The sequence below is a fragment of the Camellia sinensis genome, chromosome 1 (genome assembly GCF_055761805.1).
Source record: "Camellia sinensis isolate YWXY chromosome 1, ASM5576180v1, whole genome shotgun sequence".
NCBI classification, from domain to species: Eukaryota; Viridiplantae; Streptophyta; class Magnoliopsida; order Ericales; family Theaceae; genus Camellia; species Camellia sinensis.
In genome coordinates, this window is record NC_138961.1 from 22,772,404 (window position 1) to 22,844,492 (window position 72,089).

Sequence of the window (72,089 nt, forward strand, 5' to 3'; positions counted from 1 at the left end):
AAAAATTAAGGCTGGATGAGCATTCATTTGACTTATCAAATTTGAATGGTCCAAACAAATGAATGTCGATGTATTTTTTTTTTTAAATTTATTTAAATTTGAATGGATAGTAGATGAGAGGTTATCTGACCTAAACCGATCCGCTAATACTCTTTAAAAAATAATATTATGTTTTTATATTTTGTGTATCAAAAAACAAGATATTTTATTTAGTAATTACATTTAAAGCCTCGTTTGGGAACATATTGTTTTAATAACTTTTTGACTTTTTACAAAAAGATGTACAGAAAAATAGAGAGAGTGATGTGACAACTTATAGTGACTTTTTGATTTTTAAACTAAAATGTATAGTTGATAAACGAAATCTTATTATTTATGAAATATAAAAGTTGGGCTTTTATTTTTATTATAAAAAATAAAGAATAAAAAATTTTGGGCAAAAAATATTAAAATATTATTGTAAAATAGTTCAAAATAAGACATGGGCTATGCTTGGCATGTGAGGTGGGGTTATTTTAATAACAAAAAGACAAAATCACGAGTCTACGACAAGGTGACCCTATCTTTCCATATCTCTTTATCCTTTGTTTGGAATATCTCTCAGCTCGTATCACCAAAGCCTGCCAAAATCACAAGTGGTCTCCTATCCGTGTGTCTAGGGCGGGCCCCCTTTTATCACATCAATTTTTTTGCTGATGATCTCATCTTAGTTGGAGAAGCTTCAGAACCCAATTGTCTTATCACCTCGTCCATTTTGCAAGACTTTTGTTCCTTATATGGCCAAAACATCAGTTTTAACAAGTTCAAAGTGTTCTTTTCGGCCAATGTATATGAAAACTTGCAACAACACCTTTCTCATACCTTAGGTATTCCTACTACTTGAAACCTTGGTAAGTATTTGGGTTGTCCGATCCACCACTCCTGGCCTAATGGAGAGTCCTTCCAATTTGTGATTGACAAGGTTCAATGTAAGCTCACAGGATGGAAAAGTAAAATGCTATCCTTTGCGGGTCGAGCTACGCTCATCAAATCGGTTAATGTGGCCATTCCTGCGTACATAATACAATGCAATTTTATTCCCAAATCTATTGCTAATACCATTGATAAACTCAATCGTGATTTTTTATGAGGTTCCTCGGTGGAACATAGGGCTGTACATGGGGTAGCATGGGACACGGTCACCAAACCAAAAACTTTTAGAGGATTAGGTATTAGGCAAACCAGCTTAATAAACAAAGTGTCAATGGCCAAATTAAATTGGCGTATGATTCATGATGACAACGCGTTGTGGTCTAGAACCCTTAAGTCCAAATACGGTCATGTGGGGGGTGATAGAAATAGGAAATCACCTGTTTGGAGGAATACGAGGAAGGGTCTTAATATCCTTGAGAAAGGCTTTAAAATGCTTGTGAAAAGTGGTTTAAACACTTGCTTTTGGTTAGATGATTGGGCTAAGTGTGGACCAGTTAGGAATTGCATTGAGGGCCCATTAAATTCTAACAAATATTCATTGCTTGTCAGGGACTGTTGGGTGAATAATCACTGGGATTTTTCAGCCCTCTCTTTGGTTCTTCCTCCTTACATTGTTGGGTCCATTAAGAGCTTATCTCCCTCTTGGTTTGAGTCAGAATTAGACATTAGAGTTTGGAAACACTCAACCGATGGGAACTTCAAAAACAGCTCTGCTTATTTTTTAACCTGCGATTTTCAGGCATCGCCGCCTCTTCCTAATTGGTCCTGGCTGTGGGCAGTCCCGGCCTTTCCGAGAGTCCTTCATTTCTTTTGGTGTGCTCTTCATCAAAAGCTCAACACCAAAACTCAACTTTTCCATAGGCACATTGTACAGGATGACCTTTGCCCTTTGTGTAAACAATTCCCCGAGACCACTATTTACGTCCTTAGGGACTGTCCTTTTATAACCCAATGTCGGTCTCATATTGGTATCCCCCCAACGACACTCATTTCTTTCTTCTCTGACCTTCCCTATTGGATCAAACTAAACTATCAAGCTAAATTTGTTCACCTATCTTTTGTACCATAATCTTCCCTTTTGTGTATTGGAAAATCTGGTTGTACCGTAATGCTTTTTGTTTCCAACCCAACCCATCCCTTTTCAGTGCAACAATGGTGGTGGCTCGAGCTCTTGAATGGCAGCATGTCACTGAAAAAAATCTTCCATCCAAAGTTGTACACACTGTCTCAATCGGATGGAAGCCTTCTTGAGAAGGTCGGCTCAAGTTAAATATTGATGGAGCTTTAAAAGCATCCCCTAATCGAGCAGGAGGAGGTGACATTATTCGTGATAGTTTGGGCAGGTGGGTAACAGGATTCATAAGGAATATAGGCACAGCTTCGGCATTAGAGGCTGAGTTATGGGCTCTTCGAGACGGATTGATGTTAGCGGCATGTTTACATTTATTGGAAATTCATGTTGAATTAGATGCAAAAGAAATGATCAATTTACTACTTCATAATCCATCTAGTCGGCACTATTATAGCAATCTCCTATGTGATTGCAGGTATCTCATGAAGCCGCTGAGAATCTGGACGGTTGAGCATATCTTTCGAGAAGCCAACAAGTGTGCGGACATTTTAGCAAATCAAGGCAGCTATGCCATAGATAGTTTTGTTGTTTTTAATTCTGCTCCTCCTTGTCTTTCTAAACAGTTGCTTGATGATGGTGTAGGGGCCACATAACCCAGGACTGTTTCTGTTTACTCTTTCTTAATTTATGCTATCGCTGTTTCACCAAAAATAAAAAAATAAAAAAAAAATAAATTAAAAAGTCGATAAGATAAAATGTTACATCTAAACTATAATTATTTTTTTTTCACAAAAGTCAAATAATCTAAAAAAATCATTTCAAGCGAGGTTTTTTTTAGCCTAGACTAAAATAGTTAAAAAGTCAAAAAAATCAAAAAACTAACCCACTTCTCAAACGAAAGCATAAAATAGTATAGTTCAAACACTTCCAAATAAAAGGTTGTTGAAAAATAGGTTAAAAGTTAACTTTTTGATTTTTTGAACGTTTTTTTAAAAAATATGTAAAAAATAAATAGATGATATGGCTTAAAAGTGATTAAAAAAAAAAAATTGTTTTCAACTTCTTTACCAAAGAAGGCCAAAAATTAGATATTGAAATGCACACTAATAAAAATCAAGATCTTCAATCTAAGAAATGAAAAACTTTTATCATTTCAGTATTATACATAAGTATTATAATATACTGATGTATTTTTATTTTTATTTGATTTGCACTGCCAACTCATATCAACAAATAATTGCAATTAAAAGATTATTTTAATTGATTTTTTTAATTATTTAATTATTGTAGTAATTTATTTTAGTTTGGGAAAGATGATGGCTTTAATTTTTTATGAGTAATCTTTGAGATCATAAAAAAAATATCATTAAGATAATTATGAAAAATTCTTTACCTTTAGATTACACATATAATAAAATACTATACACTAGTCAAATGATAAAAAATTTTCAGTATACATTTTATGATATTTTTTTTATTATTCCTAATATTACTCAATTTTTTATTTCATGTATTGAAAAATGAAAAATGCCTTAGACCCCCAGCTGGGGGTGCTGGGGGTCTTTCTCCTATTGGCCCAAAAAACTGTTTTTTTTTTTTTTTTTTTGATTTTCGGCCATTACCAGCCCCCACGTGGAGGTGGGGTGCTGGGGGTCTCTCCTGCTAGGGGTCTCCAGCAGGACCGATTGAAAAATGGGTTTGATTGATGTTGTTGGGTTGCCAAAAGACAGAATGATATTTTAAGAAGTTGATAAAAAATTAATTTTTAATTTTTTTAATCAAAAAAATTAACTTTTTTAGTAGTAATTTGAATAAAAAAATTAATTTTTAGACTAAAAAAATTAAAAACTAACTTTTTACTAGCAAAAGCAAGCCAGAATCGCCTCTAAGCCTTAAATGATTGGTGTGACTTTCAAAAACTCTCAAGGGCAAAATCGTCTTTTTGCACTGAGAGCTCTGCACAAGCCACGTGAACCTGTTGTATTATTTTTTATTTAATAATATTATATGTATTAATTAATGTGTCAATTAATATACTCATTGATGTTGTATAATTTCAAAAATTTTAAATATTTATAATTTGTATAATGAGTGTGGTCAATAATAATATCATAACACTAGTTGATATATTGGGAAGTAGTTTAGTTGGCTTTTTTTAACTATTTTAGCCACAAAAGACAAAATAAGCTATTTTAGCTACAACAAACAAAACATTACATCTAACCCATAATCATTACACTATTCTCTCACAAAAAAAAAATAAAAAAGTCAAAAAACTCTTCCCAAACCAAACTTTTTAACCAGACTAAAATAATCAAAAAAGTTAAAAAGTCAAAAAGCCAACTCACTTCCCAAACCAACCCTTAATATGCTAGTTAGGGAGTGCTTGTTTCAGCTTTTCAAAGCTAACTTATAACTTTTAGGTTTGAAAAAGTTATTTTGGACTGTTTGGTTAAACTTATTTTAAACAGTTTCTGATTCTAACAGCTTATTTTAACTCAAAAAAGCTGATTCTGAGAAGCTGCTCACTCCTTACTTCTTATTATCAGTTTCTGCTGTGGACATGTTAATATATGGTTATACTCTTAGATTTTTTTATTTTTTATTTTTTTAAAAATAGAAAAAGACCTATTATTTTTTATGAGAAATAGAGACAAGTAGTAAATAACAAAAAATAAAAATTAATTAAAAAAGTTATTTCACAACTTATTTAACAAACACTACTCAGCAAGTTAAATCTATAATCTAACAATTATATCAAATAAATTAATAATTTTTGATTAAAATCATAATTTATAATCTATTAAAATATAATCTATAAACTGTTTTAATAATTACACAAAACTGGACCTTACTCAAGCAGGACCACCGTTTTTTTGTTTATATATTTTTTTTTGGAGAAATTATTCGTTTCTCCTGGGTAGCACGTCAGCTTCACATATGATGCCCCACACCAATAAAAAGATGCCATTTAAACATGTTGTCAGTGACTCTCTAACTTTAACAGAGATCCAAACCAGACGGTGGCCGACGACGTTAAACACAAACGCCTAGTACATAGGTGTTTGGGAATTCACTTTTGAGGCTAAAATAATTTCAACCACATTTTAAGGTCAAGTTTGGGAAGATTAAATAAGTGTACTTTTTGATTTTTTTTGTATTATATGTAGAAAAAGTAGAGAGGAGATGTTGATTGATGTGACCCAAAAAAGATAAAAAGATAAAATAAGTGCACTTTTTTAGGTTAGCCAAACTTGACCTAAGTCAAAAAGTTTCAAAAATTCTTATCTAACGATTTATACTAAAAAAATAAAAATAAAAATAAAAATAGAGCAAAGTCGGAGTAGTGGCAGCCCTACACTGTCGTGACAGTGTGTAGGTTGAAAATTGTGAAAATTAAGGTTATGTTCGATAGAGTTTTATAAATATAATTTGAGAGTATGAGTTGCATTTTAAGTTTGTGAGTTGTTAAATAATGATTTGAGTGTAGAAAATTTGTTTGGTTATAGTTTTTGAAGAGAGTGTTGAATTGAGTTTTGAATTGAGTATGAAATTGAGTTTTGAAAGTTTGATTTGACACGTGAAGTAAGAAAATTTATTTGGTTATGAGTTTTGGAAAGAGTTTTCAAAACTTAATTCAAATTGTTATAACTCATAGTAAAACACACTACTTTCATACTATTAAAAATTCTGATCAACACTCATAACCAAACTTTTTTTAAAATTCAATTAAAAAAATTTATTATTAACAGAAAATAACATTAATCAATTTTTAATTGAAAATATTACAAAGGAAATAATTTTTTTTTTCAAAATAAATATTGAAAAATTGAAAACATAAATATTTAAATAATTTGAATAATCTAAAAAATTTAATAAGTAAAAAATTAAAATAAATATTCAAAAGATTTAAATCGTAAAAATTTAAATAATTTAAATATTCAAAAAATTTAAATAATTTAAAATGTTAATATTTTAAATTTAAAAACAACTCTACACTCAAATTGTAACCAAACACATAAAACAAAACTCAATTAAGAAATTATTTTTAAAACTTATAATCAAACACATAACTCGAAACTTCATATTACTTTCACAACTTTACACTCAAATCGTAACCAAATACATAACAAAAAAATTAAAATATTTAAAAATATTTTTATAAAATAGAGTTTGAATTTATTTTTATAAAATATTTTAAAATTCAAAAAATTAAAATTTTAATATTTTGAAATTAAAATATTTAAAAATATTCAAAAAATTAAAAAATTAAAAAAATCGTAATATATGTGTAATAATTTGAATTATGTGTTTGGTTATGAGTTTTGAAAAGTAATGATTATGTTTTCAATTGAGTTTTGAAAAATGGGTATAGAATATGATTTGAAAGTTCAAAACAAACAATACACTAAAATCAATGGGTGAAACTATAATTTGAAACCCTAACCAAACGGAGCCTTAGTCTTTGAGGCTAAAATGATGATTTTGCCTCTTTAAATTAATTTTGAAAAATGTGAGATTGGGGACAAAGTTGTCATTTTAACTTTAAATATCATTTCAACATATTTTTCAATACAAACAACTCAAATAAAAATTCAACCCAACTTCCCAAACACAAAAACTATAATAGTCTACTAAAAATAGGCAAAAAGTCAAAAAGCCTCTAAAATAGCCACTTTCCAAACACCCACACAGACAGACGCCTTCCTCTTTTTAGCATAATCCGTGCCTAAGAGTTAAAATAGTTTGATTTTTTAAGTAGCGTTTGGTGAAGTTTACGTTTTTTTTATTTATGTTTGTAAAAATTATAATTTGGTTTTTGTTTATTTTTACAAAAACATAAACTATAAATGTGTTTGGTTTGAACAAAATATTTAAAAAATTTTAAAAACAGAAATTGAAAAATATATTTGTTTAGGCTTAAAATATTTATATTTATTTTTTATTATTTATGACAATGGAATCATACATACTATAATTGAAAAAAAAATAATTGAAAAAAACAATTGGGAAAAAAATTAATTGAAAAACAAAATAATTGAAAAAAAAATTATTTGAAAAAGAAAAATTATTTGCAAAAAATAATATTTGGAAAACAAATTAATTGAAAAAAAAATTAATTAAAAAAAAAGATTTGTTAGTCAAAATTTTAAATTTCTGTTTAAAAATCAACGTAAACTCATTTTTTGAATATACATTTTTTGTTTAAATTTATAAACTGAGACAATTATTTATAAATCAAAAAAATTATCAAATAAGTTTTTATGACAATTTTTAAAATTTTTGTAAATATAAACTGAAAATTGAAAACAAAATGGTTACCAAATAGACTCTAGTTTTTTGGTTTTTTTAGTCTCATTTAGTTTTTATTTTTAATTTTTTTCACTTTTGTAAGAGAAAAAAATATAATAATTATGATTTGGATGTGACATTTTGTCTTATTAACTTATGTAACCAATTTTATCTTTTATATTTTTTTAGCCAAAAAGCCAAAACCAAACATAGCTTAGGCCCAGTTTGGTTTTCTTTTTAGGCTAGAAATCATAAAAGGACAAAAAAAAAAAAAATCAAAAAAAAAAAAAGTCAAAAATCACAAAAAGACGAAAAAAATTTGCCATTCCAAAGTCAAAAAAGCTAAACAAAAAAATCAAACAAACAAAAAAGTTTCACGTTAAAAAAATTAAAAAAAGTAAAAAAACCAACTAAAAAAGTTATTGCAAAACGACCACTCAAATTCAAAATTCTAAATTCAACAACTATTTTGGAAAGATAGTTAAAAGTCATCTTTTTACTTTTAACCAATTTTAGACTATTTTTAGAAGATGATTAAAAGTCATCTTTTAGTTTTTAATTCAGTTTAAGTCACATTATCTCTCACATTCTTTATACGTGTTTTCATAAAAAATCAAAGAAAGTCAAAAATCTGACTTTTAACCATCTTTTCAAAGTAACCCTTTGGGTTATATCATCTATCATATTTTTTACAATTAAAAAAAAAATCAAAAAATTAATTTTTAACCGCCCTCCCAAAATAATCCAAAATAAATTTACGAAAAGAAAACCCATTTGAAGAAAGTATCCATCTCTGTTCTCATCACCACTATACAATAATGAAATTTCCATATGGAGAAGAGGCAAACCATGTTAGACAAAAACTCTCGTCTCTGCTCTACTATCACTTCTTCCATGATGCATCATCCCATGAACCAGACAGAGGCCGGCAAACATACGATAGTACCACCCTTGTATAGAAGACCCATTTTTGAGGAACTTTGTCTCCCTCTGCCGTGGGAAATTCTATTTCTCTGCCACTTGCTCTTTCATTCCAAAACAGAAATGATGGAAATCTCATTTTTTCACCTTTACAACCCCACAGACATATATCAATAGGAAGAAAATAAAAAAAAAACAAAAAGTAAAAAATAAGAAGTTGATCAATTCCAATACATTGAGAGTGGTGACGGTCAAGAAAAAAAAGGAGGCCTCTGCCAAGAAAAACCATGGTGGACCATGGACTTGGAGAACCCCAAGGGGCATTTAACTCAGCTCGCTCGCTTGCATTACGTCAATGTACTTGCACATGATTATAAGTGTGGATTGTGAATTAATTGGTTATATCCTGTTGCATACCTAAGCACTTGCAACCTAAGGCTTTAAAGAGAAGAATTGTTGCAGCAGTTGCTGAGATAATCGTTAGTTGTCAATGATGCAACGGAAGTCTCGAAAATGCTAGTTTGAGTTAGATGTACTGCTGGTGATGCCATTATATGGGATGAATATGTCAGTTAAAGGAAACTTGAAGTTAATGTTTGTGAACAAATGGAAATTTATTGAAATATGTGGGCTTGTTTTGTTTTGTTTTGTTTGTTTGTTTGTTTGTTTTTTTTGTGACAATTTTGGTCACGAAAAGGCAAAATAGGTTGAAAAGTTAATAAGATAAAATATTATTGGACAATTTTCACCGTATTTAATGAAATAAATTCTGTTTGTGTACTAAATAACAAATGTGAAAAATCTAGAAGTCCTCAAGATGTTGATTTGTGATTATGTATCAATTTTAAGCAGTAAACAACAATCCCAATCAAACAATCAAGACAAATCAACACAACGATTTTACGTGAAAAAATCACAATTGGACACCTCCAATTGTGATAAAAAAATCATGGGCAAAAGCTACAAACCAATCCACTAAAAAGACATAAAGGAATTACACAGGTATACTCTCAATTACCTAGCGAATCCACGCCTAAATTGAACCAACCCCTATGTGCCTCTTCCAACCCCGTTTTCATCTCGGAATTATCTTGACAATGAGCCACTGCAGAATCCACCAAAGTTTCAGGCTCGAATTCTTCAGAATCCACCGAAGAACAACTCTCTCTTTTGTATAGAATGAACAAACAATCTTTTGATGTATTCTTCTTAACCCATGAGTTGAATATTCAATTAAACATAAAAGAAAACTAGCAAAATATCCCCAGATATAAATCTTAATATCTGAAAAGAAGATCTGAAGCAGTAATCCTAAAATCTGACAAAAAAACGTACTTATAGAAATTTGGGACTGCGAAGCTCGCTCGAGCGAAGACTCTCTCGCTCGAGTGAGAAACAAAAAATGCGTGTTTTTCATAAGTGGCTTCGCTCAAGCCACACAACCTTTGCTCGAGCGTACATTCATCATTCTCAGGTTTTTTGCCAGATGCAGCCTTCGCTTGAGCGAGAACTCCTTCGCTCGAGCAAGCAAGGGCGGACATGCAACTTCGAATGTAATTTTGCATTTTGCTTCGAGGGCGCTGCCCCTCAACTCCGCCTAAGCGTTGCCCCGGACCCACCAAGGGGCGCTGCCCCTTGGACCCCCGCGAGCTAATCGGGCAGCTTAATTCCCATCATAATTAGCGAAGTGACAATCTTGAAAGCAGTAATATCACAAACTTCTCTACAAAGTACAATTCGGGTTGGATTCGCATCTGAAAACTCATAGCCTCACTGAAATAAAAAGTGCGAATAAAATTACAACTCAAAGGAGTTTTGTCAAACGGGATTGACAAGAATAAAAACCTAACAATCTCCCTCTTTGGCAATGCCGTGACAAAACACACCTAACAAATAAAATCCTAATTACCCCAACCTATTACAGCCAATAAAAACAAACTTCTTTCACAAGGTCATGATTTGCAAAACAACTATTAATGCCACAAGAGTATATGAAAAAACAACAGACATATGATAAGATTATCTTGAAGCATGAGATAGAAAACATGAATAGATGCAACTTGGAGATTTTAAAAACATGTAGCATGAAAAGATGAAAACTAAGACACATGCACCCGACCGACCCATGGCATGAAAACTTGAAATCCAACGGACAAATGACATTACTCCATTTTTTTGTCACGAATTGACAAAGAAAGCTCAAACAACGACAACAAGAGCATAAACAACACAAGCAATGTAAATAACAATAGCATGCAAGAAGGAAACAATAAAGAAGCAGTGCATAGCATCATGCAAACCAACTAAAGCCAATCTCCCTTACCAAACCAATTCAAGATGAACCAAACTCCCCCACATTAAAAGCAACCACAAATACTAAAAACAGTGAACAAGAAGAAAAAGACAAAAGATAATATGGTGGAATAAGAAAAGAATTTCAGATTTGTACCTTAAAACACACAAGATGATCCAAGAAGCACAATTACTAGAAAACACAATGTGGACAATCTATAGAAGATTTATCATGAAAGAAAGTGATGCATTATGTGAAAAGTATAGATCCCATGATAAAAGTGTGTGTGTGACTCTTGGAGATCGACAAACACAAGATTCAAATCCTAGTAGTGATCTGATAGCTGGACCTCTGGCAAGAGAATCTAAGTACAACAAAGGAAAGGCAAACCACTAGGAATCAATGGGTATTTGGTGAAAAAAGGCGGAGGCTCCCCCTCAATCAATGAATTCTTTATTTTTTTTTCCATATCTTTTGCTTTTCTTTTACACAATTTTTTCTTTCTTTTGCACACTCATTGGCGGCTGACACGCTCAAGAGTATGGAAACCGAACCAGAGAAGCATGAAGATAATAAGGATAGCCTGGTTGGTGACTCTGAGGTAGCCTTTTCCTCATGCCTGGACTACAAAGAATGGAGGGGAAAGCCATGAAGATGCAAAAAAATAGAAGATGATTAAGAGACTCAACATCACCCGTGATATGCTAGTATAGGTTAATTCCTCTAGAAAAGCAAAAGATACAATGCTAAAAGTCCATAGAGAAAAATGATTACTAAGGCAGAAGACTCAAAAATTTGCTAATCCAAGAGTGTGTACAGAATGAGACATACTAATCAAAAAACACACACTCTAAAATAAGTAATGACCACAAAAAGCACACACATATTAACATGTAATGGATATTCTTATCAATTCCAATATGCACCAAGGACCACTCAAAAATTTCAAGCTTGCAAAACCATACTAAGAAAATATTTTTGGATTTTTTTTTATTTTTTATTCTAAACAAAGTAATACAGAAAAAGAATAGGCACACATTAAATGACCCAAAAAAAAAAAAAAAAAACACAGAAACCTAAAAACTAAAAAGAATAAACAAATTAGCACAAGTCAAGTTTTCTTACCCAAACCGCTTTAGTATGAACAAAGTTGTGAGAATTGCGGTTCTTGAGTGGTGTCTTGACGTTGTGGTTCCTTTCCCCTGCAATAGGAACCTGTCTTGACGTGGTTTTCAACTTCCTATTCCTAAGTCTACGAAAATGAAAACTCGTTCCATGTTTGTTCTCAAGCTGATCAAAATAACGAGGTCTAATAAAATCTTTAATCTCATTACTACCAATGAAGTGTCTTCTATCCCATGAGATGTTGGAATTTCTTCCATCTCTATGAGACACTCTTCCATGCAACTTATAACAATAAGGGCGAATATGGCTATGCATACCACAATGAAGACAAATAAAAACAGGGTGTACAGGGTGTACCTTCTTTTCTTTTACCTTACCAACTTTAGGAAGTTTGAGAAGTCCATCTTTATGTTGAATTTTTTGTTCTCCCTTTCCTTGAGCTCTTGTATCATAAGATGTAGATGCACTCTGTTTTTGTTCTTTGTTATCACCACAGCCAATGCCACTCTTATCACAACACATTTGTTGAGACCCACTGATATCCTCCAAAGTCTTTGATCCTTTGTTCCAAAGACCAATGGTAGCCATAGCACACTTGAGCTCTTCCTCTTTCTTGATCATTAGTTCTTCCAAGACAACTTGAGACATCTCAAGAGATTCAATCTTTCTTCATACATTGCATAGATTTGCTGTAGCTCATTTCTCTCTGTCTCACAAGTCAAGATTTTTGCACAAAGGGCTTGTCGATCATTAGCTATCTTGATGGCATCAATCCTAGCCTCGAAAATCTCTTCATTTAGTTTGACATTCTCACTTTCACATGCTTTGAGCTTCATAGTGAGTTTGTTATTCAATTTGGATAAGTTAAAAGATTCTGTATACAACTTTTCATAAGCTTGCTCAAGCTCTTCATCATCACTTCCCGAGGATTCATCATCAATGACATTCTCAATCGGCCTCTTCGGATACTCTGTTCGTCCTTCAATTTCAGAAGCCGCCATGAAAGTAAGGAATTGTGTATGTCCCTCTTCACCTTGATCTTCATTGTCACTTTCATCTCTATCAGATTCTGATTCATCATCCCAAGTGATAACAAGGGCTTTCTTCTTCCTCAAACGAGTGGGGCATTCTTGAGCAAAGTGGCCAAATCTTTGGCATTCATAGCATTGGACTCTTTCAGAGTTCCCTTGTATCTTTCCTTTCTCCTTATTGGCTATAGAATTAATTTTGAGTTTATCTTTGCCTTTGGATTTATGAGTATGAGTAGAGTCCAAAAGATTAGGATTCTTTTTCAAAAAAGATTTTTTAAATTGTTTTACAAAAGCATCCGTAATCTTAGAATCTATCTCACAGTCCTCATCAGAATCTTCTCCAACTCTATGAGCACTACTATAAGCAATATTATCTTTTTGTTTCTTTTTGAAATTTCTATGTGCCTCATAAGTTTGGAGATTTCCAACCAAATGATCTAACTTGAGATTATCAACATCTTGAGCCTCCTCAATAGCCGTAACTTTTGATTGGAACCGATCCGGCAAGGATCTCAAAATTTTTTCCAAAACTTTGGATTCTGGTATTTTTTCACCTAAATTGAAGCTAGAATTTACAATGTCACTCAACTTCGCATAAAATTCATCAAAGGTCTCACTATCTTTCATTGAAAGGTTTTTGAAACTAGACGTGAGTCTTTGAAGTTTTGAGCGTTTAACAGAAGGAGTGCCCTCGTGAATAGTTTGTAAGATATCCCAAGCCTCTTTTGCGACTTCATAATTGCAAATACGACTAAACTCTTCAGGTGTGACAGCGCAAAAAAAAGAATTGATAGTTTTACTATTCCAATTACTATTTTGGTAATCAATTGTGTCCCACTTATCAATTGGTTTTGGGAAAGTTACTCCATCAACGATAATCGTTGGTTCAGTCCACCCATACATGATAGATTGCCAAACTTTTTCATCAATAGACTTTAAAAACGATCTCATTCGAGCTTTCCAAAAAGAATAATTGGATCTGTCAAATAGGGGTGGTCGAACCATAGAATTTCCCTCACGAATTGAATCCATTATCACAAATCAAACAAGATCTCGCTCAAAAGTTTTAAAAAACAAAAAAACGACCCGCTCTGATACCAATTGAAAAATCTAGAAATCCCCAAGATGTTGATTGTGATTATGTATCAATTTTAAGCAGTAAACAACAATCCCAATCAAACAATCAAGACAAATCGACACAATGATTTTACGTGAAAAAAATCACAATTTGACACCTTCAATTGTGATAAAAAAATCACGGGCAAAAGTCACAAAACAATCTACTAAAAAGACATAAAGGAATTACATAGGTATACTCTCAATTACCTAGCGAGTCCACGCCCAAATTGAACCAACCCCTATGTGCCTCTTCCAACCCCGTCATCACCTCGGAATTGTCTTGACTATGAGCCACTCCAGAATCCACTAAAGCTTTAGGCTCAAATTCTTCAGAATCCACCGAAGAACAACTCTCTCTTTTGTATAGAATGAACAAACAATTCTTTGATGTATTATTCTTAACCCATGAGTTGAATACTCAATTAAACGTCAAAGAAAGCTAGCAAAATATCCCCAGATATAAACCTTAATATCCAAAAAGAAGATCTGAAGCAGTAATCCTAAAATCTGACAGAAAAACGTACTTATAGAAATCTGGGACTGCGAAGCTCGCTCGGGCGAAGACTCTCTCGCTTGAGCGAGGAACCAAAAACGCGTGTTTTCCATAAGTGGCTTCGCTCGAGCCACACAACCTTTGCTCAAGTGTACATTCATCATTCTCAGGTTTTTTGCCAGACGCAGCCTTCGCTCGAGCGAGAACTCCTTCGCTTGAGCAAGCAAAGACGGACATGTAACTTCGAATGCAATTTTGTATTTTGTTTCAAGGGCGCTGCCCCTTGACCTCGCCTGGGCGTTGCCCCGAACCCGTCAAGGGGCGCTGCCCCTTGGACCCCCACAAGCTGACCGGGCAGCTCGATCCCCGTCATAATCAGCGAAGTGGCAATCTTGAAAGCATTGACATCACAAACTTCTCTACAAAGTACAATTCGGGTTGGATTCGCATCTAAAAACTCATAGCTTCACTGAAATAAAAAGTGCGAATAAAATTACAATTCAAAGGAGTTTTGTCAAACGGGATTGCCAAGAATAAAAACCTAACAAAACGGAATACAAAAGAAATAGGGCAAATTACAGTAATAGTCCCCATAGTGTGGGGCTTGTGTCACTTTGATCCATAACTTTTCAATTGTGACACATTTGACCCTGAATTTTGAATCTTGTTTCAAATAAGGACAATTGAAGATATCGTTAGATTTTTCAAGGGTAAAATAGTCAATTTGATAAAATATAAACTAATTTGACAAAAATAAATGTCAAACAAATATTTTTAATTTTTTAAAAATTATTTCTACCCACTAAAATTAAACTTATGTAAAATTGATAAATCTTTTACACATTTATTTTTTTATTTTACCAAAATAATTTTTATTATGTGTTTGGATAATGATCATGCAAAATTAATTTTTAAAAATTAATCATGTAATTTTTATTAATATTTATCAATTTTATATAATTTTATCACTGGTGGATAAAATAATTTTTAAAAAATTAAAAATATATTTTTGACATTTATTTTTGTCAAATTAGTTTATATTTTATTAAATTGACTATTTTAACCTTGAAATTAAATAATGGTATCTTCAATTGTTCTTATTTAGAACAAGATTCAAAATTCAAGGTCAAATGTGTCACAATTGAAAAGTTAGGGACCAAAGTGACACAATTCTTAAACTATAGGTACTGTTAGTGTAATTTACCCAAGGAAATATAAGAAAGGAGAGAGTTTGTTTGATTACAAAAAATCAAACTAGAAATTAAGATAAATAAATAAAAACAAATTTTATTTTATTCCAAAAACAAAATCAAAATCTGATATAAATAAATAAAACATAAAATAAATTCATAACTTACTTGATTAATTTCTTGAACAATATTCTGATCAAGTGCAGTGTTTGACACTGTGTCCTTAAGATAGATTCATCCTCTCCACGGTACTTTCAGATTTGCGGATGTTTATCTCTTAGGATAAAATGATCAATCAACGGAAAATTGTAGCACTACAAATTTTCCGTACAACGAACATACTATGTGTTTATACACTTTCACAAGAAAAATAATGTAGCAAAATGTAGAGAGTAATGCAGTATTTTTTTAGGACGAAAATTGAATGGAGAATACAAGTGAGGACTAGTCTATTTATAGGTGCAATGGTGCCTCTTAGTTTTGAATCCAACAGGTATGGTACCTATTTAGTTTAAATTAAACCGATACAAATCTGTTTGAATTTTAAATTAAACAGGTAAGGGTTTTTTAAATTGTAATGGACAGATTTGAAATCTGTCTGTTCCAGAAGGGTGCAAATTTTCAGACCAAGATTTGAATTCAAACGGTCAAAATTTATTTTCCTAAAATTAAAAAATAAATTCAAATGTTTTTTACCCAAAAAAATAAGTATTGGGCCGGACAATCCCAACCCAACCTCACTCCACGCGCCCAGCCCAGCCCGTCAGACCAGACGACAGCGGCGCGCATGTTTATTTTGGATCCAATAGATCTAGCCCACTTTGCGCATAACCTCCCTCTCTATAAAACTTTGGTGCCCCTTAGGGTCTACCCCAAGTTCCAAACTAAAACTTTATAAACCCATTCAAAATATGTCCACCAAATCAATGTGGGATAAGCCTAAACCATACCTTTAAGAAATTTCCACAAAAACTCTATTTCTATGGAGCTCTCTTTGGCTTCAATTTCTTATTCACCCGATAATGGTTTTGAGCAACCAAATATACTACGTGAATCACAACACGACATAGAACGCATTACCACTTAGAACCACCAACAATAGCTCATGGGTCCCACCTAAAAATTAAACCAAAGTTTAGAAAAAAGTTTGTTTTTTTTTTCCAGATTTTTTCAAAAACCATTTCTAACAAATGTTATATTCAAATCATAATTATTTTATTTTTTTTCTCACAAAAATCAAAAGTCCATCCAAAACGAGATTTTTTAGTCTCAAACAATAGTTAAAAAGTCAAATGTCAAAAAATCAACCCATATCCCAAACGAAATCTAAATAATACTTGTAATTTACATATAATCTGGTTGCTTCTTTTTTTTCTTGCTAGATTCGCGACCTTGATTTTTAGATTGGAGTATCACATTTTCTTTTTCTTTTTCTTTTTTTCTCCCATTTTTGTTTGGCACTCATATAGATCATACCAATCCAATCGATTTTTTGTTAGGCTCTGCAAAGGTGTGGATTCGAGAGAAAAGTTTGGATTTGGTGAATTTTATTTGGAGTTGACTTTTGTAATTCAAACCATTTAGTTTTAAGATTGATTTAGTAGAATATTTATGTAAAAAATTAAGTTGATCGTAAATCAATAGCTATATATTTAAATCACATTTACATTATAAAAGTGGAGTGATTATAATTCAAATATATAACTATCAATATGTAATTATTTTAATTTTTTACATAAATATTCTACCAAACAAGTCTTAAAAGGTGAACAGTTTGAATTTCTGAAGTCATCTCCAAAATGGACAAGTCTTAAAAAGCGAACAGTTTGAATTTCTGAAATCATCTCCAAAATGGACCACGAAACTCAACTTGTGCCCCGCACAAAAAAAAAAAAGAAAAAAGAAAAAATCTCTTGAGAATCCAAACCTCATCCTGATTGTATAAAATCTTATGCGGAGTCCAAATCCAAAAATTGATAACAATTTTTTAAAATGCAGTGCAATTTTCATAACTGAGTAGCAAATTTATTTGTTGCCATAGGCCAAAAATTCTGGTGCAATTTGGCATTCAATACAAACCTTTACGCTGTGTTTGGTAAGAGGATTTGAGGAGAAATTTAGAAAAGGAAAGGGAAAAGTTAAGCGAAATGTGAATAAAATACACCTATATTTCACCTAATTTCACACACCTTTTCCCTTTCCCTTTCTAAATCCCTCCTCAAATCCCCCAACCAAACACAACATTAAAAACACAAATAATGAATTGATGACTTATGGTTCAAATGGAATTAAATATAATGCAAGGGGCAAGTAAGCCGATACAAAAGATAAAAGATAAATAACTATTACTCATTCAAAGTCCTTGTCTTCAATGGGTATTTATCACCACAAAAATTACATCAAAATGTAGCATAGAAGCAACATTTGTAAGCATGGCATTATCACCACCACCCAAAACTAAATTACAACAAAAATTACTTCCAATCAAAATACAACCCTTGTCTTTAAATAGATGAATCGAAGTGTTTAAACCATCCAACAAAGTCGCATACAAGAATTATTAATGCAAAAAATTATTGTCACTTCAACTAAATACTATTAATGCAAATATTTATCAATGATAATCCACCCATATGGCCATTGCCACTTCAACTGAATATTGAGCTATAGCTGTCCACCTTGACAATCCTAAATACACAACATGGAGGTGAAACAACTTGTCTTCTCAGTGCCTATGAACTTTTTAATTGCTTGAAATGCTTGCTCCACACCTACAAGGAAACACAACAAACCTTTTTAATTACAAAACTAATGCAAGACCAAATTGTTAAAAATAAGCAGTTCAGGGGATTGGACACCAAACATAACAAATCTATGGTTACTAGCTTTTGTAGAAGCAGCCCTTAAGCCTCACGCATTATATAAAACAATATTGGGATTTTAAGCTCACAGAGGTGTTCAACATCAAAGCTCAATAGGTCACCACAATGAAATTTGAGGGTGTCAAAATGATTACCACATGAAATAATATATATTCAATTAGACATTTTTACAAACATTTACAGTACTTGGTGAAATTCAAAATTCAAACCAATCTGTTTATTTGTTGCCAAAACAAACGTAAAAAATAGCAAAAATGCAATTTATTGAGAGCTAACTTACCTCTAAATGGGCCTTGGTATTCTCTAATTTGTTGACACAGTAATGGTGCTTCATGGTGGCTGTAGTCCTAGACTGCTTTGGAAGTGATAAAGGTAATGCAAAAATAAATAAATAAATAAATAAATTGTTGGAAACTATGTGATAAATAATATGGTGCAACCTCATGGTGCACATAGTGTGGCCTAATCTTGAAGGCCACATGATATATATGATCTATCCACATATGGTCTAACTATGAAAGATGAATGATCTTAGATACGTGGTACATATGGTATGGCCTAACTATGAGGTACACATGGTTTTGACATATATGTTGGAAAAAATGATTTTTGGGGACTTTAATTTAATATTAAAGTGTGGTGACTTTAATTAAAGATTAAAGTGGGTCCCAACCATCTATTGTGTTGGGTCCAAGTGGGTCTAGATACTTTGCATTGAGATCTTTACACTACAGATAGAATGGCCAAAAACCATTGAGATTTGAATGAGAAATTACCTCATGAAGTTAGCTTCATGGAAAAAAAGGTAATGAAGTTTGTAACTCCTGCATTAATGGGGTTTGTAACTCCTGCCTTTATTGCAGAGGTTAATGGTGCATTATGAACAGCCATAAAGGCTGGAGGCTCTTCCTCTCTCCCCTATACATGTATAAATTGAGACCCTCCTGTCAAGTCTCAAACACAGAAATTTTTACTTCCATTTCACAAGTCAGTTTGCCTGAAAGTTCCTACAGTGAGAGAGTGCTGCCACTGTTTTGTTCGCTAAGCTAGACAGAGAGTGCTTCTGCCGTAGCTGGTTTTGACCGTCGTATCCTGGGAGACAGACGCCGGGATTCCTCAAGCACTCGACCAGTGAGGCGGTGAAATCTGTTTTAAGGAAACTGCTTCCATGCAGGCTTCGGTTTCGTCTCTTTACCCTTTTATTGTTTTGTGTATTTCTGTTGAAATTTAGTTGTAATTATTAACATGTGTTCTTAGTATATATATAATTTGATTTCTTCATAAATCTATTTATTTAATTTCAAAATTTGAACAACAAGCTTAAAACAGATTTCTCATATATGTTTTCTTATGAAATTGATCGAATAGATTTATATAGACATTTGTATAATGTTACTAGGAACTGTTGCGGAATTGCTCCCTATTTCAATGATTGTAAATTATGCAATGTGATTCTCTAATTGTTTAGTTTAATTAGAATGCTCTATCATAATTTGTATACTTAATTGTATTACTCTGATCTTATTTTATGAGTATGGTTCATCATTCCCCTTCTATGATTTGCATGAATTTTAAGGTTATAAAATATAATTTATTGATGTTGCAATTTTGACATGCTAATTCTATTATATTCTAGGTTTTAATTTGTTACATGCTTATTATTTTCTAGACTAGATTACATGATTTAATCTTTAGAATTTTTGCATGTTAATGGTTGAATGGTTATATACTTGAAGTGCTTGGTTATTAATTTATTATATATAAACAATTCAAATTATTTACATAAACTGCATGCTACTTATTTGGTTTCATCCTATTTGTCTAATGTTGCATATGTATATTTTGATTTTGCATGCTTCTAGCTTTACTATCTAATTTGCATGTGAAATTGCTTCTAGTTTTCTAGAGTTATACACATAAGTTATTTCCATGAATAGTGTGTGATTTAATTGGATGAATTAAAGTTTGAATTAAATGTAGTTCTTTGGAGTTATAAAATTTGTGTAACTTGCCTATATTTATTTACATGGTTATTGTGAATTAAATTCTTATATAATTTATGGCAATTAATTTTTTAATTTAATGTAGAAGTTATAAGGTTTTGTAACTTGTATAGTATCTTAATTCCTTAGTTATTTTGCTATTCTATGATTTGCTAGAAGGTTAAATAATATTTGATTGTATGTACAATTGCTTTATATTATGTTGTCGTTTTCTACTAACTCTCTTTGTAGGCATACCTAAGCGAAGAAAGGAATTGTATGGACTACTTATAATCCTCAATTGGATTGGTTATTTTTCTTTATGTTTGAAGAAATTTTTTACTTGAGATTTAGTTGGTTTGTTTACCAATGTGTAGTAGCAAGTTTTATTTGCTTATTAGACGCATTTTATATGCATGTATTTGGTTGTAGCAATTTTAAATTGTTTGCAAGTTTAAATTGCTTGTAAGTTTGGATTTTGGTTTGGTTTTCTGGAATAGAAACCAAAGTGTTTAGCCTTGGCTAAAAAGGAGGTTTTATTTGTTCGAAATGGCAACTATCACTGATGTTGCTGTTACTGCTAATGTTGGTGGGGATCTGAACCCCGGGGCAACTGGGTTGCCAGCCCCTACTGTTGTGACCTTTGTGGTCAACCATGGCGTTACTCCGGCTATTCTGGGAGGACCGCTTAGTCATCATGAGCGCCCAGAGAAATTTGCTGGGGTGAACTTCAAGAGATGGCAGCAAAAGATGCTATTCTACTTGACCACGCTAAACCTTGCAAAGGTTCTGAGCGAGGATCCTCCAGCCGTGGTAGAGAATGAGCCTGATAGGCAGAAAGTCATGGCGCTTGACACATGGAAGCAGACAGACTATCTTTGCCGGAACTATGTGTTTAACAGCTTGGCAGACTCACTCTATAGTGTGTTTTGTTCCAAGAGCTCAGCAAAAGAGTTATGGGAATCTCTGGACAAAATGTATAAGACTGAGCATGCCGGGGCAAAGAAATTTGTGGTTGGCCGGTTCCTTGATTTTAAAATGGTAGACTCTCAAACTGTGATAAGCCAAGTCCAGGAGTTTCTAGTGATCTTGCATGAAATTCATGCTGAAGGAATGCCTTTGAACGAGTCATTCCAAGTTGCTGTGATCATTGAGAAACTTCCCAATGGTTGGAAGGATTTCAAGAACTACTTGAAGCACAAGCGCAAGGAAATGTCAGTTGAAGAGCTAGTGGTCCGACTCCGGATTGAGGAGGATAATAGAAAGAAAGGAGGGAATACCTCCTCAGTAAAAGCCAATGTCATTGAACATGGCAAATCTTCTGGAATAAGAAAGAAGCCCTCTAAGTTGGGACCTAGAGGTGGTGTTGCAAAGAAGCCGGCTTACAAGCCACCGGAACCAAGTAATCGGTTCTTTGGGAAGTGCTATAACTGTGGTAGCAATGGGCATTGGGCTAGTGACTGTCACAAGCAGAAGAAGTCATACAAGACTAAACCTCGTGCTTATATGGCAGATTTACAAGAGCACTCCCATGAGGAGGATGATATGCACTTGTCTGCCGTTGTCTCTGAGGTGAATCTGGTAGATTTACCTCCAGGTTACAAGCCTTTAGGCTGCAAATGGATTTTTAAAAGAAAGATGAAGGCCGATGGGTCTATTGACAAGTATAAGGCGAGACTTGTTATCAAAGGGTACAGGCAACGAGAAGGCCTGGATTACTTTGATACGTACTCACCTGTTACTAGGATAACATCCATTTGGATGGTGATTGCGATTGCTGTTTTGCGCAATCTAGAAATTCACCAGATGGATGTAAAGACAGCTTTCTTAAATGGAGATTTGAATGAAGAAATCTACATGGAGCAACCTGAAGGATTTTCAGCTCCAGGGCAAAGCAGGAAAGTTTGTAAACTTGTCAAATCTTTGTATGGTTTGAAGCAAGCGCCTAAACAATGGCATGAGAAGTTTGACAACGCAATGTTGTCAAATGGGTTTAGAATCAACGAATGTGACAAGTGTGTTTATGTCAAAGACACTGACAGAGGTTATGTCATTTTGTGTCTATATGTTGATGATATGCTCATTATAGGTAGTAACGATGAAATGATCAAAACTACCAAGAAGTTGTTAAACTCTAAGTTTGGCATGAAGGATATGGGCATTGCAGATGTTATTCTGGAAATTAAGATTACCAGAATCTCTGACGGAATTGTACTATCTCGGTCTCATTATGTTGATAAGATACTTGAGAAGTTTAGTGGATCAGATACGAGTGTGTCATTGACACCTGTAGACTTAAGTCTACATTTTACCAAGAATAATAATGAAAATGCCTCGCAGTTAGAATATTCTCGGGTAATTGGAAGTTTAATGTATCTGATGAGTTGTACTAGGCCGGATATAGCTTACTCGGTTAGCAGGCTTAGTAGATACACAAGTAATCCCGATGCTTCTCATTGGAAGGGTATTGTGCGGGTGTTAAGGTATTTACGCAGCACTCGGGATTATGGGCTGCATTATACTCGATATCCAGCGGTGCTTGAAGGCTATAGTGACGCAAATTGGATATCAGATATAAAGGACTCAAAGTCCACTAGTGGATATGTGTTCACTCTTGGTGGAGCAGCGGTGTCTTGGAAATCTTCCAAACAAACGTGTATATCTAGATCAACGATGGAATCAGAGTTTATTGCTTTGGATAAAGCAATGGAAGAAGCTGAATGGCTTTGCCATTTCCTTGAAGATATTCCAAGTTGGTCCAAACCTGTGCCTGCTATTTGTATTCATTGTGATAGTCAATCTGCAATTGGTAGGGCACAGAGTAATATGTATAATGGAAAGTCTAGACATATCCGTCGTAGACATAATTCCATACGACAACTACTCTCGAATGGAGTTGTCTCTATAGACTATGTAAAGTCTAAGGACAACATTGCGGATCCGCTAACCAAAGGGTTAAATCGAGTGTTAGTCGAAACGTCGTCAAAAGGAATGGGGTTGAGGCCGTTGGAAGTTACCGGAATGGAAACCCAACCTAGTTGACTGGAGATCCCAAGATCTAGGTTCAATGGGACAACCCTAATTGCGTGTAACGGTGGTATGTCACTAAGGAGGTTAAACCTCTAGCCATTCCTTCTATCAGTGATACCTGCAAGTGTAGAGGTTAAGCTGAGCTTTTAATGACTCTAGTGTGTTAAGCTATTGAGCTGAGTATAGCAGGATACTCAAGTAGAGTCACCTATGTGAGTGTGAAGTGGGGCCACTTCTAGAAGAATTGGGAGGCCAAGATTCTTTGAAACCACTCGCTAAACCAGGCTAGTGTCCAGGGCCACACAGGGCACACCAGTGAGAACAGAATGGTGGTAGGAGTAATTCCCATGTGAGATCTATTGTCTCAGTTTACATAAACGGCAGAGTAGTTCAAGATGTCATATTCACTGATCAGCCAGTAAACTCGATAGGTTTTCACTAGGAGAGGTTCAAAGCCAAAAGCTACCTTCTCTGATGTCGGGGTTAGTCCGTTGTACTCTCTCTCCGAGTCATTATTGTTGAACGGTGTTCGTTTGTTGAGTCATTCGGTCAATTTTTATTCATGTGGGGGATTGTTGGAAAAAATGATTTTTGGGGACTTTAATTTAATATTAAAGTGTGGTGACTTTAATTAAGGATTAAAGTGGGTCCCAACCATCTATTGTGTTGGAGAGATACTTTGCATTGAGATCTTTACACCACAGATAGAATGGCCAAAAACCATTGAGATTTGAATGAGAAATTACCTCATGAAGTTAGCTTCATGGAAAAAAAGGTAATGATGTTTGTAACTCCTGCATTAATGGGGTTTGTAACTCCTGCATTAATGGGGTTTGTAACTCCTGCCTTTATTGCAGAGGTTAATGGTGCATTATGAACAGCCATAAAGGCTGGAGGCTCTTCCTCTCTCCCCTATACATGTATAAATTGAGACCCTCCTGTCAAGTCTCAAACACAGAAATTTTTACTTCCATTTCACAAGTCAGTTTGCCTGAAAGTTCCTACAGTGAGAGAGTACTGCCACTGTTTTGTTCGCTAAGCTAGACAGAGAGTGCTTCTGCCGTAGCTGGTTTTGACCGTCGTATCCTGGGAGACAGACGCCGGGATTCCTCAAGCACTCGACCAGTGAGGCGGCGAAATCTGTTTTAAGGAAACTGCTTCCGTGTAGGCTTCGGTTTCGTCTCTTTACCCTTTTATTGTTCTGTGTATTTCTGTTGAAATTTAGTTGTAATTATTAGTATGTGTTCTTAGTATATATATAATTTGATTTCTTCATAAATCTATTTATTTAATTTCAAAATTTGAACAACAATATATGCCTATATAAGACCATCTCCAACTGTGTGTCAAACTCGTCATCAAATTTGAATTTGATGAAAAAGGTGTCTTTTTTCAACTCTAACGGTTTTATCAAATCGGTATTAAATCGAAAATTTTACTTTTCTTTCAACAAACTGAGGTCCAACTTTTCTTTCATCAAATCACTGTTCATTACTGTTGCCGAATGTCTCCCGGATATCCCTCGAATGTTCTCCTGGATGACCACCTCAAGGCAAAAAAAAGTGAAAAAATTATACTGTCCAGTTGACAACCTCAAGGCAAAAAATAAAAAAAATAAAAAAAATAAAAAAATCACATTGATCGGTCGACCTGCTAGACACTACAATAAAATGCACATTTGGTGACCAAAATTGGCGACTAAAAAAATTGTAGTCGCCAAAAGTACAATATTTAGCTACTAATTTGTTTTAGTCGAGGTGTATTGATTAACAGTGACTAAAAAAAATTTAGTTGCTAAAAATATCAAAATTAGCAACTAAAAAAATATTTTGGTCGCCGTATATTGAGTTTTGGCTACTAAAACCATTTAGTCGCCGAATGTAAAATAAAAAATTATTTTTTCTTTGACGACCAAACGTTTGGTCGCCAAAAACATATTTTCAGCGACAAAAAAATATTTTAGTCGTCGTATATTGAGTTTTGGCTACTAAAATCATTTAGTCACCGAATGGAAAAAAAAAATATATTATTTTTTATCTTTAGCGACCAAAAGTTTGGTCGCCAAAAACATATTTTCAGCGACAAAAAAATATTTTAGTCGCCGTATATTAGTTTTGGCTACTAAAACCATTTAGTTGTTGAATGGAAAATAAAAAATTATTTTTTTATCTTATTTTCAGCGACAAAAAGAAATTTTAGTAGCCAAAAACTAAAATATTTGGAGGGAGACATTTCGAATTTTGGAGGGATTAATAAAATTAATTAGCGACTAAAAATATTTAGTTGCTAATGGTGTAATATATCTATATAACAAAACAACTCTAGCTTTTTTTCCCCCCCCTTCTGATGAGACTTCTGTCCCTTTGTCAAAATATGAACCATTAGATTGAATTCAATCCAAAGGCTTACAATGTCTCACTCTCTATTTGGTCCAAAATATGGACCATTTTCAACACACACCCTTTCTCTTTTTCACACACACTCTCATCTCTTTATTTATGATTTGAAATTTTGAAAGCAGACCCTCTCTCTCTCTCTCTCTTTCTCTCTCTCTCTCCATCGGACGTGGTTCACTGCCGGAACCCAACCCTTGCTGGCGACTGAACCCCAAACCCCTTATTAGTCTCTTCATCTTCTCTCTTCCTCCCTTCCTCTTTCCACCATCCCAATCGTCATCAACAGTGGCAGCCTCAAACCCTCTTCAATATTGACGAAGACTGAATTGAGCCATAATAAAAAGAGATCAAAGAGATGGGAGATTCAAAGATGGGAGTCAAAATAAAATAGAGAGATTCAGAGATTGGAGTAAAAAATGTATGTATATATGTGCATTTGTGTGTGTATTTACAAATCCATTTGAGTGTATTATATATATATATAATTTTATGGATGTACATATATGATTATGGATGTATACATATGATTCCAATATGTAAAAATAATAGCAAATAACAGATTCCAATATGCATATATATGTGATTCCAATTGACAAAACCCACATACAAGCCAACATATAAGCCAAAAATACCTACTTCAGTCTTCGTTACACTTGATACTTCTTTGATTTATTGCTTTTCTTTGTTGTTTTAATTAACAAATCGAACATCTCCTTCATCAGACAGTTTTTTGGACAGTTTTTTGTATAAAAATCGGACAGTTTTTTATTGTTTTGGTTGGGAAGGTTTGTTTTGTGTTGTGGTCGATTGTGTTATTTTGTTGCCTAACAGTTTATTTTTTTGGTATTTATTTGTTTGCTATCATTTGAATAACCACGTATTTTGAGTCTCAGAAGTACCTCTCTTCTCTGTTTCTTTGCATTATTTTTTTTCCCTGGTTTATTTTCACTCACATACACCAAGCTCAATCCTACTACCTATTGAGTCTTTTGCTCATTATTCCCTTTTTTTTTTTTTTTAAAAGCTCAGGTGGTAGAGGAGTAATATCCATAAAGTAAGCACACTATGTTATTTAATTTTTTTAAATTTAATCTTCATTTCTTATTATTTTGAAATGGTAGGATGATTTTATTATAGTGATATGTATGATAATAGTTTTATAGATTTGAATGGTAGGATGATGATTTTATTATAGTGATATGTATGATAATAGTTCTATAGATTTGCAACAGTACTGAATTATTGATAATTGGTTATTTATTTATTTATTTATCAAATCAAACCAAAGTAAACTGTGTTTCAAATCCATCCAACTCAATAATTTGAGTGAGTATACAAGAAATTACCTGTTTGAAGCAGATATAAAAATGGACAAAAATTAAATCAAAGCACCAGTAACAATTATATATAGAGTTCTAATCATCAAATCATTAAAAGCTAACAAACCCACTATTCAGAGGCATGCTATTAAATCAAAGAACCATATGTTATTTAATACTTTGTTGTTGTTGTTTTTTTTTTTTTTTTTGCATTGTGTAATGAGTACATCTAACCACAAAGGGGTGAAGGAATTCCGTTTCTCCCCTGTTTATGCTTCCATTCACCTAGCCATGTAGGGTCATTTTGGTTACTAATTCTTTTTTTTTTTTTTTTCTTTTCTTCTCGAGATTGTTGTTGATGGTACTTGAGGTCTACAATACTTGAAGTTTTTTTTCTAGAGCTATTGTGTTCATTGATGGCATTGATTGCTTTTTAGGTATTATAAGTGCTTTGAGTTTTAATTATATATCAATTTCGAGGCCACGATTCAATGGGTATCCTCTATTACAAGCTATGGTCTCTTTCTTATTCTATCTCTACATCTGTGTACACATTTTTCAATAATTATTCCTAAATTCTAATTTTTATTCTTGTCGTTAATTAGAATAACACCTATCGGCTCCAACATTTGCAAATCGAGAGCTTCCAACCATCAAGCAGGTTAGTAATTTTGTTATTATTATTAGTTTTGATAGCATTTGTTTTGTTGTTATTGGTATCTGTTTGAATGAAGGTTACAATTGCTTTATTACATAGGTCCTGTCATTGTTTTATTGCTTTATTACACAGGTTTATTTGTCATATATGTGTTTATATATATATATATATATATATATATATATAGAGAGAGAGAGAGAGAGAGAGAGAGAGAGACTAGCAGAGTGTGAAAATAGGACAATTTTGGTGAAGGTTCAAGTTTGAACCTAAGTTGTCGTGCTTTTCATTCTGGGGAAATTTCATTTCAGTGCAAATTAAAATATATATATTTACGTATTAATGTTAAACGCTACAACATTAAAAATAATTTTACAAACTTTCTCATGTATCTGAAATTATTTTTTGAACTTATTTCTCCTTTTATTTTGTGCTTTGATGATATTTGCATTAGTTAGAACTGGTACTGGATATAATTTATGATGGAGTTTAGGTTTGCTTATTTATGAGTGCCTATTGTGGCAGTAACAAGAGGAATCATTTTGTTTGGTAAACTAATTATTTAGACTCTTGGATGTTGTGGAACTATAGTGCCTTCAATGTTCAAGATTTGTGAAAATGTAGACTGCCAAAAGTAACAAAATTTGATGAAAACTGATGAAGGATTCTGATTATGAAACAATTATGATCATGTTGTATACTGGTGAGAAATTTTTTTTTTCGAAACATTGCATGTAATTGTCAAATTAGAGTTTACTAGGCAGGCATGAAGTTTAATTTAGAGGTTGTATAAATTTTCAACAAAACGGAAACATTAAAATGATCTTGATGGGATTATATGTAGATTATGATATATCTAAATTATTAATTTTAATTTTAGAATTGTTATAATTTGCAGAGTATAATATATCTAAATTATTAATTTTATAATTGTTATAATTTGAAACGTCAATATTATTGAATAACTGCTAATGGTAATTTTTTTTTTATTTTTTTATAGATTGCTTTTGCGTGGGCTATTGTGGATGTGTACGAAGAGCATTTGTTCTGTACATGGAAGACATTTATTTTGAAACAATCCTCTGTTTTGGAAATCCAGTGTTTTTGTATGTAATATTTAATTTAGATGGATTATACCTGGTTTGTATGGATTTATATGATATTTGAAATATGATGTTACAAGTTAAAATTTTTGAATAGTTGATAATGAAATGGGTATTATTGATAATGGATTTGGATTATAATTGATAAATGTATTATTCTGTAGACATACAGGTTATATGTTGCATTGATAATGAAATACATATAATTTAGAAATTAAAGAAAAATATTCAATATGTGCATTTTAAAAAAATTAATAAATAGAGCTTGAGCTTTAAGCGACTAAAAAATTCGTAGTCAAAAAGGAGTGTCACGTTTTTAACGACTAAAAAATTGATAGCCAAAAAGGGGTGACACGTTTTTAGCAACTAAAAAATTGGTAGCCAAAAAGAGTGTCACATTTTTAACGACTAAAAAATTGGTAGCTAAAAAACTAAAGATGGAAAATATTTTCCTTTCGGTGACTAGAAAAAAATTTGTCGCCAATACTTTTCTCAAAAATCATCTAGCGACAAAGCTGGCTACCAAAAAATTTAGTCGGAAAAAATCTTTGGCGACTAAAAATTTAGTCGCCAAAAGTGTAATTTGTTGTAGTGGGACACCCGCCCAGTTTTTCTTCCGATCGACCAGTGGTCTGATAAAACTCCAAAATCTTTCGTTGAAACACTTGATATCAAAGGAAGTTTTTACTCAAATTTTGTAAAAAAATTGATATACCGTTGGAGATGCTCTAAGAGCTCATATTCAATATTGTGAAGACACACCAAAAATAATAAGTTATATCTCTATTTATCTATCTTGAGGTTACCATTTTGAAAGTCTAAAAATTTGAAGTGTAGATAAATATTAAAAAAATTTAGTAAGTTCCTAATTGACAAGGAATTTTCCAAATGAGACTCGTAATCCAAAAAGGAGCTTCTGTCCAAAATGGGTTGCGTCTCCTCCATGTGTAATTGCACTGTGGTTATGGTGTTTCGGCCGTTGACGGTGGGTCATGGACGGTTGTTGGAGTTGAGAAACTGAACAGGAGGAGGGGTAGGGGGAGGGGGTTTGCTGCAAATAGAGATGGAAATTTTTTTCAAATGGGTTTTTTTTTTTCCGTAATTTATTTTTGTTGAATTCAGACTTTCAAATTTCAAATTTAGGCGCGGATTACAAGACAAACCGAAAAGAGGGAAGCGTCTGTATGCAGTACGTGTTTGTGTTTAACGTCGTGGACAATCGTTTGGTTTGAATCTCTGTTAAGTAAGGGCTATTTTAAGAAGTGGGTTAAAATTACACCCCTAGATGGAGATGACGGCAGCGTGAGGGGCTGTGTGAGAATGGTTGAGAGGTTAGGAATGGGTAGTGGTTTATGTCGTCTCTGCCGCCGTCGCCAGTAACCAGTGTAGTTAGGGTTAAGGTTTTTGGAGTGAGAAATGATGGAATGAGAGGATGTGCACAGAGAAGGTGAGGGTATATTTGGAATGTGAAGTGTGTGGATTGAGATAAAAAAGTAAAAATCAAATTACTAATGTGTAAATTGAGAAAAGGTGTACATAGAGATAAATTGGTGTGTGGAAATAAAATTTCCCTGCTTCCCTCTCTCACAAAAAAATCAAAAAAAATTAAAAAGTAACTTTTAACCATCTACCCAAAACACCCTTAAGAGAGTTTCTCATTCATGTAGCAAGCTCACTGACATGTTTAAATGGCACCTTTTCATTGGTGTGGATAGAGCCGGAATTAGAATTTATTATCGGATAGGGTAAAAAAAAAAAAATTTTTTTTTATCACATATATAAATACATATGTATATATAATATGATATGTAAATTTTATATATACATAAAAAACAATTATATATCATAGAAGTAATTTCTAATGAGCTGAATAAATTTTTTCGATAAAAAATAAAAAGAGAATGTAAAATAAAATATATTTTTTTTATAGTGAGAGGTCATTTTATATATAAGATAATATATGTATATTTTTAAAATACTATAACAGACCGTAGGTATAGTTTTCTCTTAATTCTCTTCCTATGGGGCACCATCTGTCGCAGCTAAAGTGGTGCCCCAGCAGCAACGAATAATTTCTCGTTTTTTTTGCGCTATTCCTTCTATGAGCCTCAAATAACCCCCTCAGCCTAGGGCTGCAAACGAACCGAACCGAGCCGAGCTTTGCTGAGCTCGAGCTCGGCTCGTTTACTTATCGAGCTCGTTTATTGAGCTCAAGCTTGGCTCGATAAGGAACTAGGCTCGAGCTCGGCTCGTTAATTTTAATGAAACTCGAACTCGGCTTGGCTCGATAAATTTTTTTAATATTATTTATATTATTATTTATATATTTTTAATATATAAATAATGTATTTATATATATTTATATATTATTTAATATATAAATAATATATTTATTTTATAATTTAAATAAAGATAAACGAGCCGAGCTTATGCAAGCTCGAGCTCGGCTCGTTTACTAAACGAGCCTAATATTCGAGCTCGAGTTCGGCTCGTTTACTAAACGAGCCGAGCCAAGTTTGTTCATGAACAGCTCGGTTCATTTGCAACTCTACCTCAGCCTACTTTGCAAACATTCCCATCTTATCATTAAGGTACTGATATCATCTAACATCATAATTGTACGAAGAGAGGATTTCCAAAAAATATAAAGGCAGTATTTGATATAAAGGGGTATTTTATATAGATGGTTAAAAGTTAATTTTTTAATTTTTTTAAATTTTTTTTGTGTGAGAGATGGTGTGACTCAAAATTAGTTAAAAGTTGACTTTTAATTTTTTTTGTAGGTGCCCAAATGGCCAGAAAATAAATAAGCCCATTTATTTAGATAAATATACTATTTATTTATTTGTACCACAGTATTTCTCTACTTTTCTGTATATTTTTTCATAATTTTTTTTTAAAAAATAAACTTATTTAGATGATTTCAAAAAACTCAAAGAAAAATACGAACGAGACTACGACCATATCAGTGGAGATAGAAGTAGTGCATGACATTATTACATTATGAGTTGGTTTGGCACCCCTAAATAAATATAATTGGATAACTGTATTTATTTAAATTATATCATTTTTTTTAATTTTTTCATAATATATAAACGACTCCAACAGAAAAACAAAAATCATACTCTTTGTTTGGGAACATGTTATTTTAATAATTTTTTGATTTTTTATGAAAAATGTACAAAAAGATAAAGAAAGTGATATAACAACTTATAGTAATTTTTTGAATAAAATACTTAAGCCTCATTTGAAAATAAGTTATTTTAAATTTTTTTTATTTTTTACCAAAAGATATGCAAAAAAATAGATAGAGTGAGGTGATAACTTATAACGATTTTTTAATTTTTTAATTAAAATATGTAATTTTCAAACGATGCCTTACAAAAATAGAAAGTGATGGGAAGAGACATGGATCACGTCAACAAAGAGAGCAAGTAGAAACAAGAGAGATATGACCTTCTTTGGCAAGAAGATACTTGCTTAACATAATTAATAAAATAAGATAAAATATCATATTCAATTTATAATTATTATTTTTTTTAACAATTATTAAATTAATTAAAAAAATCAATTATCGTGGCATAAACTCAAGTTTTAATATAATAATATATTTTTTAATGTTATGTGATAGTTATTGTGACATTTTTTGTATAATTTTGAACAAAAGTTAATTTTATGAGTAAATTGAAAAAACTTGAAATATAAAATATCAAAGTGAGAAAAAATATACTTAGAGGGCCAAAGTGAAAAAGTGATCAAACTTGAAAGGTGCAAAGTGTAATTTATCCTTTAATTTATCAAAAATGTTGACGCGGCACAATTTTGCAGCTTAAGGCTTCGTTTGCAAGTGGATTAGCTTTTTTGCTTTTAGTTTGGAGTTAAAAAGTTTGTTTAGATTGACTTTTTTCACTTTTATGAGAGAAAAAATAAAATAATTATAAATTGGGTGTGATATTTTGTCTTATTAACTTTTTAACCTATTTATCTTTTAGTGACTAATTTAACTCCAGCATTAAAAAATTCATTTACCAAACAAGGGCTAAATTGTTCCGTTCAATCTATACTCAAAAGCAAAGGCAACTTAACCTTTTACTAGTCCCTTAAACACACACACACATACACACAAAATTTTTAGCTTTCGTTTGGGAAGTGGGTTGACTTTTTAGTTTTTTTTGGCTATTTTAGATTGGGGTTAAAAAGCCTAGTTTGGGAAGAGCTTTTGGCTTTTTTTTTGAATTTTTTGGCTTTTTTGTGAGAGAAAGAATGTAATGATTATAGGTTGGATGTGATGTTTTGTCTTATTGGGCTAAAAAATTTATTTTATTTTTGAAAAAATTACTATGTAGTCCTCTGTAGGGGATCTATTTTCCTTCTAATCCCAGTATATTTTTAATAGACTAATAGGTCCACAGTTTTTTAAGTTTTGTACCCGGAGGTTTGTTTTTTATTTTCTTATTTTTTAAATGACTGTATTACCCTTTGTTTTGAGATATATATATATATATATATGTGAAAAATCAAATATTTGCCTCTGGGATCTCGATTTCTTTCCGTTATGGCAATTTCTTTGTGCCGTGAGGTGGATGTCATTGTGCTGTGAGGTGGATCTCGTTATGCGATATGAATCTCTGTGTATAGGCGCTCTGTGTGTCTGTGTCTATGTCTGTGTTTCACTTTGCCTCTATCTGTCGATATATATATGTATGTATATATAGATAAGCAAATTTGCGTGATATCTGGTTTGTGTTTGGCAATGTTGTTATAGTTCTTTGTTTTGTAATAAACTTTGTTTGTTTGATACTTATTTTGTGATTTTTGTATGTGATGTAGTGTAATGATTTTGATTTTTTTGATTTTGTTTGTTGTATAGTGTAATGTGTTTTGAAGTTGTAGTGTGGAATTGTGAATTCTGATGTTTTGATACTGATATGTTGTAACTGTATAATTTTGCAGTTTGGAATTGTGAAGTGTTGATACTGATATGTTGTAATTGTATAATTTTACAGTTTGGAATATGTGAACAATTGTTTGTTGGTTTGTGATTTTGTAGTATGGATGGGTGTTTCATGTTAATGTGCAAATGCAGTAATTCTTGTGCTGCTATTAAGATTAGTGAGGGATGTAATTATCATGAAGTTGTTGAGAAAATATCTGCGAAGTTTAAGGAGTTGAGTGTTGGTAACTTTTGTTTGTTTTTCTCTATTCCTGGATATTCTAATTGTATTGTTGAATGTGATGATGATTTGGGGAATATGATGTCAATGGTAGGTTGTAGTGGTTCTCATGTTATTGATGTTGTTGTGGGTGATAGGAGAATTGTGGAGGTTGATGATAATTCTTCTAGGATTGATTCTGTAATTTGTGAGAGTTCTTTGGTTAACGATTGTGATGATTTTGGTGGTTTGTTGCCTAGTTTTTATCCAGAACCAGAGAGAGTTTTGTTGTCTGCTAGTTGGAAAGGGATTATACATAGCGTTGGTCAAGAATTTGAAGGTAGAGTGCCGGGGTTCCGCATTGCATTGGCTAAGTAGGCAGTTGAGTGTGGTTTTACAGTGAATTATTTGAAGAACGATGCAACAAGAGTAATTGCTGAATGTATGATGAAGTCATCTACGAGTTGTAAATGGTTTGTGCATGGAAGGGTGTTGATGAATTCCGGTATTTTTTTTAATATAAAGTTGGATAATGTGCATACTTGTGGGGTTGTTGCTTGTAGATCTTGTAGCAAAATGGTTGGTTATAGACTTGTGTTTGATATTGTGCATAATGATATTAGTGATAATCTGTTGACTCGTCCTATTGAAGTTAAAAAAATGTTGAAAAAGCAATATGGTATAGATGTTTTTTATCGGGTTGCATGGTTAGGAGTTGATAAGGCAAGAGGTGGGTTGTTTAGTGATTTTACAATTTCTTTTGACCAACTTCGATGGTACCTTGAGACGGGTATGAGAACGAATCCTGGAAGTGTATTTGAATTAGCTGTGGATGAAAGTAATGGGTGTTTTTGGAGGTTATTTGTGGCATTTCATGGATATTTGTATGGCTTTCAATTTTGTCGTCCGTTGTTGTTTGTTAATGGTACATTCTTGAAGGGGCGTTACAAGGGGCATTTGCTTGTAGCAACATCAAAGGATGGTAATCAAGGTATGTATTTATTTGCAGTTAGTATAGTTTTGATTTGTCTGTGTGTTATTGTATTGTGAGTCTGCTAATTTTTGCAGTTTCATGTTATTTTGTTTTCAGGCCTGTTTCCTTTGGCTTTTGCGATTGTTGACGCTAAAAATCAAGATAATTGGATGTGGTTCTTAAATCAGTTGTTAAAGGCTGTTGGTTCAGGCCGGAGATTGACCTTTGTGTCTGGCCGTCAATATGGATTGTTAGACGCTCTTTCAATGATTTTTCCCAATGTACATCATGCATATTGTTTGAACTATTTGAAGAGAAATTTGATTGACAAATTGGTGGGACTTCGTATTAACTATAAGCTGACTTTGATGAAAATATTAGTTAAATGTGCTTATGCACCAATTGTTGCTTCTTTCCAACATTGAATGGAGAAATTGAGATGTATTGCTGTAAATGGTAAAGTTGATAGTATGTTGGATAGCTTGCAAAATGATAAGTGGGCCAATGTATTTTTTAGAGGGAAACAATATGGTGAGATGTCATCTAATGCTGCCAAGTCTTACAATAATTGGATTGGTGGGGCCCGTGAGTTGCCTATTACCTGTATGGTTGATATGATTAGGGTTCAAATCATAACTCAATTGTCTAATAGAATAGCTGAATCTAAAAGATGGACTACGAAATTGTATCCAGTTATGGAAAAGAAGTTGGTGGACTCTTTGAAGCTTGCCAAGTCTTGGGATGTGATTTATGCTAGTGATACTATGCTTAAGGTTCATTCTTCTATTTCTTTTTATGTTGATATTGGTAGACGGACTTGTTCTTGCCATGAATGGAAATTGAATGGTTTTCCTTGTTATCATGCTATGTATGCTTTGCGTAGTAGTGGTAGAGATGTGTATGATTTCATTGATCCTTTTTTTTCATGTGGATTGTTTTAAAGAGTCGTACAAGGAATTTGCTTATCTAGTGCTTTCAAGTAAGAGATTTGAGTTTGATGGTGCCGGTAGTTCGATTATCAAACCTCCTATAACGAAGAAGCAGCTCGGGTGGAGCAAGAAGAAGAGGATACCTTCTAGGGGTGAGAATGTGAAACAAATCAAGTGTGGGAGGTGCTTGAAATATGAGAATCACAATAAGAAGACGTGCAAGGCTTCTATTTGAGGTCATAGTCTATTCTTTTGGATTTGTATTTGAAGTTAAGGAATTATGATAATAAAATGTGATACTTGGTATTATGGAAGTAATGAATAAAGTTGGTTGCATTTTTTTTTTCTTTTTTGATGTGTTATTTAGTTATTGAAGTTGTTTTGTAACGGTTTTGTTTTGTTTTGTTTTTGTTTTTATTTTTGTTTTTGTTTTTTGTTTTGTTTTGTTTTGTTTTTTTTATGGATTTGGTAGGTTTTATTTTTGTGGAATTTTGAGAAGGTTGTTGAAAATTTCTTATTGAAACTGTATAATATTGAAATGCAGTTTTACTACGTGATATATTTATTTCATATTTCGTAGTGACAAAGCTGTAAAATTTTGCAGTTTAATTTCAATTTTGAAATGCAATTCATCTATTTGTTGAGTCATGAAATTGGATGCATAATTGTGTAGCATAATTTTTGTTTGAGTAATGAAACTGAATAATTTTGTAGTTTTCAGAATTATGAAAAACAACCTGATGAAATTGCATAATTTTGCAGTTTTAAGAATTATTAGAAACAACTTGATGAAGCTGCATTTTTTTGCAGTTGGAAGAATTATTAGAAACAACTTTTACTGTATGAAAATATATGCAACCACAAATGTGACGACAATAATAAGCAGAAGAACACAAACAAGTATGATAAGCACAAGAAGAACAACAGCAATAATAATAACAAGAAGAAGAGAAACAACAACATCAATGACAACAATCATTTTCACCATAATAACCACAAAAAGATCAATTCCCAAAAGTATAAAAAATACTTGTCACATGTTAAAAAAAAAAAAGTACAAAAATATGTTCACTTGCGCATTTGTATTGTCAAGAAGTTTGTTCATTGTTTCTATGGTTTGGTATGTTTTGTTAACATTTGGTAGTGCTCGAGTTTCCAAGATCGGTTCTTATCGTTGAGGAATTGACTGATGATTTTTGCTCGAAATTTGACCCATTCAGTTGGTCAAAGTGATTTTTACACAGATTGCCAGGTGATATATTTGTTGATAACATTGCAGACTGCGATTGCACAATCATTCCTGCAAAGTTTTAGATGAAGTTAATTAGTTAGGTAAAACTGAAAAATTTAGCATATTGGAATATTAGTTATTGAGTTTGTATCTTACGAGTGTGGAGTTTGTTGTGGGCATTTCTTAATTGATGCAATTACTGTCTCGCACTCTAGAGATGATAACATGTTTCCTTGATTGCTGAATAATGCTTTATTCCATCTCAGTTGATGTTGTTGCTACAAAATAGTTAGTGGGTATTTTTGTTAGTTATAGTGATATGCTGAGATGTTTTGAAAGGAATGAAACTAAGTAGGAAATTTTATTTAACTTATAATTTCCTTTACAATTTCAAAGTGCTTGTTATGGCAATCTTTTGCTGGCCTCAAAGAGTCATAGTGCCTCCATATCCCATCAGTATTGTCAAAGACCACAATTGTCCAACGATTGTTGTGGTTGATTGGGAAATGAATATATCTGTTTTTCATTGCTTCTGGAAAATGGCTGTCCATCATTTTTTCATTCAATGCTTGATCTTGGTTTTGTAATGGAGTCTGTAATTTATATATGTTTGAAATATGTTATAAAACTATGTAGTAAGACATGTTAAGAAAGTAGAAAATTTTGCAGTTTGAATAATATTGAAAGGTATGTTAAGTTTTGCTTACATTGATGAATGTTGAGAAAATGTAAGATCTTCTCGCGTATGGATTTCTTGCAAAGGCTAGATCATGTTTATCAAATTCTTCAATTGATAGTTGGAGTGCCAATTTCATTTTGACAAAGGCATCAATGACCTGAAACATGTTATATATGATAATGTGTTAGGTTTGTGGAATAAGTTATTGAATATGAACAGAAACTGTAATATTGTGCAGTTGGAGACCTACATTCCCATATAAGGCTTCCCTGTTGGTCAATTTGCATATATCTGAAAAGTATATGCAATTTTCATCTTCGCTGCCAGACTAGACACAAGCACTTGATTGTGTGTTATTGATGAGTTGAATTTGGTTTTGGTCTTTTTTGGATAGGCTATGCCAAATCTTGTTTGTTTTGCGACATGAAATGACGAGTGGCTTGTTGTGTATTGATTCTTCCTTGAAATCATCATCACTTAACTTGTGTCTTCTCTTGATTGGTATCCTCTTTTGGCTTGGTTTTAGCAACACCTTCTTTCTATTGGCCAATATCTTCTTTCATCTTTTCTTTCTGCTGTTGTTTTGCTTCATGAGCACCCTCTTTTTGCTCGGGTTTAGTAGCTGGTTCTTTCTCTGTTTCGATTTCTTTTTTTTTTCTTTTCATTTTTCTTCATCGGTACCCTCTGTTGGTTTGGGTACATCAGTAGCAACTTCTGTCTTGTTCCTTGTATCTTTTTGACTTTTGTCATTAGTTGGTATTCAAAATCTGGCTTATGTGCTTGTTTTCTTGACTTTTGTTTGATTCTCTTGACCATTGATCTTTGTTGGGGACTTCTAGTTTTTTTGGCGGACATTTTTTTCAATTGGTCTTCTTTTCTACGCAATTCAGCCATGAATTTTTGTTCCATTTCTTGCATTTGTGCTCTCATGGCTGCTATGAGTTTGTCCTTGTTGTCCTCTTTGGTTGATGTTTGTGCTTGGTCATCACCTATAAAAATGTTGGATTGTGTTTTGGCTAGTTTAATTAAATTTTGCAGTTTGCTTCAGTATTAGACAAGAGTTTACTTTGTGCATGAAATGTGTCAGATTTCTCTTGGAGTTCTTCTTGTTGTTCTGTCTTCTTTTTTTTTCTTGTTGTTTTGCTTGTTTTTTTTTTTTTTTTTTTCATGTTGTTGTTGTTGATGTTGTAGGTTTGTCAGTTCTTGTTCATTGACTTCTTGTTGTTGGTTTGTTTGTTCTTTTTCTTGTTCTTGTTGTTGGCCTTCTTCTTCATCAATGTCTTCTTGTTGATCACTTTCTTCTTCTTCTTTTTTTTTTTTTTTTCTTCATCATCATTGTCTTGTTGTTGTTGTTGTTGTTATTATTCTTCTTCTTCAGTCACTTGTTTTTTTACTTCATCACTCTCTTCTTCTTGTTCATCATTTTCTGGTTCTTCTTATGGTTCTTGTTTTCTTTTCTTTCTTTCTTTGTTATTGTTCTTGTTCTGATTTTGATTGGTGTTCTTCTTCGAGAAAGTCATCCTCATCACTGTCTAGAAGTCTTTTTTTTTGTTGCTTTTGTTTGTTTTTTTCGCTTATTGTTCTTTTTGTGGTCATGTTTCTTTGCTGAAGAGTCTGTTGATGTGCTTTGATTGATATGCAATAACTGTATTTCTTGTTCAGTTGGGGTTAAAGCACTTTGGTCAACCTACATTGGAACAATGTGGCATAAATCAGTAATACTGTAAAATTGGTCAGTTTCATAACATGATTTGTACTGTGAGTAATGTGAGTTAAGTGTTGAAAACATGTTGTTTAAAATTGAAAACTTTTATAGTTTCATAACATGATTTTTACTATAATGACTGTGAAAGGATTATTGAATAGATTTGTGCGTTGAAACTACAAACTTTTGCAGTTTCGTAACATGAGTGATGTTAAATAAGCGTGTACTTTGAAACTGCAAACTTTTATAGTTTCATAATATGATTTGTGCTGTGAGTAATGTGAGTTAAGTGTTGAAAATATGTTATTTGAAACTGAAAACTTTTACAGTTTCATAACATAATTTTTACTATAATGGCCGTGAAAGGAGTGTTGAATAGATTTGTACTATAAGAGCATAAAAGAGTTTGAATACCTTTTCAAAGTCAGCAAGGCTGATGTGTTTCCATTTGGAGTACATTTTGCCAAGGTTCCACTACAAAAACCTTGGGAAGCCTTCTTTGTTGGATGGTCGGAGGAGTTTACAATGCTCACAGTACTAGTACTGTAAAAAAAAAGTTGAAATATGTTAGATAGTTCGAAATAGTTAGATGTTTGATATTTTTGTGTGAAGTAGTTGAGTAGTGTGTTTACCAAGAGTAACATGACACATCTAGTGACATGCCTTGGGTTGTTGTTTGCATTTGCCATTGAATTCATCATGTGTCTTTTATTGCCTCAACCTAATTGTACTTCTTGATGTTGTTAAAGTTGTCAACATAGTTGAGGAAACTCCAACTGAGTATATGGCCTGTTCTAGGTATAAGAAATTTCAAGAACAAGAAAAGGGTGATGACCCTTGCAAGATCTTAACGATCATTGGCTGATTTTTCTTTTTTTGTTTGTTGAAACATTTTGGTCAATGACTTGCCATCCAATCTCTTTACTGATTTGCATCTTCGTTTGTAAAATGTAAGCTCAAAATCCTTTGGTCTTGCATAAGATTTGGTGGTGATGCTGTCTTCTCTACATTCGATACCAAAAATGAGCCTCACATCATTGTTTTTGAGTTTCATTTCCTTTTTGCCAAGTATAAATGCTCTTTTTGTTTTGTTGTAGAGCGTTGTCATTTCTGCTACAATGGAATTGTAGCATCTGCACCAAGAGGCCTTCAGTTGTGTTGAGGAGAGTATATTTATAATGGGCCAAAAAGGGATTTTTTGCAGTTCTGTCTGTTGGGCTGTTGTGAATTTGACTCCCCTTCAGCAGTTTGATTATTGTTCCGATGTTGGAACGATAATTAAACTGTTGGACTCTCTTTGCAGGGACTGCTCCTTTTTTCCTTTTTGATGGCTTGGTTTTTGTTTTGGGAGTTGATTGGCTTTTTTGGAGCTTTCTTTTTTTGGTTGGAGGAGCTTCTCATTTTTTTATTGGTTTTTTTTTTTGTGGTTGGAGGTGTGGTTGGTGTTTGTTGTGTGGGTGTGGTCTGTGATGTAGTTCTTGGGCTTTTTTTTTGTAGGTAGTGTGGTTGTTTTGTGGATTTTTTTAGTTATTTTTGGTTGTGGTGGTTGGGTTTTTTGTGGAGGGGGAGATTTTGGTGGCATTTCGGTGGATACAAGCGAAGGACTGTCAAAAGGGAAGATACTTAAATCCCTAATTGGATTTTTGGGCATATGGGTTTGTTTCTTCCAATATCTTCCAACAGATATTTCTGAAAAAATGAAAGCGACAGCAGGGCATGAGTAATATAGTGACAAAACTGTATAATTTTGCAGTTTTATATGCAGTTTAATATGAAGTTATATCTATTTGTTGTTAATAGTTACAAAACTGTACAATTTGACAGTTTGATTTGCACTTTATAATAAGTTACCTATTTGTTTTAAATAGTTATTAAACTGTGTAATTTTGTAGTTTCATTTGTAGTTTGAATAAATTTAGATATGTTACTTGTAGAATGATGAAACTGTCTGATGTTTCAGTTTTATAAACACTATCAACAATAAGAACAACCTATTGTATTTTGTAAACAACAACAATAACAACAAGAAAATTAAGTATTCAACGAAATGTAGCAACAATACAAAGAAAAAAAGCCAATATTTAATAACAAGAAAAAAACAAGAACAACAAGAATAAGAACAAGGAGTTGAATGTGTAAAAACAGGGATTTATGTGTAAAAACAGGGGACTAGAATGTTTTAAAACAGGAGATTATATATAAAAGAGGGTTTATAAATTTTGAAGTATGTAAAATGTGTTTTACAAGGGTTTTTTTTATTTTATTTATGAAAGTGTTATTGAAACGGTATACATGAAATATGAAAGAATAATATACAAATTTGAATGAAAAATAATTGGTGAAGAGAGATGTTTACTTTTTTTTCTCCGTTTTTGTGAATCGAAAGTCAAGAGCTATGAAAATTCTTCAAAGTCGTGATGGTTCTTCGTGTTGTTGAGAGTCGCCGATTGGAGAAGATGAATGGCTTGGTGTTGTGTTGGTAAGAGTCGACGATTGGAGAAGATGAATGGGTTCGTTTTGTAGTTAGGGCAGGGTTTCAGAGATAGTGGAGTCGAACGATGGAGAGATGGAGGACTGAGAATGCAGAGTCGAGCGGCGGAGATGTGACAGTGTACTGATCAGATTGAGATGATCGTGGGTGAAGGTTGCGCGCGTGTAAATTAGATAATATATTGTGGGTATTTTCGTCTGATTGATAATTTGAGGACTTAATGGAGTATTGAATTTGTTTTAGGGTTAAATGGGGCATAATATGTTGGGCTTGGACTTTTGGGTCAGTTTTCCTTTTATTTTTTGTGACTAAAATAGCCAAAAAAAGCCCAAGTTTGGACTTTCCAAACGAAGGCTTACTAGGCCTAAGTGTCATGACCCGAACTCGCCCCCATGGGTTAAGGACATAACCGGCCAGTAATCACGAGATTACCTACGGCCTTAAACCAAATCAAATATATTTAAACAGAGTTAAGGGGGGCTAAACGGAAGCAATTTTAAACTTTTGTCCATAGAGCTGTGCTTACATGGCACTTCATAATCATTTCACAAACACGCATTAATAACTCACATCAAGGAAAGTTAACATATAAGCTTTACACAACAGGATCATTCAAGTCATGGTCAGCCAATCAAAACTATATATAATTGTAATCCAAAGTTCTCGCCAACATGACAAAAATATAACAAAATAGCAAAAGGGCGAAAACAAGTCTCGTGCGTGAGACGGTTGGGCTGACTCTTCAAAACCTTGACTGTTTCTCACAAACTTCACTGAGGCTGGGTTTGGACCTCCCTTGGCTCACCTACAGACACATGAATGAGCGTGAGCGAAAGCCCAGTGAATAATATCAAATAAAGAAGATACACGAACGGTATTTAGAACAACATACATCAGACGGCCTTGGGCCCAATTCATATTTCTATCTAGTATATATATATATATATGTATAGGACAAGTGACTGCGGTTCCAAACACATCAAACGGCCTCGGGCCCAATCCATTCATATTCGGCGGCCCTTGGCACAATCATTCCTGTCCGACGGCCTTTGGCCAAATCATTTGTGTCAAACGGCCTTTGGCCCATTCATTCAAGTCATACGGCCTTCGGCCCAATCAATTGTCATACGGCCTTTGGCCCATTCATTCATGTCATACGGCCTTTGGCCCAATCAATTATCATACGGCCTTTGGCCCAATCAATTGTCATACGGCCTTTGGCCCATTCATTCATGTCATACGGCCTTTGGCCCAATCAATTGTCATACGAACATTTGTCCACAATTTGAATTAACGAGTTATAAGACTTATATAGAAATAAGCAATTGGACAAATAACATACTTCAAAATATCTCTACTAAGATATTACTCACAGTGTTCTGCCGGCGGATTTGCCCTGGTGTTCGACCCTGCACATTTCATGAACACAATGGGTCACAAACAATTCAATCCGTTCTTAATTCATACATCGCTCTTAGGCTTCTTTCTTATCTTTTTAACTCATTCATGATGCTCAATGCATGCCTAAGAGTGCCTAGAAATGAAAGAGAACAGAAAATGAAACATAGAACACCTTTACAAAATTTTTGAAACAGGGGTCCCCGCTCGAGCGTGGGTTTCGCCGCTTGAGTGGACCCACATGGTCTGTAAAAGTTCTGGTTGCCTCATTTTTACGCTCGAGCTTGAATTCGGATGCTCGAGCTGAAGGTCACACCACATGGCTCCCCGCTTGAGCGTGAATGTCCTCGCTCGAGCGGACATCAATGTCTGTAAAAAGTTCTGGGAGCTCGGATTTCACACTCGAACGGCGCTTTCCCCGCTTGAGCGGACATGCCAAATTCTAGGTTTTCCAGAATTCCATTTGAGCTTCAATCATGCATTCAAACTTATGTTTCTTGCATATAACGGCTCATAACTCTCATAAATATAAGCTAGCATGATACAAACACCAAATTACAACTTTATGAAACTCAAGCCCCATGAATCAAATACATGCATGCCCCAAATCATACCAAATTTATTTCCAACATAACAAATTCATATATTCAACACTCATACTCCTATGAATTGTACATGCATGTGAGATATAGCTCCCATTCTCAATTTAAATGATGAAGAGATGATCAAAACATGAACTTCAATCAAAGATTCAACATGGATCATGTACTTCATGCTCAAACATACAATTCCATGGCAATTCCTTTCATGCATGCATTCTTTGACTTCAAATTCATCAATTACAACACAATTCTTGTTCTTAATCACATATTCTCTTAGAATTTACATGATTACAAACACAAATTCAGGAATTAAGGGTTGATCACTCACCTAGGAGCTTCAATTCTTCCAATTATGGCTAATTCCCGAGCTAATCCCCTTAGCTCCTTGAATCTCTCATTAGATTCGACCCTCTCTATCTCTAGAGAGCTAATCTCAGCCAAAATGAGTGAAATGGCTTAAAACTAAATGAATGTGAGTGTAATGCCCTCTTTATATAAGCTCCCTTAATCACATTTCATTGGTCCTAATTAATTGAGTACTATTTCATCAATTTAATCTATTTAATTTGATCCGAATCAATTTTCAATTAAATTCTACCGTAGGCTCTAAAAATTACGCTAATCACAATGGCGTAGTCAATTTCAGTTTCTGTGGCCGATAAGGCCTTCAATTTAAATTCTAAAGCAGATAATCAAACAAATTTTCCTACGGTGAACAAATAGAAATTCAAAACCACATATATCCATATAAATGGCACTCAAAATCATATCAAACACATAATCGCATTCGTAATTAAGATTAATTAGCATAATACAGAACAGGGTTATCACAGTTTTTCCCCTTTTAGGAAGTTTGGTCCTCTAAACTTATTTTACCTTCGCCAGGAAACAAATATGGATAGCGTAGTCGCATTTCATCCTCTTTTTCCCATGTGGCATCCGTCCTATAGTGTTCTTTCCATTCCACTTTCACTATTAGGATGGACTTGCTTCTCAATTGTTTCACTTGCCGGTCAATGATTCGTTTCGGCCATTCGGCGTACTCTATATTTTCATCAAAAGCTACCCGGTGATAATCAATGACATAAAACGGATCTCGAAGATAAACCCTCAACATTGATACATGAAACACATTATGGATTCGTTCGAATCCCGGTGGCAAAGCGACTCGATAAGCAACTGGACCAAGTCTTTCCAGAATTTGAAACGACCTAAAGTAACGGGGCGACAATTTACCTTTCTTTCTCTTTCCAAATCATATTTGGCCCTTCATTGGCGTTACACGAATAAACACATGATCACCGACCTCATATCCAAGAGGTCTTCTTCGAACATCCGCATAATTCTTTTGTCGACTCTGTGCTATCTTGATCCTTTGTTGAATAATTCTGACTTTCTCGAAAGTGTCTTGCACAATTTCGGGCCCAAACAAGGCCCTATCCCCGACTTCTGTCCAACTTCTACTATACAAAGCCTCGTATGGTGCCATACCAATGCTGGAGTGGAAGCTGTTATTATATGCAAACTCTGCTAGTGCCAAGTAATTTTCCCAACTCCCTTGGAAATCTAAAGCATACATTCTGAGCATGTCTTCTAAAGTCTGTATGGTCCGTTCTGATTGTCCATCTGTTTGTAGATGGAATGCAGTACTGAATCTCAATTTTGTTCCCATCGCTTTTTGCAAACTTTTCCACAATCTAGACACAAATTTCGGATCTCTATCTGAGACAATAGATACGGGGACTCCGTGTAAACGGACAATTTCATCAACATATATAGTAGCCAGTCTATAAGCATCAAATGTAGTTTTAACAGGCAGAAAATGTGCAGATTTAGTTAGTTTATCAACTATAACCCAAATAGAATCCATACCTCCAGAAGTTCGAGGTAGACCAACAACGAAATCCATAGTCACATGCTCCCACTTCCATTCAGGAATAGGGAGAGGTTGAAGTAGACTGCCCGGTTTCTGATGTTCAGCCTTAACTTGTTGATATTGAAGACATTTGGACACATACTCTGCAATTTCTTTCTTTATTTTAGGTTACCAATAGCTTTGTTTCAAATCCCGATGCATTTTGTTACTGCCCGGATGCATAGCAAATACTGACTTGTGAGCTTTATCCAGAACTCTTTTCTTTAGCTCCGGAATATCTGGGACACACATTCGGTTTCGAAACCTCAACACTTCACTTTCAATGCCGAACTCTACTTTCAGACTTGTCTCAAATTCATCAATCACTTTCTTGAGGAATTCATCCTTTTTCTGTTTCTGCTTAACCTCATCAATGATTGCCGGTTCGGCTGAAATGGCAGCTATCAGTCCGCTCTGTTCACACAATACTACTGTAATCTCGGACTTCTCAAAATCTTGCAAGATTTCTTTCTGTTCAGTAAGCAAATAAGCCATACTCCTCATCGATTTTCTGCTCAAGGCATCAACAACTGTATTGGCTTTCCCGGGGTGGTACTGGATTTCAAGGTCGTAATCCTTTATCAGTTCAAGCCACCTCCTTTGTCTTATGTTCAACTCCTTCTGCGTAAAGAAGTATTTCAGACTTTTGTGATCCGTGTAGACTTCACACTTTGCCCCATACAAATAATGCCGCCAGATTTTCAAAGAAAATACAACTGTGGCCAATTCTAAATCATGTGTTGGGTAGTTCTTCTCATATGGCCTCAACTGCCGGGAGGCATAAGCAATTACCCTTCCATTCTGCATTAATACATAATCCAAACCTTTATAAGATGCATCACTAAAAATTACAAAGTTTTCCGTACCTATGGGCAACGTCAATATTGGTGCAGTGGTCAGTCTTTTTTTTAGTTTATGAAAGGCGGATTCTCTCTCGTCATTCCATTCAAATGGTTGCCCTTTGCGTGTCAGTTGGGTAAGAGGCACAACTATTTTCGAAAAGTCTTTCACAAACCTCCTGTAGTACCCAGCTAGGCACATGAAGCTACGGACTTCTGTTACATTCGTCGGCGTTGGCCAATTCACAATTGCCTCTATTTTCTGTGGGTCCACTGAAATTCCCTCCTTGTTGATAACATGCCCTAAGAAAATAACCTCATCTAACCAAAATTCACATTTCTTTAGTTTAGCAAATAATTTCTTTTCTTTAAGTGTTTGTAAAACAGTCATCAGATGTTGTTCATGTTCAAGTCTATTATTCGAATATATCAAAATATCATCAATAAAAACCACAACAAATTCATCAAGGTAGGTCTTAAAAATTCGGTTCATTAAGTCCATAAATACTACCGGAGCATTAGTTACCCCAAACGGCATAACAAGAAATTCATAATGGCCATACCTTATTCGAAATGCGGTTTTCTCAACATCTTCCGCTTTCACTTTCAACTGATGATACCCGGATCGCAAATCAATTTTGGAAAACACTTGTGATCCCTGCAACTGGTCAAACAGATCATCAATATGGGGTAAGGGATATTTATTCTTTATTGTTAACTTGTTTAGTTCTCGGTAGTCAGTATACAAGCGTAAAGTTCCATCTTTCTTTTTCACAAACAACACTGGTGCACCCCATGGTGAAGTGCTAGGTCGGATAAACCCTTTGTCAAGCAAGTCTTGCAACTGTTCTTTCACTTCTTTCATTTCAGCGGTAGCCATTCTGTAGGGAGTTTTAGAAATAGGCTGGGTGCCTGGCATAATTTCAATCATAAACTCTATCTCCCTGTCTACCAATTCCCCTAGTAATTCATTTGGAAACACATCTGGAAATTCTCTAACAATAGGGATACTGTTCAATTCAATATTCACGGATTGTTCAGATAGCACACAACACAAATAACCCTGGCACCCTTTCCTGATTAATTTACATGCTTTTATTGCAGATATCAAATAAGGTGGAGGCACTACCCCGTTACCCACAAGCACAATTTCTTCCTGTTTCGGTGGTTTAAACACAACCCGTTTTGTTACACAATCAATGGTGGCACAATATTTAGTTAACCAATCCATGCCCAGAATTATATCAAAGTGCCTAAAGTTCAGGGGCAACAAATCCACATACAGAATAGCATTCCCAATTCGCATGTCACAAAAACGATATACAGATTCACACAATACAGATTCTCCGGATGGAGTAGATATACATAGCAGATATGGCAATAATTCTAGAGGTCTACTCAGTCTAGATGCAAATGCACATGTTACGAAAGAGTGTGTTGATCCGGAGTCAATTAACATCAAAGCATCCTGATTACATATAGAAATAGTACCTGAGACAATTGCGTTAGCATTCCGTGTACCGCCCGAAACAAGCGCAAAGACTCTCCCTTGTCTCACGGTATCTCCGGTGGTAGTAGATCTCATAGTATTTCCCGGTTTTGGAATCGATGCAGTGGAACTAGCAGCTATCTTCCCACTGTTCTGATTACATTCTCTGGCCATATGCCCTGTTTTTCCACATTTAAAACAAGCTCCTGACACACGATAACAAACCCCACGATATCTTTTACTAGAAATATTACACATTGGGGATGTATCTCGGGAAGAATTAGAAATACTCGAGGAGCCCGCATTTTGCTTCTTTAAAAATTTCTTCTTCGAAAAGAAGCTTTGCCTTTTACTGCCTTTCTAATCTGTTGTTGGTTTAGTTTGTCTGGCTATGTTAGCCTCTGATATTATGCCCCGGTCTAGCACCTCAATATAGGTTTCCAGTTTTAGGACATTCACCCTTTCTAAAATATCACTTCGAAGCCCACCTTCAAAATGCCTCGCTTTCTTGTAGTCGGTATCGATCACACGAGGTGCAAACCTGGCCAATTCAGTAAATTTGGCCTCATACTCAGCTACAGTCATACTGTCCTGTTTAAGTTCCATGAACTCTGATACCTTTCTGTTACGGACACATTGTGGAAAGTATTTGTCGTAGAAAATTTCTAGAAATTTCGTCCAGCCAACTTCTTTATGATTCTCACGCATTAACATCCACCATCTTCTTGCCTCATCTTCTAGCATAAAGGCGGCTAGAAGTACTTTCTGTGTCTCTGTACAAGGAAACACTTCAAATAGCTTTTCAATGCCGAGAACCCATGCTTCAGCTTTTAACGGATCTAATCCACCATGGAACTGTGGCGGTTTTATTTTCTTAAACTCTTTGGTGAGAGCTATTATTCGGTCATCATTCTGCAAGTCTGGCACGGGTGGTGCCGGAGGTGGAGGTGGAGGATGTGGTTGCTGCCACTGTTGTTGCCACTGTTGTTGCTGCCTCAATGTTTCTGTCATTTCCTGAATCAATCTTTCCATCCTATCCATTCTGGCAGTAGAGGACTCCTCTATTTCATCACCTCTTGTTCTCACCATCTAATTAAACTTGCATTATATTTTATACAAAAGATTCACAGGTATGCATATACTAAAGAGCATACATATTCAAATAATTTGCAATGCAAGCAAATCTCAAACTTACAACACATAATCGTTCACATTAAAACATTTAAGCGTATTCTAGATGCTTTCAAATTCGTACTTATCACATGAATACATCCTAGATCTTTTCTAGACGCTTATTGCTCATTTGGACAAGTGTGTGAGTTATTAACTCGTGCTCTGATACCACTCTGTCATGACCCGAACCCCCCCAGGGGTTAAGGATATAACCGGCCAGTAATCACGAGATTACCTACGGCCTTAAACCAAATCAAATATATTTTAACAGAGTTAAGGGGGGGCCAAACGGAAGCAATTTCAAACTTTTGTCCATAGAGCTGTGCTTACATGGCACGTCATAATCATTTCACAAACATGCATTAATAACTCACATCCAGGAAAGTTAACATATAAGCTTTATACAACAGGATCATTCAAGTCATGGTCAGCCAATCAAAACTATATATAATTGTAATCCAAAGTTCTCGCCAACATGACAAAAATATAACGAAATAGCAAAAGGGCGAAAACAAGTCTCGTGCGTGAGACGGTTGGGCTGACTCTTCAAAACCTTGACTGTTTCTCACAAACTTCACTGAGGCTGGGTTTGGACCTCCCTTGGCTCACCTACAGACACATGAATGAGCGTGAGCGAAAGCCCAGTGAATAATATCAAATAAAGAAGATACACGAACGGTATTTAGAACAACATACATCAGATGGCCTTGGGCCCAATTCATATTTCTATCTAGTATATATATATATATATATATGTATAGGACAAGTGACTGCGGTTCCAAACACATTAAACGGCCTCGGGCCCAATCCATTCATATCCGGCGGCCCTTGGCACAATCATTCCTGTCCAACGGCCCTTGGCCCAATCATTTGTGTCAAACGGCCTTTGGCCCATTCATTCATGTCATACGGCCTTTGACCCAATCAATTGTCATACGGCCTTTGGCCCATTCATTCATGTTATACGACCTTTGGCCCAATCAATTGTCATACGAACATTTGTCCACAATTTGAATTAACAAGTTATAAGACTTATATAGAAATAAGCAATTGGACAAATAACATACTTCAAAATATCTCTACTAAGATATTACTCACAGTGTTCTGCCGGCGGATTTGCCCTAGAGTTCGACCTTGCACATTTCATGAACACAATGGGTCACAAACAATTCAATCTGTTCTTAATTCATATATCCCTCTTAGGCTTCTTTCTTATCCTTTTAACTCATTCATGATGCTCAATGCATGCCTAAGAGTGCTTAGAAATGAAAGAGAACGGAAAATGAAACACAGAACACCTTTACAAAATTTCTGAAACAGGGGTCCCCGCTCGAGCGTGGGTTCCGCCGCTCGAGCGGACCCTCATGGTCTGTAAAAGTTCTGGTTGCCTCATTTTTACGCTCGAACTTGAATTTGGACGCTCGAGTTGAAGGTCACACCACATGGCTCCCCGCTCGAGCGTGAATGTCTTCGCTCGAGTGGACATCAATGTCTGCAAAAAGTTCTTGGAGCTCGCATTTCACGCTCGAGCGGCGCTTTCCCTGCTTGAGTGGGCATGCCAAATTTTGGGTTTTCCAGAATTCCATTTGAGCTTCAATCATGCATTCAAACTTATGTTTCTTGCATATAACGACTCATAACTCTCATAAATATAAGCTAGCATGATACAAACACCAAATTACAACTTTATGAAGCTCAAGCCCCATGAATTAAATACATGCATGCCCCAAATCATACCAAATTTATTTCCAACATAACAAATTCATGTATTCAACACTCATACTCCTATGAATTGTACATGCATGTGAGATATAGCTCCCATTCTCAATTTAAATGATGAAGAGATGATCAAAACATGAACTTCAATCAAAGATTCAACATGGATCATGTACTTCATGCTCAAACATACAATTCCATGGCAATTCCTTTCATGCATGCATTCTTTGAATTCAAATTCATCAATTACAACACAATTTTTGTTCTTGATCACATATTCTCTTAGAATTTACATGATTACAAACACAAATTCAGGAATTAAGGGTTGATCACTCACCTAGGAGCTTCAATTCTTCCAATTATGGCTAATTCCCGAGCTAATCCCCTTAGCTCCTTGAATTCTCTAGCAATTCCTCAATGTTGGCCCCTCTCTCTCTCATTAGATTCGGCCCTCTCTTTCTCTAGAGAGCTAATCTCAGCCAAAATGAGTGAAATGGCTCAAAACTAAATGAATGTGAGTGTAATGCCCCCTTTATATAAGCTCCCTTAATCACATTTCATTAGTGCTAATTAATTGAGTACTATTTCATCAATTTAATCTATTTAATTTGATCCGAATCAATTTTCAATTAAATTCCACTGTAGGCTCTAAAAATTACGCTAATTACAATGGCGTAGTCAATTTCGGTTTCTGTGGGCGATAAGGCCTTCAATTTAAATTCTAAAGCAGATAATCAAACAAATTTTCCTACGGTGAACAAATAGAAATTCAAAACCACATATATTCATATAAATGGCACTCAAAATCATATCAAACACATAATCACATTCGTAATTAAGATTAATTAGTATAATACGGAACATGATTATCACACTAAGACTGAAAATCTAAAAGAAATCTTTTTTCTTTTTATGCATTTTTACATCCTTTTGTTTATTCTTTTTTTTTTTAACCTAAAATTACTAATAAATTTAAGTTTTTGAATTCAAGTTTTTCTTACATATCATTTCATTAATAATATAATTAATTCATTTCATTTTATTTTTCTAATGAAATAGTCAATTTTAAGTAAAATCTTACTAATTTTATTTTTTTCAAAAGTTTTTGTTATAATTATTATCAACAATATTTTATAATCACATGGAGATGACTCTTTCAATACATCGATATTAGCTTGCTTTGGCAAGCTAACTTCTCAAAACACCACATTATCAACAATATTTTTATAATTAGATGGAGACAATATATTTTTTTTTTATTATAGGAAAATCCTCCATACTCTCCTGCAGGTCCAAAGCAGCGTCCTTTGCAGAGATCACCAGGGTGTCCTGTTAGCCGTTCTGAGCGAGGAGACTATAACCTAGGAACTTACCCCAACCTCCCAAGATAAACTCCACTTAAGTCAGGACTCGCATAGCGGGGGAGCCATGAACCCACGCCAATGGCTGATTAGACAACTTGAGGTCCAACCTCCTAACCAACTATGCTTCGCCCAGGAGATTGGCCTAAGGGAGAAAAGAATTGAACATGTGACCTTCGGGCTTAAACCCCAAGCCTTAACCACAATGCCACCCATCCTTAGGTTGAGACAATATATATATATATATATATTTTTTGTTACAGGAAAATCCTCTCTACGCTCCCGCAGGTCCATGGCAGCGCCCCTCGCAGAGATCACCAGGGTGTCCCGTTAGCTGTTCTGAGCGAGGAGAGTATAACCTGGGAACTTGTCCCGACCTTCCAAGACAAGCTCCGCTTAAGTTAGGATTCGCACAGCGGGGGAGTATTGAACCCACACCAAGTGCTAATTAGACAACTTAAGGTCTAACCTCCAACCAACTATACTTTGCCTAGAAAATTGATCCAAAATGAGAGAATTAAACTTATAACTTTGAGACTTAAATCCTAAGACTTAACCACAACGCCACCCACTTTTTTATAATCACATGGAGATGACTTTTTTTTCGTACATCGATATTATCAATAATATTTTATAGTCACGTGGATGACTCTTTCAATACATCGAAGTCATGGAATTGCGAGAATATTTTATTATTTTTAATATTTTCTGTGACTTCTGACCAAATTCGGAAGCAGCCGTCATTGTTAGGTCTATTTGCAGTATCTTTCTAGGATTTTAGATTGGAAAAATTATAATCCAGTATAATCTCAAAAAAAAAAAAAAAAAATTTTTAAATTCTAGTTATTAAGTTTTAAAACCAGCCCTAATGAATTAGTAATAGTTCCACCTACTGTGATGTAGTATTTTGGTCTTAATTTATTTTATTTTATTTTTTTTCTTATCATGTTATTAGTACTCTATTAAAATATCAAAATTAATACTCTAAATCATTATTAAAAAAATACATAATCATTAAAAATTTTATAATTTTAATTATTTATTATAAAATAATTCTACTAATTTGTAATTATTTTTCTTATACTGCATGAATAATATTCCTTTTCAAATTTTGCTTTTACTACTTTACTTTCTATTTTATTTTATTTATAATTAAACCTTTTTGTTTTCGAAAGAACCGACGCATGAGAAAGTGTTTTTATTTTTTATTTTTTAGAATTTAACTAATAAAATTATCGTTCTTTTTAATAGTTTAAATTTTTATCCAAACTAAATCAAACCAAATCAAATCAAGCCTTAGATCTTATTAAATGGGATCGACAACATCAATATTTATTCTCTACGCGGCTCTATCAAAGATCATTTCGTTGGTAAATTAAGTAAATCTATATCTCTACTTATAATGCTAGCCAACGTTAATATAAGGTCCTAGTGTCCCACATCAGAAATGAAGGGGGAGTTCTTGAATTACAAGAGTAAACCTAGACCCTTATATAGTATCGAAACCTTTTCTTGGGTGGTGAAATCCCCAGTAGAAATCCCTAGTTAAGCATGCTTAGGCTGGAGTAGTTCTAGGATGGATGACCTACTGGGAAGAACAAATCCGTGTGGGTATGGCATAAAGCGGACAATATCGATGACATGTGAAGGGTTGAGGTGTTACAGTTAATCAAGGACTATCCGGTCCCCTAACACTTCTATCTACTGTTACTACATCGCATCTCTTCACTATTACCTCTATTGGTCTCCGTTGAATATGACTAAACCATCTCAATCGATTCTCTCTCAACTTATCTTTTATCGATGCTAATCCTACCCATTTTCAAATACATTCATTCCTAATTCTGTCTTGTCTAGTTTTGCCACACATCCACCTTAGCATTCTCATCTCAACAACACTCATCTTATCGACATGTTGTTTCTTGGTTGCTCAATATTCTGTCCTATACAACATCGCTGGTCTAATAGCCATTCTATGAAGCTTACCTTTTAGTCTAGTGGGTATTCGTTTATTGCACAGTACCCCCGACACACTTCTCCACTTAAGCCATCCCACCTTAATCCTATGGGCCACATCCGCATCAATCTCTCCCGCTGTTGTGATAATCGACTTTAAATAACGAAAATGTTCACTCTTAGGCAGTTCTTGGTTCTCAATCTTCACTTCTCCTCTGCTTTCATTATTACTGTTATTAAATTTACACTCCATGTACTCTGTCTTAGTCCTGTTTATTCGGAATCCTTGAGATTCAAGTGTTTTTCTCCAAGTCTCCAATTTTGTGTTAACTCATTCTCTAGTCTTATCTACTAACACGATATCATCTGCAAAAAGCATACATCATGGCACGTTATCCTGAATATTTCTCTTCAACTCATCCATAACTAACGCAAAAAGATAAGGACTTAAGGTAGATCCTTGGTGTGACTCTGTAGTGATAGAAAATTTATTTGTCTCTCCAGTAGGCGATCTAATAGTGGTTATCACCCTTTCATTCATGTCCCTAATCACATCAATGTAACATTTTGCCACCCTTTTCTCCTCTAACACCCACCATATTATATCTCGAGGCAATCTATCATATGCTTTCTCAAGATCGATAAACATCATATGAATTTCTCTTTTCTTTTCTTTATACTTTTATATTACTCCCCTCAACAGATAGATTGCTTCCATTGTTGACCTGCCAGGCATAAACCCAAATTGATTCTATGGCATATTTGTTATATCTCGCAATCGGCGTTCCATCACCACTCTCACACTTTCATTACATGACACATTAGCTTGATTTCTCTATAGTTATTACAATTCTGGACATCTCCTTTATTCTTATAGATTGGCATTAAAATACTTTTCCTTCATTCATCTGGCATGTTCTTAATCAACAAAATTTTGCTAAACAACCTAGTCAACCAAGCAACTCATTTTTTACCCAAACACTTTCTAGCTTCAATAGGGATATCATCGGGTCTTAAAGCCTTATTTGATTTCATCTTCTTAAGTATAATTTCCACTTCAAAGTTCTTAATCTTGCGATAGAACCTATAGTTTTGGTTTATCGTATTACTGGGTATTTCTTCTCCTATTGACATACCTCCATGTTTCTTATTTAGTAGTTTCTCAAAATAGTTCTTCCATCTCTCCTTAATCTCTTCATCCTTCACTAATACCTTAGAATCCTCATTCTTGATGCACTTAACTTGATTAAAATCTTTTGTTTTTGTCACGACCCAAACCGGCCCATATAAGTTTGGCGTCGTAACCAACTAATAATTTGAGATTACCAAAGGCCTTCATGTACAATCATAAATAATCGTGGCTAGCGGAAGCAATATACAAAAAATACCAATAGTCCAATGAGCTGTGTATCTATATGAAGAAATATTTATTTGCAAAAACGTTAATTTACCCACATTTAATACATAACTTGTAACTTAACATCTTATGCGTAACATATGCACATAACAAAAGTTTACTTCACGATCAAAAGCTTGACAACGGCCTTCCAGGCCTAGCCCCAACTCAGAGGCACTCAAAACAACTCGGTAGGCTTCAAAAGGGTAGCTCAGCTAAAGACCTCTTCTAGACTTGACCTCCAAAATGCTCACCTATACATACATATATATATATATATATACAAAAACAGTGAGTTAAAACCCAGTGAATAACATTAAAGTAAAAAGGTTAGAGAACGAATTCCAAATATATCATATCTATAAAACAAATCATAAGATAGTCATTTATATTAGTTACATATAAGAAAATAACATAATGGTACATCTCACAGAACGTATCACATATCGTCTTCTGGCTAGAGTAATCGGTTCCGGATACCGATTAAACACATATCACCACATTGAAGTGGCTAACAAGATCTCGTATCACATATATGTCATGGACCCGCATTTACATGTCGTCCCCCATGACTTGGGACTATCTATGGATGCTATAATAGATTCGCAAATAGGACATTCGTTCACATGATCAAAATAGTATTTCAAAAATTATAACTTATCGATAATAGTGGAAACATAGTTCATATCAACATATCTTTACAGAAATGTTACTCACAGTGGGCTTTTAGAACGGTTGGTCAAGCAGTCCTTGACTCGTGACCTATAATCACAAATATGTATAACACGATACACAATCATCTTAAACACATTTAGTTCACTTAAGCCATATATTAACCAAACTGATTAAATATAAACAATTTAATCATATGCCAACCCTTATTAAGTTCACTAATTACACAATCAAACTTAAATTAGGCTCATACAAATTAAATTACAATTATTTAGTCATGTTTAAATTACTGAATCAGAAACTCATAAATATGTACATTTTGAAATTTTAACTCTAAATCAAAGCCCAAAACTCCTAAAAACATGTTGATTAAGACCTTGTTGAAATTCAATATTTAACTTGAAATAAAGATCAAACCTTCAATGTAAACTCAATTTCCACTTAAAATATCAAAATCTAGAATTTAAGTGTAAAATCATAAAACATGCAAGTTTGAGTTCCAAATTCATCTTCCATGGAACATTCTTTTGAATTCTTTTAAGCCATGCAAGGAAACATAAAAGCATGGACATGAATTTCCAACATGAAACACAATTAAAATTTTAAAACAAAGCTTAAGTGTTCAATTGAAAGATCAAAATTTTAATTAATTTGGAACATTACAAAACATGCATATTTTGAGCTCTAAATTAAAAAAAAAATCATGGAGTTTTCTCCTCCAATGTGAAGAACTATGCAAGAAATCAAATGTATGAACAAGAGTTTCATGAAATCAAGTCATGCATGTCAAAACCTTGAGCTAAATTCTTCAAGTCTAACCATGCATGTCATGTTCTTGTACTAATTCTTACAATTCCTACTCTTTTATGTTCATATGAATTGTTAACATCATTAACTTCCCAATTATACATGATTTCTCCTTATTTCCACTTAGGTTCTACAATCTCATGATTATAACACTTCAATTTCATAAAATTAGAGGATAATTTCTACCTTTAATGGTTGAATTGGTGCAATTTTAACTTAATCTCCCTTGATCTTCTTCTTCCCCCCTCTTTTTTTTAAAAAAAAAAAAAATCTTCTTGAGCTCTCTAGATCTTTATCTCCTCTCTCAAGCTTTATCTCCTCTCTCAAGTGTATATCTCCAGCATAATGCACTCACTCTCTCTCTTGGTTTCTCTTTTCTTGACTATATTAATGAATAGGCTTCTATGTAGCCACTAATCTACTAGTATACTTAAGTTAGATTAGATTTAGGCTAATTCATCATGATGAATTAAATTATACCAACCACATATTTAATTAAATCAAATTCCCTTAAATTAAATTAATCTTCATCATTTATAATCTTAATGACACTAAATTAAATTATACTAACGTGTATTAAGCTCTACTTCCTATTCAATTATTTAATTCCAATCTATTAAAATTAGCGAATCAGACAATCAATTTTTTAATTAAACTTCCCGGATAACTCTAAAAATTCCAATTAACATATCATTATACTCAATTTTGATTTCTAAACCCATTTATGTCGTCAATTTCAGTTTTAAAGCGAGCTCACAATGGATAGTTTCTCAATTTAAATAGATATTTACAACAAATCAAATTAGATAATTCACAATTAATCACTTGGCACATGTCATAATTAAAATTCAATACATAATTAATCACCTATAATTACGATTAACATTTTGGGGTCGTCATAGTTTTCCTTTCCCGTATCTTAGCAAGTTTGTATACCCTCTTTAACTTAGCCTCTCTCACTACTTTCTTGACCTCTTTATTAGCCAATCTATAACTCTTAAGATTATTCACAATTCTATCATTCGGCCACTTTTTAAAGTACTATTTTTTTGCCTTAACTACTGCTTGAACCTCTTCTCTCCACCACCAAGTTTCCCTAGAGTTGGGTCCCATTCCTTTCGATTTTCCAAGCACTTCTCTTGAGATTCTCCTCATACAATTGGCCATCGAGTTCCACATAGTGTTAGCGTCATCTTCCAAGTCCCAAGCACATTCCTCATTTATTCTATTCTTAAATATTTCTAGTTTATCCCCTTTTAGGTCCCACCATCTCATCCTACCACCATCCTTTCTAGTTTGGTATTGCTTTTTAAAACATAAATCTAGTACCAAAATTCTATGTTGAGAGGCCAAACTCTCTCTAGGAATCACCTTACAATCACTGCATTTTAGGCGGTCTGTTTTTTTCACTAAAAAGTAATCTATTTGGCTCTTAATTGACCCATTCTTAAAGGTTATCAAAATGCTCCTCCGTTTTCTTATACATAGTATTGGCCACCACCAGGTCAAAAGGTAACGCAAAATCTAAGATACTCTCTCCAGCCTCATTTCTATCACCAAAACTATATCTCACATGCACCCTTTCATAACCTAGTTTATCTATGCCTACATGGACATTTAAATCTCCACTTATAACTAGGTTCTCTTCTACGGGTATCTCCTGTGAGATCTCATCCATTCGCTCCCAAAAATCACTCTTAGTTTGATCATCTAATCTTACTTGAGGGGCGTATGCACTACTAACATTCACTATATTCCCTCTAATAACTAGTTTAACTAACATAATCCTATCCCTCTTTCTTAATGACCGCCACTACATTTTCCTACCCCATTCCTGCGTCTATCCTTACCACTATAATAAAGTTCAAAACCGGTATCCTCAATTTCCCTAACTTTCTCACCCGTCCATTTAGTTTCTTGTACGCATGCTATACCAACTCTCCTTCTAATCATAATATCTATCAATTCCATCATCTTACTAGTTAAAGTTCCTATATTTTAAGTGGCTACTCTAAACCTATAGTCAACGACTAGTTTCTTTACCCGCGCTCGTCTAGAAAAATGCAGGAACCTTTGCCCATTTTTCACTGCACCTAGGCGTCATTGCGGCGTTCTTTGCTCACTTTTCAAAACACCCGGAGGCAGGCGCAATGTGTCATTTAAGGGGAACGACTTAGCGTTTAATCGATTCAAAGTAAGATTCATTGTCATAAGGGATTCGAGCGACTTTTTTACATATTGGCTGTCGACTACCTAATATACAACCCTCCTCCTTTACCTAGGCTTGGGATCGGTGGAGTTGTTAACCACCCCGGCGGAGTGAACTATTTAACATGATATGAGAGTAAAATTGATTTTATGATCAAATCTAACCATTGTGTTTGGTCTTTTACTTTAGAGATACACCCACATGTACTTAAAATTTAAGACATATTAAAAAAAAAAAAAAGAATTTGATCGTTAACTATTTAATATTAAGTCTTTGTTTGGGATAGGTTTTTTGGCTTTTTTGACTTTTGTGAGAGAAAAAATAAAATGATTATGATTTGAATATGACATTTTGTCTTATTGATTTTTTAGCTTATTTTATCTTTTTCTAACTAAAATAACTCCAAACCAACTTGCCAAACATAGCCTAAGAGAATTTCATATTGTTTGTTTGTGTAGGGTTTGCAATTTGGCTGGTTTCAGCTTGGTTAGATTTTGTTTGTCGAAGTTTCCAATAAACTTAGGATTATATTATTCAAATCTTAAAATTTTAAGGTGTGAAATTATGAATGGGTTATGACACTATAAAAAATTAAAATTTTAGAGAGTAAAATTTAGGGATGAAAATTATTTTTTAAGGATTAAATATTTTTGTTGTGAAAATTGTCGTTATTATATTTTTAGCAATGAAAATTAAACAGTAGTGATGAATTATTATCCTTTTGGGACTAAATTTTGTCTCAAAAAATAAATCATTTTGAGACTAAATTATTTTGTTTCTAAAAGTCTCTTTGTTAGTGACATTTTCAAAATGTTGTTGCTAAAGCCTTTTTTTAACTTTTCGGGACAATCTTTTAGCGACTATACTTATGACGATAAAAATTAATTTTTAAATATTTTTTGTAATAAAATTTTCACTTTTAAAGATCAAAATATTTAGTTTCTAAAACTTTTATATGTTATAGGCAATATGATTTTCCACAATCAAAATTGCATGACAATCTTTGACCCCTTTTTTTATAAGAAAAAAAATATGTGGCTGCTTGGATTCTGTTGACCTTGACAATGATATGTTTATGCTCAATGTGGAGTTCCATTGCAGTCAATTGGCTGCATGTTCCTCCTCGGCATCAAGGCTGGTCCCGGTTTAACTCATTCTCACGTATTTCTTTATAATCTCATGTATTTCTTTATAATTCATTCAGTTTCCTTCGGGAACAAAAATTGCAATTTTCTAGAATTATATCTACATAAAGATCAACCAAAATTGAACATATATCGTTATTAGTTTTTAGTTTATTTGTTCATAGAAAATAGAAAATATATTTTGGTTTATTTTTATAAATAAATAAATACTTGTGACAATGATTTTTTTCTGTTGGGTAATCCACCTATATGTGAAGACAAATGGTATCAAAGGAGGGACTGATGATCTTGTGCTTGGTTGGCAGAGTGATCTCTGCGAGTTGATTAGATTTGGATTTAAAAAGGTGATGGTGATCTTTCTAGTTGGGCATGTATATGAGGGAGAGGTTGGGCATCCTCTGATTGAGGGGGTGAGGGTATATTCTGTAATTCTTTTTTTTTACCAGTGAAAAAAATTCTTGTATTGATAAACAATGGAATGTTCCATCAAAGTTAAGCATCAATATTTTGTAATTCTTTATGACTTTATGAGATTAAATTTAACAAATTGATAACGAACTCTCCTTTTAAATGTGCAAAAGGAGGGCTTGGTTAGCTAAATGAGGAGTTGGTATGACTCGTATTGAGTTGAGTACGGTGGATTAACTATCATTGTGACTCCATTTGGGGAGTGTGATTTTTAATCAAAAAATTAAAGTCATTACAAAAATTATTATATCACTCTATTTACTTTTTTATACATATTTTCGTAAAAAAAAAATAAAAAATCAACTAGAATAATTAATTTCCAAATAGAGCCTAACTCTAATGGATTTGAAAACTAGTATGTTTTGGCGAGGTTGCCTACGCAACCGATAGAGTTGCTAAAGAGGAAATAGATTTTTTTTTATAAAATTATTCTCATCTTTTAGCAACAAAAATTAGCCAAACGTGTTTCCATTTCTCAAAATTTTTGAAAATAAAAATCTCACCTAATAGTTCTACAAGTTAGAGGAATAATTTTTGCTTTGGATATATTTTTTTAAGGTCCCTCATATAACAATTTTAGGAGATAAAGGGCATACCAAACTTTCATATTACTTCAGGTCCCTCAAAAACAAGTGCATCTTCCCTCCAAAATTATTGGACCAAAATAGCCTTACGTTTTACATTCAGTCTAACGTCTTTCACTTTTTAAAATTTTTCAAAACTTAAAAATTCAATTCAACAAAAATTATATTTTTGGAATGATCTCATTGAGATCTATTAAATAAGATCCATGATAAATATGAAATTAAAAAAAAAATAAATTGACAAAATTTCACTAAGTTAGCAATCAATATGAAAGTAAATTTCTCTGACTACATTTGTAGAGAAATTTCAAAAAAAGTCAAATGTGTTAGAAAAAATTAATATGCAAATAACTTTCTCTGACTACATTTGTAAATAAATTTTAGAAAAAATCAAATGTGTTAGAGAAAATCAACATGCAAGTCAATTTCTCTAGCTACATTTATAGATAAATTTTAGAGAAAATCAATCGCTACAAGAAAAAATACTTTTGGTGACCACCTGTTTTGAGTTGGTCGCAAATAGTCCACTTTCTGTGACTAAATTTTTTTGGGTCACTGATGGGTATGTTTTCGCAACCCACAATTTTTTGGTGGCTAATAGCTAATTTTTGGCGACCAATTACAAATTTGGTGGCAGAAGGTCGTCTTTTGGCGACCAAAAAATAAGTTGGTCGCAAATGACTTAACTATTGGCGACCAACTACAGATTTGGTCATGAAAGATCAACTTTTGGCGATCAAAAAATAAGTTGGTCGCGAATGACTTAACTGTTGGTGACCAACTACAAATTTGGTCGCGGAAGATCACCTTTTGGTGACCAAAAAATAAGTTGGTCGCGGAAAGTTATGGTGGGATAAATTTTAAAAAAAATAGGTACTACTGTAATTACATTCTATTTTTCTATTTAGGCATTGAAGGTTTTATGAAATAATATATAACCCAATTTTTATGGGTTGTATATTTTGTCTTCCAAATGTGAACAACAAGCATGTTATTGGCAGAGTGGATTGGGTGCATGGAGAATGACTCCTTGGTCAGGAGCTCAACTCCCAGGCAGCGCAAAAGAAAGAATATTTTTCTTTGGGTGAAGGTGCCGACTTTTGGCGACCAACTATAACTTTGGTCACTAGAAGTTACCTTTTGGCTAATATGGATTGGACTTTCCGCGACCAATTATTTGGTCGCCAATGGTCCCTTTTAGCGACCAACTATAACTTTGGTTGCAGAAAACTATCTGTGACGAGGCTTTAGTGACCAACTCACGACCAACACATTTTAGTCGCGAAAAGATTTTAGCGACCAAATATGGTACTTTTCGCGACCAAAACGTTAGTCGTGGAAAGTGTAATTTCTTGTAGTGAATATGATAGAGAAATTTTAGATATAGGTCTAGTGAAATTTCAGATTGCAAGTGTGTGATGGCTAAAGAAAATCAACATGATAGAGAAATTTCAAATATGAGTCCAGTGAAATTTCAAAAAAAATTATTTTCGCGAATAAATTTCTTTAATATAGGTCCAGTGAAATTTTAGACAAATTTCTCTATGAAGAAAAATTTAGATTAATTTTAGCTAGTATAAGTTTAGAGAAATTTCAGCAGGTCCTTCAAATTCTCTAATATAGGTTCAGAAAAATTTCTATTATAGGTCTAAAGAAATTACGTGGTATAGGTCTAGTGAAATTTCTTTGGTATAGGTTTGGAGAAATTTCATCAGTCCTCAAAATTTCTTTAGATCCATGAGTTTATTGATGTCCATGATCACCCACTCCTTATTCTTCAGAAAATAGATCAATAACCCATCTTCATGGTGGTAGACGAGGTAAACGGGACGAACATGGTCGTGAAGGTGACAGAGAGAGATTGTAGACACCCCATTTTGACCGCCTTTAAGACTTTGGCGCCTCATGTTGAACACTCGATAATGAATTATTACACTGTATAATCGTTCAATTTCTTCAGCAACAGTCTTCGGTTTTCAAGTTTCAGAACCTAAACCTTGTCCCTCATTTTGAACCAAAACCTAATTTTTTCTAGCCTAACCACTTAGAGGCCAGTTGGCCAACAAGTGGCTAGTAGGCAAATTTTTATTGGCCAGTCGTCCCTTTCTATGGCCGGCCGGCCATGTTCAGCGCCAGATAGATATTTTGCAGCCAATTGTCCCCCCTAATGTGCATACTTTGCACTAGCTAGTTCAATACAGATATTTCTAATAGGGGAACCTGTTTTTCTATGAATAGATAACCACCCCTCATGGTTTGGGGTTAGAAAAAGTTGCCAAGAGCCTATAGCTTGCCAAACACTCTTCCTCTCTCTCTTGAAATATACATACACTATCCATACATTTTCTAAGCCTAAACTTGAGGCATCTTGTTGAGATTCTTGAACCCAAATTTCAGCCCTTGAGATTGTTCAACTTATGGTTTGTGAATTAGAAGAGCATCCTCTCTTTAAAGGGTAATCTTTGAACTTTTGTACCATCTTTTATTATCTCTTTTCTTTGCTTTTTTCACACTGTTTTTCAGAGTGTTTTTAAGCTTAAATATGTGATTTTAAGCCGCAAAAAAGAGGAGGGGTTAGCCATCCTTTCAAAGGGATACGTAGGCAACTTTTGAGTTCAACTAACTGCATCTACATTTTGTTTGTTTGCCCAAGTCTTACAGCCTCATCAAAATGGGTCGTCTTTAGACTTTGATATTTACTCATGTCATTTCATGACTATGAGCTCTGTCAAAGAAGGCCAACTGTAGACACCCCATTTTGACCGCCCTTAAGACTTGGGCGCCTCATGTTGAACACTCGATGATGAATTATTACGCTGTACAATCGTTCAATTTCTTCAGCAAAAGGCTTCAGCTTACAAGTTTTAGAACCTAAACCTTGCCCCCTCCCTTTGAACCAAAACTTAATTTTTTCTAGCCTGACCACTCAGAGGCCTGATGACTAACAAGTGGTCGACAGGCCAATTTTTATTGGCCGACCATCTTTTTCCATGGCCGGCTAGCCATGTTCAGCGCCAGACAGATATTTTGCAGCCAGTTGTCCCCCCATGTGCATGCTTTGCATTATTGGACTTGTTTTTGAGTTTGGAGCGAACATTCGTGTATGGAATTTTGACCATGCCACTTTGTTGAACTTGAGCGACAGACACACTATGGTGACTCGATGAAGAGTGCAGACCGAGACAAATACTGGGCATAATACAACAGAACTCATAACTGACCTAAAAGTTAAAAAAGACTCAAGGTGACTGATCATTCATAGTGCCCTTAATATTACATATGTTCCCTTTAGAACTCAATTCGCAAAACTCGAGTTGTGATTCTTTTTTTTGCTTAAGTTAGAGATTCTACTGATAAGTTCAAGTATTGAAAATTTCTCGACTTGTTGATTCAAGCTAGTTCTTTCTTACCCAACACATATGTGTAGTTGTCGGTGTAGCTCATGGATTGATGCGAAGCTGGCGATGTGATTTCGGCCAGATAATTGAGTCGAGATAGATGAGATGAATATGGTTGAGACCGAACTTCAGGATGAAGTTGCCTACGTATCCTAAGGATGGGAATTAGGTCAACGTAGTTCATGGCTAAGGTGCACTAGGGTGTTAACACTCTTCTTTTGCGCTCTAACTTTTCCCAAAGTCGCCCCTTTGGGGTTTCAACCTTGCGAGCTATATTTGTTTGATTTCTCAATTTTCATGCTCTAGCTTTTGCCTAGGTCGCCCTTTCAGGTTTTCGGCCTAGTGAACCTCTCAAGGATAACGTTACAACACTTGCGGTGAATTTGATCAATAGTTATCCTTACCCTAACACTGGAACTAGCTTTGCCTTGATTTGAGTTTGGTTCTCTATTCTCTTTTACATGTCTTATTCCTTTCTTTTGTTCCATTTTGAAAGTTAGATCTTCTTGTAATGTGGTATTTCCTTGCATTGGCTTCCCCGAATTTAGACAAAAGTTCCCTTCCTCATAGTTGATTGGATTTCATTCCAATAGATACCCCTGACTTGATGGTTGACTTCTTTTCCTTTTCTTTTCTTTTCTTTTTTTCCTTCATTTTCTTCTTTTTTCCTTTTTTTTTCTTCTTTTTTTCTTTTTGGTTTCTTTTATCCATTTCTTTTTTAAATAATGAAAACACCAGAGGGAGAAATTGTATTGTTGCGAGGTTTGAAAGTCGTCTTGTGCTTGCCAAAATGATTGTGTAGAATACCATGAACAATTCTGAACCTATCTTCGCAATTTTGCTAAAGAAACAACTTAAAATTTTGACCTCATGAAAGATTTTGCGCTGATAATTCAGAAGCCCATCAAACCATTTGGGGGATCTTTCTCAACACTCGAGCTTATTAACAGAATCTCATTCAAAAAACAATTTTGAAGTTTTTCCATTTTCAAAAGGTCACACATGAATTACTATAAGCATAATAAAATGATCAGAAATATGACTCTCACTTTCTTAAGAAGGAGTCCTGGAAATAAACAAAGAAACAAAGAAAGTGGGACCGGTGGCGACGGTGTTGATTTCAGTGGGTTGGAGAATAGTGCTACTGCTAGCATTGGTACTCCTGGAAAACACCCTCCTATCTTGGGTCAAGCTAAAAATGGAATGGGCCAATTGAGAGCAAACATGCCTTGCTTAGGTATAGCTGTCCAACTCTTTGATAGGGCTGAAACAAGTAGCAAGAATGAGTCTGGGGTGACTATTGACCCTTGTGCACATCTCCAATGGGTTGTCAAAGCTCTGAAGACCAAAGGCCTGGACAAATGACAAGTCTTTGCGCTTGTTAAAAGGGTTGTAGATGAAACTTTTGCTACTCAACACACCAATGCTCAAATGGGGTTACTCACAGGTTGGCACACAAGGGAATGCCAAACAATGAGGAGGAACACATTACTAGAAATACCCATCATGATTCTAGTTCCAAGCCCGTGAATACCCAGCCAACACCCGCCAACCCGTTTGCCAATGTTTCTAACACTAATGCTTCCTCCTCCAAAAAATGAGCCTTCACTCATCTCCATAAGAGCCCAACCTATGCATTGAAGGTACTGATGAAGAAAGGGTATCTCACACCTTTTAATCCTTGACCTCTCTTACCAAGACACGACCCTGCCCAATATTGCACATTCCATCAGCAATACGATCATCATACGGACTACTGCTTTCACCTTCGCCATGAAAGTCATGACTTGATTGACAATAAGGTCATCACCTCATTTTGAAATCTGAAATTTGTCAACAAAACTCTCATTGACTGCAACAGATTGCCACCCCATTACCAACAACCAACCTTGACCCTAGCCAGCACGGTCAAGGAGGTGTGTGGAAACTACTAGGGCAATTGTGAGGCTCAATCTACGAGACCCAATTTGAAAGTTTAAAATCAATCCTATTGGGTGTGGATGTTCGTATTGTTGAATTAAAGGCAGGTTTGGACCCTCCCGTGGGCTAATTGAAGTTTTTTTTTTGAATTCTGTAGATGTACCAATCCTAGAACAAGCGAACTAACAAGGAGGGTCTTTTCCAAGAGTACCAATGCTAGCAGTAGCACTATTCCCCAACCCACTAAAATCAATACCGTCGCGACCAATTCCAACTTCCATTAGCATTCTGCAATCTCCCTCATTTCTTTGTTTATTTTGATTAAGAGTCGTAGCAAACAAAAATTTGTTGTTCAAGGCATAAGAAAGAGACCTCCCATGCTTAATGGTTTAATCTCTTTGGAGGTTCTTTATGCTAAGCACAATTTCTTGTTTGATACCTCTCTTTATCACCGATGCATTACTTCTACGGGACTAACTTTCTAGTAAGACCCTTGGAAATTATAAATAAAAGTGTCATTATAGCTTATTATCAAGTTTGGATTTGGAGTCATTGTCGCTCATTTTGGGTTTGATTAGTCCTTATCACTCTCTTTGAATTTGACTAGTCATTATTGCTCATTTTGGGTTTGACTTAGAATTCATTATCGCTTGTAAATGAGTTTGATTCTTCTTTCATTATTCCCCTCATAGAAAAGGGCTTGAAAAGCTCATTTCTCAGGTTAAGTCAATGCTTGCTACTAGTTATTGCTTTTGGACTTAGTGGACGTATTCTACACTTTTGGGCAAAAAGAAAGAAAAGATAAGAAATGGAAAGGTAATGTAAAATGGGCTAATATAATTAGTGTAAAAAAGGTAATAAAATTGAGTTGGGTTCAATTGAATGTTATATTGAACTTATTGCGTCTTGAATCATTACATACTCTTTAGTGATGTTTAATGGTTCATAAAGCAATGTCTACCCCTTCCCTTGAGGTAAATAGGGAGGGGGTGTTGTTCGTCTTTTGTTTCATTTTATTGAGCTTTTGTCCTATCGGTTCTAAGATCATCATGCAACAAATTTATGACAATTGATGATTTGTGAATCGAATCTACTCCTCCCTTGATCATTTTGATGATAGGGACGGGCAGAGAGGATAAACATCTCTCGGAAACACTATGTTTTTGCTCTATTTCAACTCTGTGGCAGCAGGGCATTTCTCAAAAGCGGTGGCCGGTCGACCATCATTTAGTACGGCCGACCACTTTTCCAGGCCGGCCAGCCATCCATTTTGTACAAGTAGTGGCATCTTTGTAGCAGAACAAAGCAGAACCTGAGGCCAAAACAGAATCATTTTCTGACTGCAAACAAAGTAGATTCTGGCAACAAACAGAGAGGTTTTCGGGATGATATTCTCGGTTGTGTGCATGTAGCTCCTCGCCTCCCGTTCAAGTCCATTAAATTAATGTTTTAATATTAGTATGTGTAATTATTTAGTTAGTTTCATTTGAATTTGTAATAGCTAGTTAATTTAATTCATTTGGTGTTGTAATAATTAGTTAATTAGGACATTCATTTGGACCCTCTTGTGCGAGGGCAAATATGTAACACTTGTAATATTAGTATGTCTTTCATCCACCATTTCTTTCTCCCTTGTATTTATATGCTTATCATGGTAGCATCATATTTTGGTTTCATATCGTTGCCATGATAAATATCCATTTTTGCATGCATTGGGTTCGGTTCATCATTCTAACATTGTTGTCATTTCCTACTTAGTTGAATATGTGCGCGTTATCGTATGCTTTGAGTTGATTCATATGACATGTAAATAAACCGAACCACGTAGTTGTATTTCGTATGTGTTGCATTAGTCACTTGCATATTTGAGCATGCATTTTTCTAACTATTTTCTTTTATTTGGGCTTGCATCGGTTGAGTACTAGGTGAGTATTTTCGCTTTAGCATATTACATGTGTGTTTGTGTCGCCATATCAAGCATATTTACCATGAGGTTAAGTGCTTATTTGGAATAAACTCTTTGAATGCTTATGGATGAGGTGGGTTTCGCTTAAGTTGGGATGATTTCGATTAGTGTACACATGAGCTCGCTTTTTCAAGTAGCACATATTAAAATTCTTTTCAAACAAACATGACATCGAAGCATTCCAAATAAGGTAGTACCCGTGGCTTGAAATCTGTATGAAAGCCCCATAGGTTGAGGTGGCTTGTATGCGCCTCAGTCCTGGATACTAAACTAACTTAGTCTGTCACCTTGTTGGAGAATAGGAAAAGTTCCAAACATGGCTAGGGAGAAAAGTAGTACCCGTGGTTTGGAAGCGCAAAATGAAAAAAGAAGTCGTAAAACCTAGAAGAAGAGGAAGATCCCCAGCAGCATAAGGTGAGTCATCGCCAATTACCCTTGTAAGGTGCTTTCTAATGGCACCGCTTCCTAGCTGCTGCATCATCATATCTATTATTATCTATTACCTCTATAGCATCGCATATAGCATCTATCGCATGCATCTACCACATCATCCGTTACATCCATTATATCATACCATTTTATTGCCTGCATCTTTTCCGTGTTAAGCTTAGTTTGGCATGTGCTTATACTTTTCCCGCGTTAAAGCATAACTCTGTATGTGTGCGTACTTATTCTGCAAGAATTGTGGTCTGAGGGTGTCGGCACCTTTTCTGTGTTAGACGTGGTTTGGTTTGTGTCCATGCCTTTTCTAGGTGAGACGTAGTTTGGCTTATGCCTCTTATTCACTTCATCCATTGCATTCATTGCATTGTACTTTGTCTTGTTGCATTTAGCATTTAGGATCATTATCTTTCCCCAGTAGATCATTCGTCACTCATATCATACCACCCAATTACTTGTACTCTTTTTGCGAAAAGCATAGTTCTACATGTGTACGCGCCTATTTCACAAGAATTATGGTTTGAGGATGTCGTTATTTTTTCTGTGTTAAAAAATAGTTTGATTTGCATCTCCATTCTTTTATGATATTTGTGTAGAAGGTACTACTCGTGGTTTGATTATTTCGTTACATTTTATATCATTTGCATTGTTTCGTTGCATTGTGTATCATTTGCGTCATGCCCCTGAAATACGTTGGTTTGATTCCAAACTCAAAAACAAGTCCATGTGTGAAATTCATAAACAAACTGAGAGTGCCCATACAAGGGGCATCGCATTCATGATCAGTGTATGTGAGAAATTTGTCACTACTTTGGAGGAGACTGGAGTAAGTTCTCAACATGCCGGGGTAGAAGAGAAGCATGGTCTAATTGGTTGGAAACTATTCTAGGGTCTGATGATCCCTATCACATGTGCCTGCATAATGTTAAAAAGGGTGGCCAGTGACTAGACACTAGGGGTAATTTTCAGTGTATCTGATCGGGCTATCAATTGAACTAGAGACATGAACCCAACCTTTCTCTTAGTCTGCTCAGAGCCGTTTGTTGGGCACTTTCCCCTGGGTTAGGGTGGGCTCACCCCCATGATGATTCTGATATGAGTTAGCTTTCGAAAGTTGTCTCTGACCATTTCAAAACTCTCTTGGGATTGCCATCTTCCATCTGATTAATACATCTTAGCTTTTGGAGTCATCTATAGCTTTACTATTCAAACAAGCGATATCACAACATCCTAAATATGGGCGAGCATCCTGCCCTAATTTGAAAGGTCACTAGAGCTCACTACATGCACTAGGTTGATATGGTCAAAAGGGGTACCTCAGCAAGATTACCTAATATATCTCTCACACCTAATACCGAGAAGTGAAATGAGGATCAAGCAGTACGGCGGTAATCCAGATCCAAGGGTTATGTTTCCAACATGACAGAGCCCACGACCGGCTAGCCTTTTGGCAAGCTTTTTAGGCAAGCCTCTGGCAAGCCGTCCAGGAATAGCAGATGAAAAATACAGTGACTTTTGCTAATACTAAGCCACAAACAGCCAGCCCAACTCGAGCTCAAGGCAAAACTTTCACCCCTCTCTATATGGGCTTAACCAGTGCACTAAAAGTCTTGATGGAAAGAGGTCAGACCCATCGGTTTCAGGACGTTCGAGAAAAGCTAGATATGTACCATAGGATCTCCAGACCCGTCAAAACGATCAATGTGTGGTATTTTGAATCTGTTTGGGAGCCTTACGGCAGCCTCGGTGTGTCCATCCTTAATATCGAGATTAGGGTTAATTCCCTGTGCCTTTTTGAATTGCTTATCAAGGTTAGCAATTTTTAACAATGTCGGGTCGAGATCATTAATATCAAGGGAAAAAAGCCCCTTATTAGGCTGCACCAGGGGTCTGAAAACTTGAGCTTGAGCCAATCCTTCTCAAGGATCTAGACGCTACAAATCTTTAGCTGGCGGAGGTGGGTCAAAGTTCAGCTGGGGGCTCGGGACTGGATGTGGTAGATGCCCCAAATAGGCATTGCATTTCAGCAATGGTCTCGTCCTATATGGAAATTCTCTAGTTTGGTATATCCATGGTTTTTTGAAAGGCCGTTATCATGGCCACAACTTTTTCTGGACTCTGTGCCATCACGGGTCTGTTGAGTTGGCAATTGGGGAAATGGATAGGTGTAACCTAAGAGCTGACTAACAAGGATTTCGACCTAGTTATACTTGATATATTTGAGCTGGATTAGTTTATAGGTTTGACTGGATTGGGCTTTTTAGAATTAGTCTTTTGGCATTGCATGGATCTTTTCTGAGTTGACCTTTGGGGATCAGATAGACTGGACCTTTGTTGAGTGGGTTTTATGGACTATGATGGGTTAAGGCTTTTCGAGTTGGATTGGGTTTGGCCTTTGCTGAGTTGGGTCCTGCTTCTTTTTTGGCTCAAACAAACCTAACAGTAAAAACAAATGTCCTATCAAATCGAGATATCGGGTATGCTGGTAAAAAAAAAGCAGGATATAATTTCTGGCCCTGGTTTTGGTCTTGCTGAAATTTCATCTATATCAAACACAAACCCCTAGATTTTAACCCAAATTCTGATTCTGATATGACC

General features: G+C 34.4%; 1 protein-coding gene and 1 long non-coding RNA gene across 2 annotated transcripts; one reads left to right on the top strand and one right to left on the bottom strand.

Annotated features, from left to right (window-relative positions):
• Window positions 1-17,857: 17,857 nt before the first annotated feature.
• Window positions 17,858-18,830, bottom strand: LOC145789596 (uncharacterized). Its single transcript, XR_014327689.1, has 2 exons — window positions 18,671-18,830; window positions 17,858-18,279 (listed from the first exon to the last, which is right to left on the bottom strand). It is a non-coding gene; the product is annotated as an uncharacterized LOC145789596 (long non-coding RNA).
• Window positions 18,831-34,604: 15,774 nt separating this feature from the next.
• On the top strand, window positions 34,605-35,426 carry LOC114322782 (uncharacterized). The gene is made up of 2 exons (XM_082921834.1): window positions 34,605-35,019; window positions 35,119-35,426. The coding sequence occupies exons 1-2, from the start codon at window positions 34,605-34,607 to the stop codon at window positions 35,424-35,426; spliced, it is 723 nt and encodes a 240-aa protein (XP_082777960.1).
• The last annotated feature ends 36,663 nt before the right edge of the window (window positions 35,427-72,089 follow it).

Bases quoted from the DNA above. Each gene is read 5' to 3' on its own strand.
- LOC114322782 (XM_082921834.1), top strand. From the start codon at position 34,605: ATGGTTGGTTATAGACTTGTGTTTGATATTGTGCATAATGATATTAGT. The intron at 35,020-35,118 runs GTATGTATTTAT...TTTTGTTTTCAG, and splicing joins ATCAAAGGATGGTAATCAAG to GCCTGTTTCCTTTGGCTTTT.